At 42.4% G+C, this 72,089-nt stretch overlaps 1 protein-coding gene and 2 long non-coding RNA genes across 3 annotated transcripts in view; 2 read left to right on the plus strand and 1 right to left on the minus strand.

The window, feature by feature from the left end:
• The first annotated feature begins 17,966 nt into the window (after nt 1-17,966).
• Nucleotides 17,967-44,742, plus strand: LOC310832261. Its single transcript, XR_014558218.1, has 3 exons — nt 17,967-18,083; nt 36,002-36,163; nt 44,665-44,742. It is a non-coding gene; the product is annotated as an uncharacterized lncRNA (long non-coding RNA).
• A 13,448-nt stretch (nt 44,743-58,190) lies between these two features.
• On the minus strand, nt 58,191-61,179 carry LOC310832265. Its single transcript, XR_014558222.1, has 3 exons — nt 61,081-61,179; nt 59,334-59,513; nt 58,191-58,310 (listed from the first exon to the last, which is right to left on the minus strand). It is a non-coding gene; the product is annotated as an uncharacterized lncRNA (long non-coding RNA).
• A 5,900-nt stretch (nt 61,180-67,079) lies between these two features.
• The window catches only part of LOC310832200 (surfactant protein C-like), an 8,443-nt gene continuing 3,433 nt past the window's right edge, over nt 67,080-72,089 (plus strand). The window contains exons 1-4 of the mRNA XM_083713860.1: nt 67,080-67,148; nt 68,353-68,490; nt 69,744-69,881; nt 71,153-71,269. Coding sequence (XP_083569986.1) covers nt 67,101-67,148; nt 68,353-68,490; nt 69,744-69,881; nt 71,153-71,269 — 441 coding nt within the window. The 5' untranslated portion in view covers nt 67,080-67,100. The remainder of the gene's footprint in view (nt 67,149-68,352; nt 68,491-69,743; nt 69,882-71,152; nt 71,270-72,089) is intronic.

Genomic DNA, 72,089 nt, shown 5'->3' on the forward strand with positions numbered 1-72,089 from the left:
CTGAAACACAGAAAGCAATGACATTGACCATGTGACTCCACCTCACAAACAGTAATTAACTCACATTTCTACCAGATCTAAATTTATACAAATATGTTTTCACAAACCTTCTCTTTGAGATTCCCTAAATCTCTGGACTTCCCTCCATACCCTCTTCTGGTTCCTTATATTAACTAAGTTCTTCTGCATATCCATTCTTAAACCTTTTCAATTATTATTTCCCTTAATTTTATCTAATTTTCTGCTAGTTGCAAGCATTTACTTAAATGCTTTACTTATATGTATCAACCTGTTTACAGTATTCTTGCACATAAATAATAAACGATTCCCACTCTTTTTTAAACTTCTCATTGTCATAGTCTCTGAGCTTTGCCCTTAATTTTGCCATTTCTGCATAGTCCATTAGCTTGATTTGCCATTCTTCTTTCGTTGCTATCTTTTCGTCCTTCTATTTTGGGCTAACAATATTTGGGCAGCTGTTGTAGCATACAAAAATATTTTCTTATCTTCTTTGGGGAGTTCAGTTCCTATCAGTCCTGATAAAAATGCTTCAGGTTTTTTAACAAAAGTTTGTTTAAACATTTTCTTCAGTTCATCATAGATCATTACCCAGAAGCTTTTAGCAACCTTACCTCCCCACCACTGGGCTGTATCCAGTTCTAGCTGAGAGTCACTTTCCTGTTCTCAATAGTTTAGCATTGGGTGTCAGCTGGGAAACTGAAATCCAAGACTTCTGGAAGAAGCCAAGTTGTCTATCTATGAACCAAAAATCAAACAAAAAAACCTCACAAAATAAAACTACAGATCTTGTATTGAGAATAGCATGATTCCATAAAAGCTCTGTGCCTGTCCTTTGAGCTGGCTGAGACAGATAACTGAAGGGAGTGGCAGAGCCAATGATAATTTGATTCCAAATCTGAGTTTCCCAAAGAGACCCAGGTTGTGCCTCATAGGAGTCATTGTGCCAAATCCAATATGGGCCAAACAATATGCCGCTCTCTGCCACTCTGGTGAGTACCACCTGCAAGGTATCTTGGCTGGCGTAGTGCAACAACACATATTCCTGAGGATGCCAGAAGTCAACACTAACCATGAACAAGACTCCTATGTCCACACCCTGAGCCCTGAGCTTAGTTGGCAAAGATTGCTGAAGAGAGAGATCAGACTATTCAAGGGTAGGTGTACTCCAAATCTGATACAGTGGTACTTCGGGTTCTATACGCTTCAGGTTACATACGCTTCGGGTTACAGACTCCGATAACCCAGAAATAGTACCCCGGGTTAAGAACTTTGCTTCAGAATGAGAACAGAAATCGTGCTCCGGCGGTGCGGAAGCAGCACAAGGCCCCATTAGCTAAAGTGGTGCTTCAGGTTAAGAAAAGTTTCAGGTTAAGAATGGACCTCCGGAACGAATTAAGTACTTAAACTGAGGTACCACTGTAGTTCCCAGAATGTTCCTTCCCTGGGAACATAGTGTAAAGTTTAAAGAGTGACTCACAGAACAACCAGAGTATCACTGATCTACTGTGGCCTTGGGCAGGGTGCTAGAATGCCAGCAACTTCTGAGAAATCCAGGTGCTGACACTGATCCCAAGCAAGGACCGCAGCTGGTATACAACGTTGTCATACTTGGCATAGAGGCATTGAAATGAATTGTCGTGTTTAACTTAGAGTCATCTATTTGAATGGATCTACTCTGAGTAGAAATATGTTGGATACAACTCCACAGCTCTTCATTTTGAGCCACCATGGAGAATCCATGGAGCTCCTTTCAAGGTCACATGTTCACTCACTGGGCAAAGTCAGCCCAGGGAATCTTTGTAGGCACACAAGCTCCTCAAACTCCCATAGCGTGATCAATATAATTGGGTGCATGTGTTGCCTACAAGAAAGCAAGCTCCACATCACTTGGGCCTTATGGAAGGGGGCAACCCTATGTAGAGAGGCAGGTTAAAGAATTGGAGAGAAATAGGGGGAGGTACAGCCATGATACACATAAGATTTCGAAGTTGTAAGAAGAGAGAGAGCTCATACCTGTATCTGACGCAGAGATGCCCAGCAGCTCAGGCCAGGGTGCGAAAAGTCCCACGATGAGAGACAGGAGGATGAAGGGACCACACTGCATGGCGACTCTTCAATGGGAATGTCCAGTGCCAAGGGAAGGGACGCTATATTGTGTTCTTTAAGGAAATAGAGGCAGTCATCTGAGCATGAAAGAGCAATATCTAGGGACAATCTGGATCTACTCTATTAATTACAAGGAAATTTTCTGTTCTCAATAAAGTATTCTTCTACCTCAGCTCAGGACATGTTGGAGCTATGAATTATATCCACAGAAGACTGAAACAGCCTGGAAGATTTCACGGTGAAATCAGCTATGATTAAATGGGCACAAGATATCGTTCATGACATTATGTTTGCTGACTGGGAACAGTTATGGACCACTGGTGTTAAATTTACGGCATGTAATGCCTTAAGAGAAAGCATAATGAAAATGATTTATAGGTGGTACATGACCCCAGCCAAGCTCGCAAAAAATTACCATTTGCCCAATAATAAATGTTGGAAGTGTAATGAGACTAAAGGTACTTTCTATCACCTTTGGTGGACCTGCCCGAGGATTAAAGCCTTTTGGGAAATGATCTATAACGAAATTAAGAAAGTCCTAAAGTGGACTTTTCCTAAGAAACCTGAGGCTTTTCTCCTGGGCATGGTCGGCCAATTGGTGCCAAGGAAGGACAAGACGTTTTTTATGTATGCTACCACAGCAGCAAGAATCCTCCTGGCAAAGTATTGGAAGACACAAGAACTACCTACTCTGGAAGAATGGCAGATGAAGGTGATTGACTATATGGGATTGGCAGAGATGACCGGCAGAATCCGCGACCAGGGGAAAGAGACAGTGGAAGAAGACTAGAAGAAATTCAAGATATATCTTAAAAATTATTGTAAAATTGAGGAGTGCTAGATGTCAGGGAATACGAAACAGAGAATTGCAGCTGTAACTAATAAGTCAAAGAAAAAGGAATGTAATGAAAGTGAATTAAATAATTAACTATTTGGAGAGTTGCTAAAGGAATGTGAGATAAGGATGCAGCAAAAGGGAGGTATGGGGAAGTCGGAGGAATAAGGTGTATGAAATCAAGATTATGAAATTATATATGTTTATATGTTTGTACGTTTTTAGTTTGTTTATTGTTTGTTTTAATTATGTGTTTGGAAAACAAATAAAAATCTTTTTATAAAAAAAAAAAAAGAAACAGCCTGGAAGAATTTCAGTTCTGTGACATGGTATTCATACACAATAAATCTGTTCTTTTTTTTTTTTAATATAAATATTTATTAAGATTTTTGTAAAAGAAAAGTATAAGTAACAAACAACATTGCTTATATCATAACAAAATTTCATAACTTGTTTAGACTTCCTCACGTCTCCTGCTCCCACTTACATTGTTAAAAAGTTTTTTCAAGCAAATTATCATCTTGTTTGCAATCTTATATCCACTCGTTTAAATATAATCTAATAGTTCTCCCAAAGGGTTTGTCTTTTCCTTAATCTCACTTATCAACAAATTCCAATCTAGTTTAGTGGTGGCCAATTATTTATGATCAAGCATCCTTCTTAACATTCAATCAAGTTACAATATTTTTGTAAATAAATTTTAAATTTCTTCCAATCTTCTTCAATCCTTTCTTCTCCCAGGTCTCGGATTCTGCTGGTCATCTCTGCCAGTTGCATATAGTCTATCAGCTGCATCTGCCATTCTTCCAGTGTGGGTAGATCTTGAGTCTTCCAATTCTTGGCAATGAGTATCCTTGCTGCTGTTGTTGCGTACATAAAAAATGTTCGGTCCTTCTTTAACACCTTCTGGCCGACAATACCCAGGAGGAAGGCCTCTGGTTTCTTAGTGAAGGTATACTTAAATACCTTTTTCAACTCATTATATATCATTTCCCAGAAGGCCTTCACTTTAGGGCAGGTCCACCAGAGGTGAAAGAATGTTCCTTCATTTTCTTTACATTTCCAACATTTATTATCAGACGAATGGTATATTTTGGCAAGTTTAACTGGGGTCATGTACCATCTGTATATCATTTTCATTACATTTTCCTTCAAAGCATTACATGCAGTGAAGTTCAGCCCAGTGGTCCACAGCCTTTCCCAGTCCTCAAACATAATGTTATGCCCAATATCCTGTGCCCACTTTATCATAGCAGATTTAACCATTTCGTTTTGTGTGTTCCATTTTAACAGCAAGTTATACATTCTTGATAGTACCTTAGTTTTTGGTTCTAACAATTCTGTCTCCAACTTCGATTTCTCCACCTGGAACCCTAGTTTTTTGTCATTTTTAAAGACTTCTTTAATCTGGGCGTAATGTAACCAGTCTCGCACTTTACCCTCCATTTTCTCCAAACTCTGCAATTTCCAATTGTCACCGTCTTTTTCTAATATTTCCCAATATTTTGGCCATTTGGCCTCCATATTGGGTCTTTTTCGGGCCTTGGCTTCCAGAGGGGACAGCCACCTCGGAGTTTTGTTTTCCAATAAGTCTTTGTATTTTGTCCAGACATTGAATACTGCTTTCCTGACAATATGGTTCTTAAAGGCCTTATTGATCTTAACTTTGTCATACCATAAGTATGCATGCCAGCCAAAAGCATTGTTAAAACCTTCCAAGTCCAACACATCAGTGTCTTCAAGAAGTAGCCAGTCTTTTAGCCAGCAGAAAGCTGCGGCTTCATAGTACAGTTTTAAGTCTGGCAGGGCGAAGCCCCCTTCTTTCTTTCGCGTCAGTTAATATCTTAAACTTAATTCTGGGCTTTTTGCCCTGCCAGACAAATTTAGAGATATCTCTCTGCCACTTCCGAAAACACTCCGTCTTGTCCACAATTTGCAATGTTTGAAACAAAAACAACATATTTGGCAGGACATTCATCTTAATAGCAGCAATTCGGCCTAACAAAGAAAGTTTCAATTTTGTCCAACTATCTAAGTCTCTCTTAATTTCAGACCAACATTTTTCATAATTATCCTTAAATAGACTCAGATTTTTTGCTGTTATGTTTACCCCTAGGTACTTTACTTTTTTAACCACAGTTAGTTCTGTTTCTCTCTGAAACCGTTCTGACTCTGTATCTGTCAAGTTTTTCCCCAACACCTTAGTTTTCTGTTTATTTAGTTTGAATCCCGCCACCCGACCAAAGTCTTGAATCAGTTGTAATACTCTTTTTGTACTAGATTCTGGCTCCTGCAAAGTCAAGACTAGGTCATCTGCAAAAGCTTTAAGTTTATATTGTTTCGCTCCGACCTGAATCCCTTGCACCAACTGGTCCCCTCTAATCCTATTCAAGAGCACCTCCAGAACCGAGATAAATAACAGAGGGGAAATCGGGCAGCCTTGTCGTGTACCTTTTTCAATTTTAAACTCTTCTGTAACCACATTGTTAACTATCAGTTTTGCCTTCTGTTCTGAATATATTGCATCAATCCCATTCTCAAAACCCCGTCCCACTCCCATTTCTTTTAAATTTCCCTTCATAAATTTCCAAGAGATATTATCAAAGGCCTTCTCCGCATCTATAAAAATTAACACTGCTTTTGTATTTATGTTTGTTTGTAAAAGTTCCAAAGTGTCAATGATGTTCCTTGTGTTGGCAAACATATGTCTACCTGGGAGAAAGCCTGCCTGATCTTTATGAATTACTTCATTTAAAACTCTTTTAAGTCTGCTTGCCAAAATATCTGCGAATATTTTGTAATCCACATTTAAAAGGGAGATGGGACGATAGTTCTTGAGTTGTGTCTTCTCAATTTCCGATTTTGGTATCAATGTGATGAAAGCTTCCTTCCACGATTCCGGCGCCTTCTTTCCCTCCATAATTTCGTTACTGACCTCCATCAATGGTTGTATCAAATAATCTTTTAATGTCTTATAATACTTGGAGGTCAGGCCGTCTGGCCCTGGAGATTTGCCCAATTTCATGTTCTGAATGGCTTGTTCAATCTCTTGTCGTGTTATTTTGCTGTTCAGGAGTGATCTATTTTCTTCTGAAAGTTTTTTAAGTCCATTTTTTCCAAAAATTGTTTAATCTCAGCCTCATTCTGCGGCCCTTGAGTATATAATTTTTTGAAATATTTCTGAAGACACTTTCTAATCTCCATGGGGTTCTGAATGTTTCTTCCTTCAATTTCCAAATTTGTGACTACATTTAACTTTTGTCTCTTCTTCAACTGCCAAGCCAGCAGTTTCCCACATTTATTTGCTGATTCAAAAGTTTTTTGTTTCATTAGTTTGATCTTCCATTCTATTTCCTGGTTCATCAGTTTAGAATATTGTGCCTGATGGAGTTTAATTTCTCTCAGAATCGGCTGTGACTTCGGATTCAATCTTAACTTCTTCTCTAACTCTTTAATTTTCTCCAAGATCTTATCTTTACTCTCATTTTGTGTTCTTTTTTTTACAGCGTTCTGTTGTATCAAGAACCCCCTCATCACGGCTTTGCTTGCGTCCCAAATAATTCTTTTTTCCACCGTAGTGCTCATGTTTATCTCAAAGTAGTCCTTCAAAACTTTTTGGGCCTTCTTAATAATCTCCTGATCTCTAAACAAATTGTCATTCATCTTCCATCTAAAGGAACCGGTTGGTAATAGTGTCATGTCCATTTTCAGTGCATTATGGTCGGAGCAGGTCTTTGGGCAGATTTCCACTTTCCTGACCTTGGGTGCCAGACCTCTAGTTATCCATATTTGGTCGATTCTTGTCCAAGTCAGCTGGGCTTCAGAGAAGAATGTTCCTTCTTTTCCCAAGGGGTTCTTCGTTCTCCAAATGTCAATCCAGTCCATATTGTCTGTCATTTCAAAAAAGGTCTTTGGTAGTCTGCCATCTTTCGTAGCATTTTGGCTTTGTGACTTATCCATGTAAGTTGATACGACTCCATTCATGTCTCCCATCATGATGATGTTGTCATAGTCCAGATACTCCAGCATAGTCTCATGCAACTTCTTATAAAATTCCGATTTTCCTTCATTTGGTGCATAAATTCCTAATAGCAGAATCTTCTCTCCTTGGTGTTGTATTTCGATTGCCAAAATTCTTCCATGTTCATCTTTAAATAGAAATTTAGGTGACAGGCTCTCTTTTGCATAAATCACCATGCCTCTCTTCTTTACTGTGTCTGAGGATATAAATTCCTGACCGAGTCTTTTGTTTATTAACACTTTTCTATGGAGCCTAGTCACATGTGTTTCTTGTAGGCAAATAATGTCCAATTGTTCCTTTTTTAATATATGAAAATTTTTCCTCCTTTTTTCCGGAATATTACAGCCATTTATGTTCCAACTCAGCAGTTGCAGAGACATCCTGAATAAATCTGGTTATTTTTCTGGGGTGGTACCTTGTTCACTGGGTCTTCAGAATCCAAGGGTGCCGGTGCCTCTGGTGCTCCAGGCCCTGAGGGTAATTCGAGTCCTTTTTGAAGGTCCTCTCCGTACACGTTTAGAAATTTATCTCTATCTTCCAATGTTCTAATTTTAATCTTCTTCCCTCTGAAAGTAAAAGATAATCCTTGAGGGAAGTCCCACCTAAAGATGATTGAGTTACTCCTCAACAGTATTGCTAGCTCCAAATACTCAGATCTAAGATCCAAAAGTTGTTTAGGAATGTCCTTGTAAATTTCAATTCTTTTGTCCAAAATGTCCAGTGACTTTCCGTAGTGCAGGCCCAGAATCTTGTCCCTTTCCTCCTTTGATCTCAATGTTATCAAACAGTCTCTGGGTTTGTCTTTCTTTATAAGTCTTCCAAGCCTGAAAGCTGATACAATTTTAAAGTCTTTTTCCTCTAAGTTCCAGAACTTGGAAAATATTTTGGTCAGAAACTCAGCTAAGTTGTCTTCTTCCACTTCTGGGACCGACCTTATCCTTAAATTAGTCTCCCTGTTCCGTAATTCAATCATAGAAAGGTAGGTCTGGTGTTCTCCTACTTGTTTACTGAGTGGTCTCACCTCTTTTTCTAACTTTCCAAGTCTTTGGCTGGTATTCTCAGCCAATTTCCGATTTTCACCTGTAGCCTCCTTCAATTCTCCAATTGCTTGTGCATTCTGTGCCACTTGTCCAGTTAGTCTATTTAGACATTCTGTGTTTTGGTCGATTTTAAATGTTTGCTCATCAGCTTTTTTATCCAAGGATTCAACTCTCTTATCCAAAGATTCCAATTTTTCATAGATTTTCTCTAAAATAGAAGCAGTTGTTCCTGAGGCCATATCTTCCAATTGTAATTCCTCAGTTTCTCCTTCCCCTGCCCTTGGCAGGGATGCAGCTTCTTCCTCAGAAAGCAAGATAGGCACAGACGATCTACGTGGCTGTAAGGCTGTGGCTAAGGTTGTTTGTCTAGTTCTTACTCTAGATTCCTTTTCTTTAGGCTCCTTTTTTCTTGCACCACTCATTCCAAAGTTATCTAAAAGTCAAGGTCAAGCTGAGTTATTTCCCATGGGAAAGAGACGGCCCAGATGGTAACAGTCAAACAGGAGGCCGGGAAAAAGAAAGTAAAACAATGCCACTGCTGTAAATTCCAAAACCTCTAGGGGGAGCTTAAAGAGTCTTTCAGGAAGAGATCAATTCCAATAAAGTTCATAAAATCAAAATTAGTGTCCAGGAGCCTTCAAATAATAAATTTTAGCAGAGTTGGTATTAAATGAACACAATGTCTCAAATAGTGCTTGCTGGTATTCCAAATGGTGCCTCAAAGTAGCAATTCCAGACCCCCTCAGATTGTTTCCAAGTTTATATTCAAAATATCCAGATCTGCAGGCTGACTGCTACAGTTACTCAGGCAGTTCCAGCACCTGGGTTTTTAACTTAAATTGTAAATCCAATAGAAGAAGATATCACAGTCCAAATTAGAAACGCAAAATCCAATGCTTACAGTCCTATTCTGCTTCAAAGGAGGTTCAATGGGTGCTCAGATCCATTAGGTTAAAAGTTCACTCTCTGCCTCCACTCCTCCTGCTCTTTGCTTTGAAGTTCAGTAGCAGCGGAAGACGGACTTCCTTTTTTTTTTCGTCAATCCGCTTTCAGCCAAATTCCGTAGCTTTTTAAATCTTTAAAATTTTTAAAAGTCCTTGTTACTCACGGGTTGTTGCTTTCCGAAACATAAATTCCAGGAAGAAAGGTCAGCGCTCACCGGCAACAGCTTTGCGGCTTCGCTCCGTTGATTGCGGAGCGACCGTCAGCGCCGCTACCCCCTCCGCGATCCGGAGCCCCTTACGGGGTTCCTTCAACGTTTTGGGGGCAGCTCCTGGCGCCCGCCGGGTCCCAAGACCGCAGGCTTCTGCCGCCTGCGGTTTTCCGATGTGGGTCTCCGCTTCGCCGTAGCGGACGACCCGTTTCAACGGAGCTTCCCTCTCCTGGTTAGAAGAGGGCAGCCATTACCGTTCGCGCCGCCTCCGGAAGTCCCCCCACAATAAATCTGTTCTTTTGTAATGCAGCGCAAATGCCCTTCTGTTCCTCTCAGATGTGGGTTCTGTGGAGTAATGGGTAGATTAGGCAGGACAGGATAAGATAGGAAAAGAAATATAAATATCCAGCAACTCTTATTATTATCATCATATTATTAAGACTTCTCATATTTGGCTAAGCCAGTGGTTTTCAACCAGTGTGCCATGGCACCCTGGGGCGCCTTGAATGATAGTCAGAGTACCCCGGGCAACACTGGCCTCTGTCCCTCTTTCCTTCTTTTCCTTCTCTGATGCCCTCTCTCGTCTCTGCCTCCCAAAGGCTTCCACGGCTGTTCATTGCAGCAGCCCAGGCTACAAACTCCCCAGGCAAATGGTCCTCTGGGGCTGGCTAAGCTATCAAGTCTGTGAAAAAGTGACATCAGAGTTTATAAGTTAGCAGGAGAATGATAGTTGTTAGGAGATTGCTTAAGGTGTTGGAAGCCCAGAGCTTGGAGCACCATAACACGGGGGCGTGGGGGTGAGCAGTGAATAGAATTAAAGTTTCCTCTTGCTCCTACATGGTGAGCTTGGGCTGGGAAGGGTACGACAGGGTTCAGTTTTGGGGGAACATTGTGAAAGGAAGAGCGGTATTTTACTGAGGAATGGTATAAAAGTCAGTGTTATAGAAAAAACCTGCCTTATGGGTATCCAAGAGCCCGTATGGAGTCCTTAAGTGGGTTACTTATTGGTTAAGAGAAAACAACAGAGGCCAGCCAGAGAATATTGAGAAGCAAAGCAGCTAGTGAGCCTGATCTTTATTAAACTGTTGCAACAGGGTCCTCACTCACCATACGCAGGAGGGAGGAGGAACCCAGAACAATGGTGCACAAGCCCATATATAGACTTTTGAAATTGCCCACCCTGTAGACCAGGCTTCCTCAACCTTGCCCTTCAGATGTTTTGAGACTACAATTCCCATCATCCCCATCCACTGGTCCTGCTAGCTAGGGATCATGGGAGTTGTAGGCCAAAAAACATCTGGAGGAAGCCTGCTGTAGACCAAGACCACCCCCCAAAACATCATGCAAACATACAGAAGGAGGTGGTCTACATCAGAAATCCAGTTTGCCAGGATATCTGTTAATGGTCACTGATTGCTTTACCTGGTCAACCTGGCCATTCTTTTGTGATAGTAAATACTTTAGTTTCTGAGTCCCAGGTCACAGGCTCACCCTGTTCATACACAAATACACCCTTAAGACAGGATTTGTAAGCAAAAAGACAAAGGGAAGGATTTCTCCATTTCCTCCCTTCTTGCAGAGAAATATATTGAGGTCAATTTGGGAGAGTCAAAATGACTTCAGGATTGCTCTCCTGTACTATTTCAGACAAAAAAACCAAACACATTTGCTAACATAATATGCTTTTGTTGTCTTTGCCACTCTGGGAGGCTTCCAACAAAAATATAGAGTGAAAGTCAAAATGACTTCAGGATTACTCTCCTGTACTATTTCAGATTGAGGGCACAAGGAGAAGGGGCGACAGAGGTTGAGATGGTTGGACAGTGTTCTCGAAGCTACAAACATGAGTTTGAGCAAACTGCGGGAGCCAGTGGAAGACAGGAGTGCCTGGCGTGCTCTGGTCCATAGGGTCACGAAGAGTCAGACACGACTAAACGACTAAATAACAACAACACTATTTCAGACTTGTGGTTTATATACTTATGTATGTGTTTCCTTGTACATTTATGAACATTTATTTTATATTTGGGACCATAGGATTCTTATAAGATCAGGAACAATGTACAGTATTACAATAAGGCTGTGCTCAGTTTCCTATCACTTTTCCATAATTAAACTATACCATTTAACATACAAAATATTATTCTATGTTATTGTAATGAATGTTGAATGTTATTTTATCTGCATATTGTATGTTGTATTGTGCATATTGTCTTATTTATATGATGTAAGCCACTCTGAACCTGGCTTTGGCCGGGGAGGGCGGGATACAAATACAATTATTATTATTATTATTATTATTATTATTATTATTATTATTAAAACATACAAAAAAACCAAAGCCACTCTGGGAGGCTTCCAACAAAAACAGTGAGTGAAAGAAAACACACACACATCAAACATTAAAAGCTTCCCAAATCAGGGCTGCCTTCAGATGTCTACAAAAGGTTATATAGTCGTTTAACTCTTTGACATCTGCCAGGAGGGTGGGTGTGACTACCAAAAAGTGGTGGATAATTATTTGAATTGCTTTGCTTATATACAGACAAACCCCCATTTGTGTGCGATTGTCATGTCTGCAACCACAGATGTGTGCACAGTTTCAGACCCTCCAAGTGTCCCTATTTTCCAGGGACTTCCCTGATTTACAGAAGCTGTCCCGGTTTCTGATTGCGTCCTGTAATGTCCTGCTTTTCCTTAGGATGTCCCTATTTTCATTGGAGAAATGTTGGAGGGTATGGAGTTATGTAACCCCTGAACTGTCTGAAGGCAATCCTGTATAGGGATGTATTCTGAATGTTTAATATTTTACAGTGGTACCTCAGATTACATACACTTCAGGTTACACACTCCGCTAACCCAGAAATAGTACCTCAGGTTAAGAACGTTGCTTCAGGATGAGAACAGAAATTGTGCTCTGGCGGCGCAGCAGCGTCAGGAGCCCGCATTAGCTAAAGTGGTGCTTCAGGTTAAGAACAGTTATAGGTTAAGAACGAACTTCCAGAACAAATTAAGTTCTTAACCCAAGGTACCACTGTATTATGTTTTTTATATATGTTGGAAGCTGCCCAGAGTGCTGGGGCAACCCAATAAGATGTGTGGGGTATAAAAAGTAAAATTCTAATTATGGAATGGGACATCTCTATTCTCATCAGAGACATGTGGGAGGGGGTGCCGTTTTCAGCATGGGGCAGAACAGAAGCAAAACAGGCCAGGGCAAGCTTACACATATCCTGGTGACATGCACAATGACCTGGAACACCACCCTCATGCAAATGGGGGGTGCCTGTATATAAAGGTGTCCAATTAAACAGCTATCTACAGGAGTAGACAGATATATGTGCAGAATCTCTTCTTCCATGTGACAGCAAGGAGGAGGAAAATGGAGGCCTGTAGCCTCTGGTGCAGCATCAAAAAATGTACCCTTGTCAGTTTTGTATGCAGGTAGCAATTTCCATTTGTAAGGCTGACGTTTTACAGTTGCACATGGAAGACTTTCTGGTTGCACTCAGCATCATAAACCTATGCTTATCAGTTGTGTATACAGGTAGATTTCCCCAATAACTAGGTCTGTACATATACTTTTCAGGTTTATACATTTCATTAATTTTACAATCGTTTTAACATTTCAAAGCTTGACTTCCTTCTTCCTCTCTCTGTAGCTCCTTAAATCTATTTTTTAATATCTTCTGCAGATCCAAATTCATTCAATTTGCTCATTTAATTATCTCCAGTGGTACCTCTGCTTACGTACTTAATTCGTTCCGGAGGTCTGTTCTTAACCTGAAACTGTTCTTAAACTGAGGTACCACTTTAGGTAATGGGCCTCCCACATCTGCCGCATATTTTCTGTTCTCATCCTGAAGCAAAGTTCTTAACCCGAGGTACTATTTTATGGGTTAGCGGCGTCTGTAACCTGAAGCATCTGTAACTTGAAGCGTCTGTAACCTGAGATACCACTGTACTTTAAATATATGTTCTTATGAAGTTGCAGATAATTGCAATGATCCTCCAATGTTTTTATCCGTTTGCAATTTATCTGTTGACTGAACACCCCCTGCTGTGCAGATAATTGAGAAAACTCATAAATTGTACCTCCATCGGTGACAACCACCTTGGGGCTCTACCTTCAAATAGGTCTTTATATCTTGTCCAGACATTAAACAATGCCTTCCTGACAATATGGTTTTCAAATGCCCCATGTGCCTTGACCTTTTCATACCATAAACATGCATGCCACCCAAATACATTGTTAAAACCTTCCAAGTCCAAAATGTCTGTGTTTTCAAGAAGCAGCCATTCTCTCAGCCAGCAAAATGCGGCTGATTCATAATAAAGTTTAAGGTCTGGCAGGGCAAATCCACCTCTTTCTTTTGCATCAGTTAGCATTTTAAATTTTATTCTGGGCTTCTTGCCCTGCCAGACGAATCTAGAAATATCTCTCTGCCACTTCTTGAAGCAGTCCATTTTATCCAAAATTTGCAATGTTTGAAACAAAAACAACATTCTTGGCAATACATTCATTTTATCACAGCAATATGGCCTAGCAACGAAAGCCTCAGAGTTGACCATACTTCCAAGTCCTTTTTCACTTCCATCCAACATTTTTCATAGTTATCTTTAAATAAATTCACATTCTTAGCGGTCATATTAACCCCCAGGTATTTCACTTTCTTAACCAATGTTAATCCTGTCTCCTTCTGAAACCTTTCTTTCTCAATCTCTGTTAGATTTTTCTCTAAAACCTTAGTTTTAATCTTATTCAACTTAAAACCCGCAACCTGACCAAATTCTTGAATCAATTCCAATACTCTTTTAGTACTAGATTCTGGCTCCTGTAATGTCAATACTAAGTCATCAGCAAATGCTTTTAATTTGTACTGTTTAGCTCCGACTTGTATTCCTTTAACCAATTGATCCCTTCTAATCATGTTTAAAAGAACCTCCAGGACCGATATAAAAAGCAATGGGGAAATTGGGCAGCCTTGTTGTGTTCCTTTCTCTATCTTAAATTCCTCCGTCACTACATTGTTGACAATTAGTTTAGCCTTTTGTTCTGAATATATTGTTCTGAATATATATCACCTTTGGTGGACGTGCCCAAGGATTAAGACCTTCTGGGAGATGATCTATAATGAAATGAAAAAGGTACTTAAATATACCTTTCAGAAGAAACCAGAGGCCTTTCTCCTGGGCATGGACGGCCAATTGGTGCCAAAGAAGGACAGAACTTTTTTAATGTATGCAACAACAGCAGCAAGAATACTCATTGCAAAATATTGGAAGACACAAGATGGCAGGAAGAATGGCAGATGAAAGTGATGGACTATATGGAACTGGCGGAGATGACTGGCAGAATCCGAGACCAAGGTGAAGAGTTGGTGGAAGAAGATTGGAAAAAATTTAAAGTTTATTTACAGAAACATTGTAAGATCCAGGAATGTTAGAAGGATGTTGGAATGAAGTAATGTGGTTTTAGCAGAAACGATATAAAAGATTAGGTAAAAACTGATTTTTTAATTGGTGAAACGAGCATGTAAAATTATAGTACATTAAGATAAATTATTAGGATAAAAACCAAGCTGGAAAGGATTTGCTGAAATATTTAATTGAACTAGAATACAAAAAAGGGAGGTGTGAGGAGGTCAGGGAAACAAGTAAATGAAAGACAAGATATGGAAAGATGGAAATGTTTTTAATTGTTTTTACTTTTCTGTATTTTGTATTTTCTGTTCTCTTTTTTATTTTTATTTTTTTTCTTTCTTTTTCTCTCATTTTTGTAACTTTTTTGAAACTTTAATAAAAAAAATTTAAAAAAAAAAAAGATGTTTCGGAATATCTTTGAATATTTCCACTCTTAACTGATGTATTTCCAAGGTCTTCTGAAAGTGCAAACCCAAAATATTATCTCTCTCTTCTTTAGTTCGGAGGGTAATCAAACAGTCTCTCACCCTGTTTTTCTTCCCCCCTCTTCCAAGTCTAAATGCACTCACAATCTTAAATTCTTCTTGCTCCAAGTCCAAATCCCAGAAGTCTGCAAATTCCTGCGTGAGAAAATCTATCAGGCTGTCCTTCTCTAATTCAGGCACGGCTCTGATCCTCAAGTTTGTTTGTTTCTCCTTAAGTTCAATCATAGAAAGCGTTGATCTGTGGTCCTCAAGTTGCTTCTGTAGGTCTGGAACACTCTTAGTTTCCAATTTTGTTATCTTCTCCTCCACGGCAGCAGCTTTTTTCTTGTCGGATCAAAGTAGATTCCTGTAGCAGTTTCTCAATAGTTTCTGTATTAGTATTCACCTTTAGTCCCAAATTATTAATGCTTATTGTATTTTGGTCAATTTTAGTTGAGGCAGCATCCCCTTTTTTACTTAACTTTTCCAATGATTCATTTATCTTACCTAATGCAAGTGCTAAAGCTTCTTCTGATGACATACCTTTTGACTTCGATTGTGTGGGTACAGCCACAGATGAGGCAGGAGGGCCAGATGCTGATGCTCTTTGCTGCCAAGATTTCCCAGACCTCGTTGTTTTGTCTTGAAGCTCTACTTTTTCTTTCCCATCTGCCATAACACTTCAACAGAGAGTCCAAGGTCAGTCCCACAGCCACGCAGTTTATTTTGAAGTGGAAAATTTCCCTGGCCGAATTGTTGTAACAGTTTCAGAAACTTCCTCTGGGGGACACAGTTGCAGTCTGTACTTATTGTATTACAAAGTAGCACCTTTTAAACCCCCAACTTAAGCAGAAAAAAGAAGAAAATCAGTTTCAATTTTCAGTTTCTTTTCCCTTCTTTTCCCTTCTTTATAAAGTCAGTAGATGACAGCCAAAAACAATGTATCTCTCTTGCAGAGCTAGCTGTCAAAGAGTGCTCTATTCACAAGCAGTGCACATTTCACAGTATGGCAGTCTTATTATTCATTGGCAGCCCGTTCCTAGGTTTTGAACGGTAGATTTTAAATTACTTCCCTCTGTCTTGCAGGTACCCATAGTCCAAACCTCTCCCCCCTCTTCTCCTGCAACCAAGGGGGGGGGGCCTCACTTGTTTTGGATGTTAGGATTTTAGTCTTTTTCAATCAGCTTTCCAAGGCTTTAGCTTGCAGCCTCTTTAGTCTATTTACAAAAGCGGAAGGTGGACTTCCTGTTTATACCTCCCCGCTTCGGTGCCAAATAAAATCTTTTTTTCCTTGTCTTTTCCAATTGTCCTACTCACGGATAGTTGCTTTAAAGTCGAATTGTCCCAGGAAAAAGTCAGCGCTCTCTGGTAACAGCTGTGCGGCTTCGCTCAGTGGAAGTAGCACTTGACTCACAGCACCGCGCCACTCGCCCCGTTTCGCTCCGGAGCCCATACTCAGGTCTCCCCACGAATTGGGGGGCGCAAGAGGTGCCCCCCGAGTCCCACGTTCACAGGCCTCACCCGCCTGTGATTCTTAAGGGGTCTCCGCTTTCGCCGTAGCGGTTCCGACCCGATTCCCACTGAGCGGGTCCCTCCGAGTCAGAGGGATTCCGCCATTACCGCTGGCGTTAACCCAGAAGTCCGTGAAGAGGACATTTTCATCTGCTTGATCTGTCTCTTCCACCCATACTTCTCTCTGGTTACTCTCACTATCCCTTCCCTTAGCTCTCCTCCCTGTGGTCTCCCTTCATTCCAGCTTCCTTCCTCCTAGAGGTTCTAATCCCCATCAAACTTACAACTTCCCATTTCCCGGAAAACACTCAGATGGGATGGGGAACCTGTGGTCCTCCAGATGTATCATCTCTAGCCATCAGCTATGCCAGCAGAAGTTGTAGCCCAACAACATCTACCAATAGATATCAGGGGCTTCCTGAACCCATTATAGTTAAATAATTGGGGCTGTATCCAATTCAAGTCCTACTCACAGCCAACCCACTAGAATTAATGGACATGACTAACTTAAGTTCATTAATTTCAATGGGTCTATTCTGAGTATACCTTAGTGTACTACAACTTTTGATTAACAAATTTAAGGGAGAACCTCAATATGTTGGGTAATCGGTTGCTAAGTCACTGTTAAAAATGTGAAAATTCTAGTTTTTGTGGGGGTGGAGGTTTGCTGTGCTTTCTAGAGCTCTCTCCATGGTATACTGATCAAATAGAAATGCCCCCTTCAGCTGAAGGAGGTCAAATGCCAGGTCAGATGTAATTACTGGTGATCATATTTCCCATGATCGAGTTTGTCAGGAACCTTTGGCCTCATCCTGCCCATAGATCTTCTTATAAAAGTGAACTGGCTACGGTAGTTTTCATTTGACATCACAGCAGAGATGGACTCCAAAGTTGGCTGTCAGGTCAACATGTCATCAGAATCCATAGTAAATACTGTAGATTTTTGGGGGGAAATCCTGCCTGAAAAACTGAAAAGCCACTGCTAGTCTCAGTCTCCAAGACTGCAAAAGGAGCTCTGATGTATCCTATGGCCCCTTGGGCACGATCCATGGGACATAGAATTGCAGCTAAAATTACTCACCAATTATTAAGTTTTAATTATGTGTCTCAGAAAGTGCCATAGGGATGGGAATCTGTGGGTGGAGAAAGTAATGCTCTGACCTTTCCCAGCTAAGCCCCTGTCTCTCTTTCCCAGGCCCTCGGGTTTATCACCCAGAGTGCCTAAGGACAGGAAGCAAATGATCCTCATCTCTGTCATCCTGGTGCTAATAATCTCTAGCAAGGAACTTGCCCCCCACCCCCTGTTTAAAGCACAGTACCAGCTGCACACTTGGAGGAGGGCATTCCTTAATTTATCTCAAAATCTTCTCTGCTTCCTGCTTTGTTCCTAGCGTCTGATCAGCTTCCGAATTCAGGACAGAAAACAATGCTCAGTGGTGGCAATGGATTCAGTTGATGTGCCCAGCCTACATGAAATCACCAAGGAATAGAGCACTTTGATGAACAAGTAAATCTGATCTTTGGTCATGCAAAGTTTATGGCCTTCTTCCGGTTTTTTCTTTTCTTTCAACTGCATATAGCAAGGCCTGAGAACAGATCATAAAGAGTGCTTACGGTCGACAGCAGTGTTTGCCAACTTGGTGCCCTGCAGATGTATTGAACTAAACTCCCACCAGCCCCTGCCAGCTCAGATTGGTGAAGGTTGGTCCACAGACTCTCAATGTCAATGCAAACATGAAGTTCATGCAATATGTTGTACACACATACCTCATAGCGGGGGGATAGATTTGGAACCATTTATTCCATTTTTAATTCAGCCAGAGAAAAAGAACAGTCTTGACTTGGCTGGAAAAGATTGTTATTTAATCTCTGGATGGCCACATGAGCATGTCTGGAAGTACAGTGGTACCTCAGGTTACATACGCTTCAGCTTACATACTCTGCTAACCCAGAAATAGTGTTTCAGGTTATGAACTTTGCTTCATGATGAGAACAGAAATCGTGCTCCGGCGGCGCAGCAGCAGCGGGAGGCCCTATTAGCTAAAGTGGTGCTTCAGGTTAAGAACAGTTTCAGGTTAAGTATGGACCTCCGGAACGAATTAAGTACTTAACCCGAGGTACCACTGTAAGCTGTTCTGATGCCAGCATCTCCCCAAGAATTCCAAGTGCTGACACTGAGAATGTCCAGCAGGCATTATGTCCTCATTCTTTGTCACCACCAAGCCCTTTCCACAAAGAATCCTGGGACATGGAGTTGCTTAAGGGCTCTCGAAATTATTTCTCAGTGTGGGCTCTCCTAACCACTCTCGGCACCCTTAAAAAACTAGGGTTCCTGGTACTCTTTGGGGGAAGCCAGGACTGGCAACATGGTACAAGTCTGTTTTAGATGTCTAGTGTGGGTGTGACCACAGACTCCTAATGGGGAGGGGGTGTAACGTGTGAATGCTTGCTGTCCAACTGTGTTGCTCCCCCTGTGCTTTTTATCCACACATTCCAGGTGGGTGGTGAGTTACAGACTGCACCACCACTCCACTCTGGCTTTCATAGCTGAAGTGGTTGGTGCACACGCCTTTATACAGTTCTCACAAGCCATCGATTCCATAAGAACTAGCCCAGGCTACTTTGCAGTACTTTCTTTCCTTCAGTGTGTTCACCCTAGATGTCAGCACCTATCCATACCTGGAAACTGTAAGCTCACATCATGGCAGTAGAAAGTGTTATGCTGTTCTTAAAATTAAAGCTGAATTAAAATCCCTCCCAGGGCACTTCCAGATGAAGACAAATGCCCTTTGGGAGGGTGGTTCCCATGACCAGGAGATACGCAAGGCAGCTCTGGAGGGTTTGCCCAGGTGTCCTTTGCATCTAGGATTTCCTTTCGACAGCTCTGCCTGATTGGCCAGCTATGGCTGCTCCTGGACAGGGAAAGTCTGGCCGCATGTTGGTAACCTTGAGGCTGGATTACAGCAATGTGATGTATGTGGGGCTGCCCTTCGGTCTCATTTCAAAGCTCCAGTTGGTGCAAAAGGGTGACACAATTGTTAAAAGGTCTACACTGGCTGTGCATCTACTACCGAGCCAAGTTCATTGTCTTTGTATTAAGGTAATCTACAAGTCCAAAATACCTAAGGGCAGCCTAACATCTCATCTGTCAGCTCAAACACTTAGATCATCTGGAGGAGCATCATGTCTTGGTGAGGCTCATCTGACAACAAGAATCCAAACCTTTAGCGATTTGCCCAGTCCTAAGGACTGCTCAGCCAACAGAGATTCAGCAGGTTGTGAATCTTTAAAGGCCTGCTGAAAACATTTTTACTTAATATGTATATGTAGATAATGTAAATCACTTTGATACTTAGAAGATATAGCGGCCTATAAATATTTTTGTAACTAAAATCATCTAAGCTCCCCACAAAGAAATAGTAAGCCATAGAAGACACTTAACAGCATTAATGTGGATTTAATAGCAGATGAATTAATGTGGACAAAACCCCATACTCAAGAACCAGAATACAGAGCATGCTGAACTACTGTTGCACTTATTCAGAATATTCTGCTGAGGTGAATGGAAGGACATCTGTCGATTGGCAGGACATCTGGAATTTAGCTGTTGTCTTCTTTCACATGAGCAGGGGGCATTTTTGAGGATGCCAAAATATTACTGGTCTTTCACTACAGTGGAAGAAAGAGAGAATCTTTGTGGTGGACCAAATGATACAAAGAAGAAGGAGGAGGAGGAGGAGGGGGAGGAGGGGGAGAAGGAGAAGAAAGAAGAAGAATAAGAAGAAGAAGAAGAAGAAGAATTCTATCCCCCCGTTCCCCTTCCTCTCCCAGAGAGCCACAGCAAAGGTGCAGCATTAGGAAGAAGGTAAAAGCACAGGACACAGTATATCTCAGGAGCGACTCAAGGTGATAAGAGGTGAGCAGATCTTCCTTCAGAAACAGATGCCATTGTTCATTTTCCTTTCAAGGGATGATATCGTCAAGCATTGTGAGTTTTATGGGTGCAGAACTTTCTTGAATGTTCTCCCATACAAGCTTGCAGCAGTTGTTTATCTCGTGAGTCTGTGGGGCTCATGGTCAACGCTCAGAGGCAGATGATATATTTCCTGCCTAAAGAGCAGTTTGGGGACTTTACTGGGGATCCAGTAAGATCCTGTACGCTTTTAAACCTCAGTAAACTATAACTGAAGAATTCTGCTGCCTTAGTGTGTGTTTTTCCTTTGGAACTCTGCATGGGAGTTGCAGTTCATGCAATTGCAACTCTGTTGCTATCTGCCCATGCCCTGGAGTTGCGCTAAAGAGCCATGGAGACAGGGAGTGGCTAGATTTTGCACCAGCCCTGAAGGAAGAATCCCTTCTGGAGTCTGGCCATGGCTACCTGAGAGTAAGCTCAGTACTTTAGATTTCTCAGTTTGAAAACCTGGAAAGATACTTATGATGCAGCACATCATATAATATATGATATTATTTGCAGCTATACTGAAGTTGATGTTACTGTATTCTGTATGGTTTATCTTCTACTGGAGAAGACTGGTCAGTCAAAAAGCAACTGAGAACAGACATTGAGTTCGGCTGTTATTGAGTACAGTGGTACCTCAGGTTCCATACGCTTCCGGTTACAGATGCCTCTGGTTACAGACTCCACTAACCCAGAAATAGTACCTCGGGTTAAGAACTTTGCTTCAGGATGAGATCAGAAATCTTGCTTTGGCGGCGTGGTAGCCGAGGGAGGCCCCATTAGCTAAAGTGGTGCTTCAGGTTAAAAACAGTTTCAGGTTAAGAACGGACCACTGGAATGAATTAAGTACTTAACCCGAGGTACCACTGTAATGGTACACATTATTTTATTTTAATTGATTTTTATCTTCTCAGACATTCTGTTTGTCATTGTGCTAAGATACCTTGAGAAAAGTAAGCCAAAGGCTTTTTGACCATAAGTCTTGTTCAGTGGTCTCAAGTAAAATTTGCAATATGTAAAATGTACCAAAAATCATTTCAAACAATGCTTTTTGTTCAGTTGTGTTTAGGTTTTAAGGGGAGAGGATGCTGCCTTTCTGGGTTTGTATGGAGGGGTTTGGAGAGAGAGATAATAATATTGTACTTGGAGGCCTTTCATGTTTTCAAGAAAAGGGGACATGCACCCATCAGAGTTTCTCAATTTATGAAATGTGCCCATTTGCCCCAAAATGTTCACAGCTCCTGCCCTGCAACAGCAAGTTAGTTCTTCTTACCAAAGCGTCCACATTCCTGATAGCATTGACTTTCTGTCAGAAAGTTATTTACATTATTGCCACAGCCACTGAAAATGAACTCCTCACACTTCAGTGTTTCAATATTGAAGAAAAACCGTGGTAAACGTGCTGCGCATCTTCCTACATTCTTAGGGCGTTTGCATATATCAGATATATCATCTGGTGGGTAAAAGCAAAGAAAGGCAAGCCTCATATAAACATTATATCAAAGTCTGAAACACAGAAAGCAATGACATTGACCATGTGACTCCACCTCACAAATAAAAACAGTAATTAACTCACATTTCTACCAGATCTAAATTTATACAAATATGTTTTCACAAACCTTCTCTTTGAGATTCCCTAAATCTCTGGACTTCCCTCCATACCCTCTTCTGGTTCCTTATATTAACTAAGTTCTTCTGCATATCCATTCTTAGACCTTTTCAATTATTATTTCCCTTAATTTTATCTAATTTTCTGCTAGGTGCAAGCATTTACTTAAATGCTTTACTTATATGTATCAACCTGTTTACAGTATTTTTGCACATAAATAATAAACGATTCCCACTCTTTTTTAAACTTCTCATTGTCAGAGTCTCTGAGCTTTGCCATTAATTTTGCCATTTCTGCATAGTCCATTAGCTTGATTTGCCATTCTTCTTTCGTTGCTATCTTTTCATCCTTCTATTTTGGGCTAACAATATTTGGGCAGCTGTTGTAGCATATAAAAATATTTTCTTATCTTCTTCGGGGAGTTCAGTTCCTATCAGTCCTAGTAAAGAAGCTTCAGGTTTTTTAACAAAAGTTTGTTTAAACATTTTCTTCAGTTCATTATAGATCATTACCCAGAAGCTTTTAACAACCTTACATCCCCACCACTGGGCTGTATCCAGTTCTAGCTGAGAGTCACTTTCCTGTTCTCAATGGTTTAGCATTGGGTGTCAGCTGGGAAACTGAAATCCAAGACTTCTGGAAGAAGCCAAGTTGTCTATCTATGAACCAAAAATCAAATAAAAAAACCTCACAAAATAAAACTACAGATCTTGTATTGAGAATAGCATGATTCCATAAAAGCTCTGTGCCTGTCCTTTGAGCTGGCTGAGACAGATAACTGAAGGGAGAGGCAGAGCCAATGATAATTTGCTTCCAAATCTGAGTTTCCCAAAGAGACTCAGGTTGTGCCTCATAGGAGTCATTGTGCCAAATGCAATATGGGCCAAACACCATGCCGCTCTCTGCCACTCTGGTGAGTACCACCTGCAAGGTATGTTGGCTGGCGTAGTGAAACAACACATATTCCTGAGGATGTCAGAAGTCAGCACTAACCATGAACAAGACTCCTATGTCCACACCCTGAGCCCTGAGCTTAGTTGGCAAAGATTGCTGAAGAGAGAGATCAGACTATTCAAGGGTAGGTGTACTCCAAATCTGATACAGTGGTACTTCGGGTTCCATATGCTTCAGGTTACATACGCTTCGGGTTACAGACTCTGCTAACCCAGAAATAGTACCCCGGGTTAAGAACTTTGCTTCAGGATGAGAACAGAAATCGTGCTCCGGCGGTGCGGCAGCAGCAGGAGGCCCCATTAGCTAAAGTGGTGCTACAGGTTAAGAAAAGTTTCAGGTTAAGAACAGACCTCCGGAAGGAATTAAGTATTTAACCCAATGTACCACTGTAGTTCCCAGAATGTTGCTTCCCCGGGAACATAGTGTAAAGTTTAAAGAGTGACTCACAGAACAACCAGAGTATCACTGATCTACTGTGGCCTTGGGCAGGGTGCTAGAATGCCAGCAACTTCTGAGAATTCCAGGTGCTGACACTGATCCCAAGCAAGGACCACAGCTGGTATACAACGTTGTCATACTTGGCATAGAGGCATTGAAATGAATTGTCGTGTTTAACTTAGAGTCATCTATTTGAATGGATCTACTCTGAGTAGAAATATGTTGGATACAACTCCATAGCTCTTCATTTTGAGCCACCATGGAGAATCCATTGAGCTCATTTCAAGGTCACATGTTCACTCACTGGGCAAAGTCAGCCCAGGGAATCTTTGTAGACACACAAGCTCCTCAAACTCCCATAGCGTGATCAATATAATTGGGTGCATGTGTTGCCTACAAGAAAGCAAGCTTCACATCACTTGGGCCTTATGGAAGGGGGCAACCCTATGTAGAGAGGCAGGTTAAAGAATTGGAGAGAAATAGGGGGAGGTACAGCCATGATACACATAAGATTTAGAAGTTGTAAGAGGAGAGAGAGCTCATACCTGTATCTGACGCAGAGATGCCCAGCAGCTCAGGCCAGGGTACGAAAAGGCCCACGATGAGAGACAGGAGGATGAAGGGACCACACTGCATGGCGACTCTTCAATGGGAATGTCCAGTGCCAAGGGACGCTATATTGTGTTCTTTAAGGAAATCGAGGCAGTCATCTGAGCATGAAAGAGCAATATCTAGGGACAATCTGTATCTACTCTATTATTTACAAGGTAATTTTCTGTTCTCAATAAAGTATTCTACCTCAGCTTAGGACATGTTGGAGCTATGAATTATATCCACAGAAGAATGAAACAGCCTGGAAGGATTTCAGTTCCGTGACATGGTATTGATATAAACCTGTTTTTTTGTCATGCAGCGCCCATGCCCTTCTGTTCCTCTCTGATGTGGGTGCCGTGGAGTAATGGGTAGATTAGGCTGGACAGGATAAGATAGGAAAAGAAATATAAATTGGATTGGATTGATCTTTATTATGGCCATTGGCCCATCACACGACAGTTTCCCATACCACCATAATGTACTTGAACCTCCAAATTTAAATCCGCCAAAACTTACAAAAAACAGACAAGAACCAAAGCAAAACAAAAACAAAAGACCAACATCATACATTACAATAAATTTGTAACATAAACATTGCCCTCTGCTCATAAATTAATAGAAGACATCAATGGTGATATCACCTAATTACATCCTAAAACATAGATCATGGTTTAAAGGGATTATCCGAGCCACACAGGAGTCCGTTTCTCTTCTTTAGGGATAGGACGCTGATCAAGAATCTGGCAACCATGAGTGATCTTAGGAGGTCATCATCATTTAATAGATATCTCAGTTTGGCTTCAGTCGTATCATCGGCAATTCCCTTTAGATATTGAGCAAGGAACTTGCTCCTGGCCGATAAGTGACAAGCACAATCAGGAATTATGTGATGCAACGATTCCGGTGCCCCACAATTACAATCACATAAGAGCGATATCTGTCCATTGGAGAATCTATTTCTCAGCACGTTCGATGGGAAGGTGTTGAATCTTGCCTTTACAAAGGCATATCTATGAGCCAAAGAAGTTAAGGAATTCAAATAGTTTGGGAGCCTTAAGAGGGGTAATAAACCAAGGTTTAGAGGTGAGCAGGTACCATTGCCCAAGACCATTTTCTGCTGCAAGTCCATCTCCTCTAGTTTACAGGTTACTGTTCTTTTAGCTGGAACTATGTCCTGCTCTAGTAATTTGGATGGGGAGATTCCCATTGCCGTAATTTTCAGCTGTAAATTTTTTACCCAAGGGCTCTGAAAATCATCTCTCCACATACATTGTATCAAGTACAAGTTTGGGAGATTGTGCCATAGAGATAACCAGTGACAAAGTATGTGCTTCCATAGAGCGTTTTCCAGGAATACAGTGTTAAGTTCCATGCGTAACACTGTATTACTTACACAGTTGGGCAGTTTCAATATCCCTCTTAAAAACTGATTTTGAATAACCTCTAGGTGAGATAGGTTGACAAAAGTCCCCCAAATTGAGATGGCATAAGCAATTGTCGGAATCACCTTGGCCTTGAAGACTTTCAACGCCGATGGGATATGAAGGGCCCCATCGGTGAAGAAGAATCGCAAGATCGCCAAGGAGATAGCTTTGTCTCTATTTGTAACATAGGCTACATGGGCCTTCCATCTAAGGTTATGTTGTAACCAAACTCCCAAATATTGGAATTTATAGACTTGTTCGATGACTCTCCCATCAATTTTCCAATTATGGAGTTTCCGGCTCTTTGAGAAAATTAGGATCTTAGATTTTCCATAATTAATTGTAAGGGAATTTGCGTTACAATATGATCCAAAAAATTTTAAGGCCCTCCTGAGACCTACTCTAGAAAAGGAAAGGATGACTGCGTCATCCGCATATAGTAACAAAGGGCAGCGATAAAGTGCTAGGCGTGATGCATGAATCCTTTCTTGAGCCTCTATTAGGGGAGTCCTCATGTCGCTTATGAACAAATTGAACAGGAATGGAGCCAATATACAACCCTGTCGGACACCTCTGTTAATGGGAATTGAATTGGTGAGATCACCCTCCGGGGTGAATCTCACTCTAGCCGCTGAGTTCTCATGGAGTTTGATTATTAGCCAGAGAAGCCTTCTGTCGATGCCCCAGCGGGTGAGTTTTTCCCAGAGGATGCTCCTGGGGATACTATCGAATGCTGCCTTTAGGTCAATGAATGCCACACAGAGTTGGCCACCCTTTGGGGTGGAATATTTCCAGGCAAGATGCTGTAAAATTAGAATATGATTAATTGTTGACTGTTTTGGGGGGAATCCAGCTTGTTCGGGCCCAATTAATTTTTTCTCTTCGGACCATTGGATAAGTCTGTTCAGCAGGAAGCGGGCATACAGTTTCCCCACTATTGAGAGCAGACTGATATTTCTGTAATTCCAGCCACTCTTATTAAGACCATCATATAAGTGCCTGCTACATTCAGCTTTTATTGTAGCAATAAAGTTTGGTTTATTCTCACAACGTCTCAGATTTGGCTAAGCCAGTGGTTTTCAACCAGTTTGCCATGGCACCCTGGGGTGCCGGGAATGATAGTCAGAGTACTCCGGGCAACACTGGCCTCTGTCCCTCTTTCCTTCTTTCCCTTCTCTGATGCCCTCTCACGTCTCTGCCTCCCAAAGGCTAACACGGTTGTTCATTGCAGCAGCCCTGGCTACAAACTCCCCAGCCAAATGGTCCTCTGGGGCTGGCTATTTCAGACATATGGTTTATATACTTATGTATGTGTTTCCTTGTACATTTATGAATATTTATTTTATATTTGGGACCATAGGATTCTTATAACATCAGGAACAATGTACAGTATTACAATAAGGCTGTGCTCAGTTTCCTATCACTTCTCCATAATTAAACTATACCATTTAACATACAAAATATTATTCTATGTTATTGTAATGAATGTTGAATGCTATTTTATTTGCATATTGTATTATGCATATTGTCTTATTTATATCATGTAAGACACTCTGAGCCTGGCTTTGGCCAGGGAGGGTGGGATACAAATAAAATGTATTATTATTATTATTAAAACATACAAAAAAACCAAACACCTTTGCTAACATAATATGCTTTTGTTGTCTCAGCCACTCTGGGAGGCTTCCAAAAAAAATATTGTGTTCTTTAAGGAAATGGAAGCCGTCATCTGGGCATGAAAAAGCAATATCTAGGGACGATCTGGATCTACTCTATTAATTACAAGGAAATTTTCTGTTCTCAATAAAATATTCTTCTATCTCAGCTCAGGACATGTTGGAGCTATGAATTATATCCACAGAACAATGAAACAGCCTGGAAGGATTTCAGTTCCGTGACATGGTATTGATACACCGTAAATCTGTTCTTAAGGACTCTATATGGGCTCTTGGATACCCCATAAGGGTAAAGGAGCAGGTTTTTTCTATAACACTGACTTTCATACCATTCCTCAGTAAAATACCGCTCTTCCTTTCACAGTGTTCCCCCAAAACTGAACCCTGTCGTACCCTTCCCAGCCCAAGCTCACCATGTAGGAGCAAGAGGAAACTTTAATTTTACTCACTGCTCGCCCCCACGCCCCCGTTTTATGGTGCACCAAGCTCTGGGTATCCAACACCTTAACAATCTCCTAAGAACTGTCATTCTCCTGCTAATTTATAAACTCTGATGCCACTTTTTCACAGAATTGATAGCTTAGCCAGCTCCAGAGGCACCATTTGCCTGGGGAGTTTGTAGCCAGGGCTGCTGCAATGAACAGCTGTAGAAGCCTTTGGGAGGCAGAGATGTGAGAGGGCATCAGAGAAGGGAAAGAAGGAAAGAGGGACAGAGGCCAGTGTTGCCCGGGGTACTCTGACTATCATTCAAAGCACCCCAGGGTGCCATGGCACATTGGTTGAAAACCACTGGCTTAGCCAAATCTGAGACGTGGTGAGAATAAACCAAACTTTATTGCTAAAATAAAAGCTGAATGTAGCAGGCACTTATATGATGGTCTTAATAAGAGTGGCTGGATATTTATATTTCTTTTCCTATCTTATCCTGTCTTGCCTAATCTACCCATTACTCCACAGCACCCACCTCAGAGAGGAACAGAAGGGCATGGGCCCTGCACGACAGAAGAACAGGTCTACATCAATACCATTTCACGGAACTGAAATCCTTCCAGGATGTTTCAGTCTTCTGTGGATATAATTCATAGCTCCAACATATCCTGAGCTGAGGTAGAAGAATACTTTATTGAGAACAGAAAATTACCTTGTAAATAATAGAGTAGATACAGATTGTCCCTAGATATTGCTTTCCCGTGCCGAGATGACTGTTTCCATTTCCTTAAAGAACACAATATAGCGTCCCTTCCCTTGGTACTGGACAGTCCCATTGAAGAGTCGCCATGCAGTGTGGTCCCTTCATCCTCCTGCCTCTCATCGTGGGCCTTTTCGCACCCTGGCCTGAGCTGCTGGGCATCTCTGCGTCAGATACAGGTATAAGCTCTCCCTCCTCTTACAACTTCGAAATCTTATGTGTTTCATGGCTGTACCTCCCCCTATTTTTCTGCAATTCTTAACCTGCCTCTCTACATAGGGTTGCCCCCTTCTATAAGGCCCAAGTGATGTGGAGCTTGCTTTCTTGTAGGCAACACATGCACCCAATTATATTGGTCACGCCATGGGAGTTTGAGGAGCTTGTGTGCCTACAAAGATTCCCTGGGCTGACTTTGCCCAGTGAGTGAACATGTGACCTTGAAAGGAGCTCAATGGATTCTCCATGGTGGCTCAAAATGAAGAGCTATGGAGTTGTATCCAACATATTTCTACTCAGAGTAGATCCATTCAAATAGATGACTCTAAGTTAAACACGACAATTCATTTCAATGCCTCTATGCCAAGTATGACAACGTTGTATACCAGCTGTGGTCCTTGCTTGGGATCAGTGTCAGCACCTGGAATTCTCAGAAGTTGCTGGCATTCTAGCACCCTGCCCAAGGCCACAGTAGATCAGTGATACTCTGGTTGTTCTGTGAGTCACTCTTTAAACTTTACACTATGTTCCCGGGGAAGCAACATTGGGGGAACTACAGTGGTACCTTGGGTTAAGTACTTAATTCGTTCCGGAGGTCCGTTCTTACCCTGAAACTGTTCTTAATCTGAAGCACCACTTTTGCTAATGGGGCCCCCTGCTGCTGCCGCACCACCGGAGCACGATTTCTGTTCTCATCCTGAAGCAAAGTTCTTAACCCGAGGTACTATTTCTGGGTTAGCAGAGTCTGTAACCTGAAGCGTATATAACCTGAAGCGTATGGAACCCGAAGTACCACTGTATCAGATTTGGAGTACACCTACCCTTGAATAGTCTGATCTCTCTCTTCAGCAATCTTTGCCAACTAAGCTCAGGGCTCAGGGTGTGGACATAGGAGTCTTGTTCATGGTTAGTGTTGACTTCTGGCATCCTCAGGAATATGTGTTGTTGCACTACGCCAGCCAAGATACCTTGCAGGTGGTACTCACCAGAGTGGCAGAGAGCGGCATGTTGTTTGGCCCATATTGGATTTGGCACAATGACTCCTATGAGACACAACCTGGGTCTCTTTGGGAAACTCAGATTTGGAATCAAATTATCATTGGCTCTGCCACTCCCTTCAGTTATCTGTCTCAGCCAGCTCAAAGGACAGGCACAGAGCTTTTATGGAATCATGCTATTCTCAATACAAAATCTGTAGTTTTATTTTGTGAGGTTTTTTTGTTTGATTTTTGGTTCATAGATAGACAACTTGGCTTCTTCCAGAAGTCTTGGATTTCAGTTTCCCAGCTGACACCCAATGCTAAACCATTGAGAACAGGAAAGTGACTCTCAGCTAGAACTGGATACAGCCCAGTGGTGGGGATGTAAGGTTGTTAAAAGCTTCTGGGTAATGATCTATAATGAACTGAAGAAAATGTTTAAACAAACTTTTGTTAAAAAACCTGAAGCTTCTTTACTAGGACTGATAGGAACTGAACTCCCCGAAGAAGATAAGAAAATATTTTTATATGCTACAACAGCTGCCCAAATATTGTTAGCCCAAAATAGAAGGATGAAAAGATAGCAACGAAAGAAGAATGGCAAATCAAGCTAATGGACTATGCAGAAATGGCAAAATTAAGGGCAAAGCTCAGAGACTATGACAATGAGAAGTTTAAAAAAGAGTGGGAATCGTTTATTATTTATGTGCAAAAATACTGTAAACAGGTTGATACATATAAGTAAAGCATTTAAGTAAATGCTTGCAACTAGCAGAAAATTAGATAAAATTAAGGGAAATAATAATTGAAAAGGTTTAAGAATGGATATGCAGAAGAACTTAGTTAATATAAGGAACCAGAAGAGGGTATGGAGGGAAGTCCAGAGATTTAGGGAATCTCAAAGAGAAGGTTTGTGAAAACATATTTGTATAAATTTAGATCTGGTAGAAATGTGAGTTAATTACTGTTTTTATTTGTGAGGTGGAGTCACATGGTCAATGTCATTGCTTTCTGTGTTTCAGACTTTGATATAATGTTTATATGAGGCTTGCCTTTCTTTGTTTGTACCCACCAGATGGTCTACCTGATATATGCAAACTCCCAAAGAAAGTAGGAAGATGCAGAGCAAGTTTTCCACGCTTTTTTTTCAATGTTGAAACCCAGAAGTGTGAGGAGTTCATTTTCGGTGGCTGTAAAGAGAATGCAAATAACTTTCTGAATGAAAATGAATGCTATCAGAAATGTGGACGCTTTGGTAAGAACAAATAACTTTTAGGGCAAATGTTTTGTGGGCAAATGGGCACATTTCAATATTTGAGAAACTCTGATGGGTGCATGTCCCCTTTTCTTGAAAACATGAAAGGCCTCCAAGTACAATATAATTATCTCTCTCACCAAACCCCTGCATACAAACCCAGAAAGGCAGCATCCTCTCCCCTTAAAACCTAAACACAACTGAACAAAAAGCATTGTTTGAAGGGATTTTTGGTACATTTTACATGTTGCAAATTTTATTTGAGACCACTGAATAAGACTTATGGTCAAAAAGCCTTTGGCTTACTTTTCTTAAGGTATCTTAGCACAATGACAAACAGAATGTCTGAGAAGATAAAAATCAATTAAAATAAAATAATGTGTACCATTACAGTGGTACCTCGGGTTAAGTACAGTGGTACCTCGGGTTCACCTCCTAAGACCTCATCCAGTTACAGAAGCAAAGAAACAGACAGTATAACAGAAAGCATAGAAAGAGACACAGAACTGCTCAGTAGGCAGGAAATATATCATCTGCCTCTGAGCTTTGACCATGAGCCCCACAGACTCACGAGATAAACAACTGCTGCAAGCTTGTATGGGAGAACATTTAAGAAAGTTCTGCACCCATAAAACTCACAATGCTTGACGATATCATCCCTTGAAAGGAAAATGAACAATGGCATCTGTTTCTGAAGGAAGATCTGCTCACCTCTTATCACCTTGAGTCGCTCCTGAGATATACTGTGTCCTGTGCTTTTACCTTCTTCCTAATGCTGCACCTTTGCTGTGGGCTGCCCTGGGCTCTCTGGGAGAGGAAGGGGGACGGGGGGATATAATTCTTCTTCTTCTTCGTCTTCTTTCTTCTCCTTCTCCTCCTCCTCCTCCCGCTCCTCCTCCTCCTCCTTCTTCTTCTTTGTATCATTTGATCCACCACAAAGATTCTCTCTTTCTTCCACAGTAGTGAAAAAGGAGTAATATTTTGGCATCCTCAAAAATGCCCCCTGCTCATGTGAAAGAAGACAACAGCTAAATTCCAGGTGTTCTGCCAATCGACAGATGTCCTTCCATTCACCTCAGCTGAATATTCTGAATAAGTGCAACAGTAGTTCAGCATCCTCTGTATTCTGGTTCTTGAGTATGGGGTTTTGTCCACATTAATTCATCTGCTATTAAATCCACATTAATGCTGTTAAGTGTCTTCTATGGCTTACTATTTATTTGTGGGGAGCTTAGATGATTTTAGTTACAAAAATATTTATAGGCTGCTATATCTTCTAAGTATCAAAGTGATTTACATTATCTACATATACATATTAAGTAAAAATGTTTTCAGCAGGCCTTTAAAGATTCACAACCTGCTGAATCTCTGTTGGCTGAGCAGTCCTTAGGACTGGGCAAATCGCTAAAGGTTTGGATTCTTGTTGTCAGATGAGCCTCACCAAGACATGATGCTCCTCCAGATGATCTAAGTGTTTGAGCTGACAGATGAGATGTTAGGCTGCCCTTAGGTATTTTGGACTTGTAGATTACCTTAATACAAAGACAATGAACTTGGCTCGGCAGTAGATGCACAGCCAGTGTAGACCTTTTAACAATTGTGTCACCCTTTTGCACCAACTGGAGCTTTCAAATGAGGCCGAAGGGCAGCCCCACATACATCACATTGCTGTAATCCAGCCTCAAGGTTACCAACATGCGGCCAGACTTTCCCTGTCCAGGAGCAGCCATAGCTGGCCAATCAGGCAGAGCTGTCAAAAGGAAATCCTAGATGCAAAGGACACCTGGGCAAACCCTCCAGAGCTGCCTTGCGTATCTCCTGGTCATGGGAACCACCCTCCCAAAGGGCATTTGTCTTCATCTGGAAGTGCCCTGGGAGGGATTTTAATTCAGCTTTAATTTTAAGAACAGCATAACCCTTTCTACTGCCATGATGTGAGCTTATAGTTTCCAGGTATGGATAGGTGCTGACATCTAGGGTGAACACAATGAAGGAAAGAAAGTACTGCAAAGTAGCCTGGGCTAGTTCTTATGGAATCGATGGCTTGTGAGAACTGTATAAAGGCGTGTGCACCAACCACTTCAGCTATGAAAGCCAGAGTGGAGTGGTGGTGCAGTCTGTAACTCACCACCCACCTGGAATGTGTGGATAAAAAGCACAGGGGGAGCAACACAGTTGGACAGCAAGCATTCACACGTTACACCCCCTCCCCATTAGGAGTCTGTGGTCACACCCACACTAGACATCTAAAACAGACTTGTACCATGTTGCCAGTCCTGGCTTCCCCCAAAGAGTACCAGGAACCCTAGTTTTTTAAGGGTGCCGAGAGTGGTTAGGAGAGGCCACACTGAGAAATAATTTCGAGAGCCCTTAAGCAAGACTGTTCTTTTTCTCTGGCTGAATTAAAAATGGAATAAATGGTTCCAAATCTATTCCCCCGCCATGAGGTATATGTATATAACATATTGCATGAACTCCATGTTTGCATTGACATACAGTCTTACTTGAAATAATAAGCTCCCACGGCTGTACTGCTTAAACCGTGTTGCAGCTCACTGTCTCAGAAAGTGCCATAGGGATGGGAATCTGTGGGTGGAGAAAGTAATGCTCTGACCTTTCCCAGCTAAGCCCCTGTTTCTCTTTCCCAGGCCCTCAGGTTTATCACCCAGAGTGCCTAAGGACAGGAAGCAAATGTTCCTCATCTCTGTCATCCTGGAATAGATGCACTTTGATGAACAAGTAAGAAGATATGGGGTGTGGAGAATCTCTCGCCAACACTTATTAAATAATACTGCAGTTGAGAGAATGTGGTAGCAGAGAGCACCATTTCCCCATTTTCCCCTTATATTTCATGTAGAGTGTGCTGTGTACCAGAAACCTTAACTGACTGCTTCAGTAATAAAGCGAGATGAGTGCCACAACCTCAGAGTCGTTCACGACTGGACCTAATGGTCAGGGGTCCCTTTACCTTTACCTTTAAGCATAAAGCAGGACATTCTGGGATCAGAACTGGGATGGCTTCTGTAAATCCAGGACTGTTCCTGGAAAATAGGGACATTTGGAGGGTCTGGAAGCCTAGAGAGTGGCAGATAATGCGGGCAGCAGCAAACAGGTCTCCCATCAGCATCAGGCCAGGAGAAGCGAACCCCATTTTATTCCTGTGCTCGTGCTGGTGTTATAATTTAACTGAGTTGAAATTATGAAACTGCAGATGCTCAAAGTATTGTACTAAAAAAAACCAACCTCAGATTTGTCTGTGGTTTGGGGTTTTTTTGCACTAACGTTTTAGGAATGTAGAAGAGGTTGTAAAGCTGGAATAGCAGGCATTGGACAGGGGGAGGAGAAGAGAAATGTTGATTGCGTGGCGATTCCCGCCCCCTCCCACAGATGGAATAAATAAAGACACAGGACACCAGAATTTAGGTTAATGGGCGAAAAATGGCCACAACTTTATTGATTACAGTTAAGAGCAGTATTGGCTTTAGACATTGCCCCTATCAGACTAACCGGTATAAAACCGGGAAGGGTTAAGCACCAACAGGGGGAGCCCCCGATATGCACATCCCTAGGCGCTCCCCGAGGGGTTACCACTCAGGAGCGCGCCTTAGGCCCTAGCCTCCGTAGGTTTCGGACGAGGTGACACCACCCGGAGTCCTTTAACGAACTACCCTTCAACATTTGGGGGAGGTGATGGAGTTCCTCCCCCCCCCCAACTCATTTGCATAATAATACCCCTGCCAATGCCTAACCGCCACACAAGCCAGGCTCGCTGCCAATACCCTCAGACCTGTAACCAATCCCTGATCCCCTGGAAAATGTCAGCAAGCCAAATATCGTTACCAGCATCGAAGAGATGCATGCCATCCCCGCGGTAGAGGGCCTCCTTGCTAAACTGGATGCCTGGGTGCTCAATGACCCGCCCACCCATCGCTGCCACTCTACGTGCCACCGAGCGTTCTAGGATCCTCCTGGCTCTATTCACAGCCACAGGATTTTTGGAATCCCTCCAAAAGTGCCTCTCAAGCAAAGATGACCAGAAAATAGATTCGGATAGGAGGCCCGTAACTCCCCCAGGTCGTTGAAGATATGCCACATTAAGTCCACCCCCCTTTCTGTAAGCTAGGTCGTTCTCGCCTAGTTGGATAACAACCGCCTTCGGTAGGCCTTCAACGGCAATTCTTTTTGTTACTGCTGGGAAGAATTCCTCCCAACGCATTCCACGACGAGCGATCCAGGAAACTTCAACATTGTTTGGGAGCTGCAGATCGCCGCCCCAGCCCCTGGTGACTGCACGCAATCTCGCCCAGTGGACAATGCTGTGGCCGATGATCCACAGACGCACCGCCCCGACACCGGAAAATAAAAGAGTAAGAGAGCCGGGTCAGGGGGCTGATGGGGAGGGAACGTTAGCATGGTTTCCGGATGTATCCCCTGTAAGCGTTCGAGTTCCACCGTCCCATATCCATTATCCTCTCCGCTGGTAAACCCATGTGCACAGCAGTGGTTGCAGCCCTGATGCAGAAAGAATGTGCGGCGTACTCCTCAGATGGGAGCCCTATGGCAGCAATTGCCTTGCGCATAACCCTCGTGAACTGGTGCTTTGACAGGTGAGAGCCATCCGCGTGTATGAAGAAAGGGCCACTGGCTTTTGGTCTTAAGCACAGGAACTCTCTTGCGTCCTTTACTGGGCAAGGGCCAGTACCAGTACAGGCCAAACATCATGCTGCTCTCTGCCACTCTGGTGAGTACCACCTGCAAGGTATCTTGGCTGGTGCAGTGACACAACACCATATTCCTGAGGATGCCAGAAGTCAACACTAACCAAGAACAAAGCTCATATGTCCACACCCTGAACCATGGCTGATTTGAGCTTAGTTGGCAAAGATTGATGAAGAGAGAGATCAGACTATTCAAGGGTAGGGTTACTCCAAATCTGAGTATTCCCAGGATTTTGCTTCCCTGGGAACATAGTATAAAGTTTAAATAGTGACTCACAGAACAACCAGAGTATCACTGGTCTACTATGGTCTTGGGCAGAGTGCTAGAATGCCAGCATATTTCTGAGGATTCCATGTCATGAAATTCAACTATCCAAAAATGCATTGGAATTAATTGCCTTGTTTAACTTATAGAGTCATCTATTTGAATGGATCTACTCTGAGTGAACCGTCATTGGTTACAACCCCACATGTCTTCATCTTGAGCCACCACAGATTTAAGCCACCAAGCCATGGAGCTCCTTTGAAGATCCAGATTTGATCAAGCGCACGTAATTGCTCACTGGGCAAATTCAGGTTGTTGCCTGGGCCTCCAACTGTTATAGAAATATCAATATAAGTGGGCATATTTGTTGCTTGGGAAAATTCAAGTTCCAAGTCCCTTTGACCTTAAGGAGGGGGGCAGCCCTAAGTAGAGAGGTGGGTTAAAGAACTGGAAAGAGATGGGGGAGGTAAAGCCATGATACACAAAAGATGCGCTCGTTTCTCTCTGGTCAGGGACAGAGGGTGGCGCTTGGGGGGGGAATTGTCATCGCGCCACTCCTTGGTGTGTGGAGTGCTTCAGGGTGCGCCCCCTCGCCCAGCTTGTCCGGAGTTTTGGGCTGGGCTGCCATCAGTATGCTGATGACACCCAACTCTATCTGTTGATGGATGGCCATCCTGACTCGGCCCCAGACACACTGATCAGATGTTTGGAAGCTGTGGCTGGATGGTTACGTGGGAGCCGGTTGAAGTTAAATCTTTCGAAGACAGAGGTCCTCTGGCTGGAACGGGATGATATGGGATTGAGGGGGCAACTCCCATCTCTTGCGGGGGTGCAATTAGTGCCAGCACTGTCCGTTAAGAGTTTGGGTGTAATCTTCGATACCTCCCTCTCCATGGAGGCGCAGATTGCAGCTATAACAAAGGCGGCATTTTTTCATCTCCGCCAAGCCAAGCAGTTGGCTCCTTACCTCTCTCGCCCTGACCTAGCCACTGTGATCCATGCGACGGTCACCTCCAGACTAGATTATTGTAACTCGCTCTACGTGGGGCTGCCCTTGAGACTGACCCAGAAACTCCAGCGAGTGCAGAACGCCGCGGCGAGACTCCTTACGGGATCCTCGCTGCGAGGTCACATTCATCCGCTGCTATACCAGCTGCACTGGCTCCCAGTGGAGTACAGGATCAGGTTTAAGGTGCTGGTTTTAACCTTCAAAGCCCTATACAGCCTTGGACCCTCCTACCTATGGGACCGCCTCTCCTGATATGCCCCACAGAGGAACTTACAGTCTTCAAATGAAAACATCTTGACGTTCCCAGGCCACAGAGAGGTTAGGCTGGCCTCAATTAGAGCCAGGGCTTTTTCGGCTGCGGCTCCAACCTGGTGGAACGCTCTGTCACAAGAGACAAGGGCCCTGCAGGACTTGCAAGACAGAGCTGTTCCACCAGGCCTTTGGTCAGGGCACAGCCTGACTTCCTCTTTTGGCAATCTTTATAGAACTTTAGTTTATGGTTGCCATCAACTTTGATTTTAATTAAATTTTCTAATGCTTTTAGAATGTTGCACTATTTTAGTGTTGTTAGCCGCCCTGAGTCCGGCTTCGGCTGGGGAGGGCGGGATATAAATAAAATTATTACTACTATTATTATTATTATTATTATTATTATTATGCCTGTATCCAAGGCACAGATGCCCAGCAGCTCAGGCCAGGGTGCGAAAAGACCCACAATGAGAAACAGGAGGATGAAAGGACCACACTGCATGGCGACTCTTTGATAAGAATGTCCCGTGCCAGGGGAAGGGATCCTAGTTGCTATTTCATGTTCTTCAAGGAAATGGAGCCCATCAATTGGGCATGAAAAAATGAATTACCAATCTCTAGGGACACTCTGGATCTACTCTGATGATTCCAATGTAATTTCCTGTTCTCATTAAAGTATTCTTCCACATCAAATAGGGACACATTGGAACTCTCAAATGTTTCAGTTCCGTGATATGATGTTGATACAAACCTGATCTTTGGTCATGCAAAGTTTAAGGCTTTCTTCCGGTTTTTTATTTTCTCTCAACTGCATATAGCGAGGCCTGAGAACAGATCATAAGAGTGCTTACGGTCGACAGCAGTGTTTGCCAACTTGGTGCCCTGCAGATGTATTGAACTACAACTCCCACCAGCCCCTACCAGCTCAGATTGGTGAAGGTTGGTCCACAGACTCTCAGTGTCAATGCAAACATGAAGTTCATGCAATATGTCATACACACATACCTCATGGCGGGGGAATAGATTTGGAACCATTTATTCCATTTTTAATTCAGCCAGAGAAAAAGAACAGTCTTGACTTGGCTGGAAAAGATTCTTATTTAATCTCTGGATGACCACATGAGTATGTCTGGAAGTAAGCTGTTCCAAAGCCAGCATCTCCCCAAGAATTCCAAGTGCTGGCACTGAGAATGTCCAGCAGGCATTATGTCCTCATTCTTTGTCACCACCAAGCCCTTTCCACAAAGAATCCTGGGACATGGAGTTGCTTAAGGGCTCTCAAGATTATTTCTCAGTGTGGGCTCTCCTAACCACTCTCAGCACCCTTAAGCTCCCCACAAAGAAATAGTAAGCCATAGAAGACACTTAACAGCATTAATGTGGATTTAATAGCAGATGAATTAATGTGGACAAAACCCCATACTCAAGAACCAGAATACAGAGGATGCTGAACTACTGTTGCACTTATTCAGAATATTCAGCTGAGGTGAATGGAAGGACATCTGTAGATTGGCAGGACACCTGGAATTTAGCTGCTGTCTTCTTTCACATGAGCAGGGGGCATTTTTGAGGATGCCAAAATATTACTCCTCTTTCACTACTGTGGAAGAAAGAGAGAATCTTTGTGGTGGATCAAATGATACAAAGAAGAAGAAGAAGAAGAAGAATTATATCCCCCCCGTCCCCCTTCCTTTCCCAGAGAGCCCAGGGCAGCCCACAGCAAAGGTGCAGCATTAAGAAGGTAAAAGCACAAGACACAGTATATCTCAGGAGCGACTCAAGGTGATAAGAGGTGAGCAGACCTTCCTTCAGAAACAGATGCCATTGTTCATTTTCCTTTCAAGGGATGATATCGTCAAGCATTATGAGTTTTATGGGTGCAGAACTTTCTTGAATGTTCTCAAATACAAGCTTGCAGCAGTTGTTTATCTCGTGAGTCTGTGGGGCTCATGGTCAGCGCTCAGAGGCAGATGATATATTTCCTGCCTACAGAGCAGTTCTGTGTCTCTTTCTATGCTTTCTGTTATACTGTCTGTTTCTTTGCTTCTGTAACTGGAGGAGGTCTTAGGAGCTGAAGTTTGGGGACTTTACTGGGGATCCAGTAAGATCCTGTACGCTTTTAAACCTCAGTAAACTATAACTGAAGAATTCTGCTGCCTTAGTGTGTGTTTTTCCTTTGGAACTCTGCACAGGAGTTGCAGTTCATGCAATTGCAATCTGTTGCTATCTGCCCATGCCCTGGAGTTGCACTAAAGAGCCATGGAGACAGGGAGTGGCTAGATTTTGCACCAGCCCCGTCAGATATTTTTTGGCTGAAGGAAGAATCCCTTCTGGAGTCTGGCCATGGCTGCCTGAGAGTAAGCTCAGTACTTTAGATTTGTCAGTTTGAAAAGCTGGAAAGATACTTACGTTGCAGCACATCATAAAATATATGATATTATTTGCAGCTATACTGAAGTTGATGTTACTGTATTCTGTATGGTTTATCTTCTATTGGAGAAGACTGGTCAGTCAAAAAGCAGCTGAAAACAGACATTGAGTTCGGCTGTTATTGAGTACAGTGGTACCTCAGGTTACATACGCTTCAGGTTACATACGCTTCAGGTTACAGACTCCGCTAACCCAGAAATAGTACCTCGGGTTAAGAACTTTGCTTCAGGATGAGATCAGAAATCTTGCTTTGGCGGCGTGGCAGCCAAGGGAGGCCCCATTAGCTAAAGTGGTGCTTCAGGTTAAGAACAGTTTCAGGTTAAGGACGGACCTCCAGAACGAATTAAGTACTTAACCCAATATGCAATATGTAAAATGTACCAAAAATCATTTCAAACAATGCTTTTGGTTCAGTTGTGTTTAGGTTTTAAGGGGAGAGGATGCTGCCTTTCTGGGTTTGTATGGAGGGCTTTGGAGAGAGAGATAATAATATTGTACTTGGAGGCCTTTCATGTTTTCAAGAAAAGGGGACATGCACCCATCAGAGTTTCTCAAATTTTGAAATGTGCCCATTTGGCCCCAAATGTTCACAGCTCCTACCCTACAACAGCAAGTTATTTGTTCTTACCAAAGCGTCCACATTCCTGATAGCAAGAAGCATACTTCAAAAAGTTATTTGCATTCGGTTCACATCCACCGAAAATGAACTGCTCACACTTCATGGTTTCAGTATTGAAGAAAAAACGTGGAATACTACTTCTGCAGCTTCCTATACTTACAGGGAGTTTGCATATATCAGGTAGAGTATCTGGTGGGTAAAAGAAAAGAAAGGCAAGTCTCATATAAACATTATATCAAAGTCTGAAACACAGAAAGCAACGACATTGACCATGTGAGTCCTGAAGATAGCCCTCCTAAGTATACAATGAGGAACTTCTGAATGGGGATCTAATAGTTATGGTAACAGACCAGCAGCCCAGTTGAAACTTCGGTGCTTGTTGTGATTTCTCCGTAGCCCTTTAAATGGATTTAGCATAATTACCACCATAGTAAATTTGAGTGGAAATCTCTTGGGGCTTGGGGCTACAGAGCTAACTCAGACCACTGAGATATATGGTAAGAGAAAGGGTTGACAGACCATCACCCTGAAATCCTACAAACCTATAGGAACATTCCAACTCAGATGGAAAGTATGAGCTTGCCACAACTTTAGACTCAACAAATCCCAAATTCTCTTCCAGTGCTATAATTCAGTGGTTCAGCATTTGGCTGAGTGAAGAATGTTAGGGCTGTGTCCACTTCTGAAAGCCAAATATTAAGAATGAGATTGACAAACTGGAGAGTCACCAAGGAGAATAGAGGGGCCAAGATTATAAAGGGATATAGTTTGTTCTGAGGAAAAAGTTTAACAAGAATAGTCAGGAGCTACTCTGTCTAGATAAAAGTTACTTCAAATGGAAAGTATGAGGTTGCTTCAACTTTGGGCTAGATGACCACCATCACCACCCCACAAAAACAAAAAACTTCTCTTCCGGTGCTATAATTTGGTTATTCAGCATCTGGCTGAATGAAGCAGGATAGGGTTGTGTCCAGTTCCAGCTGAGAGTTACTTTCCTCTTCTCAATAGTTTAGCATTGTGTGTCAGCTGGGAAACTGAAATCCAAGACTTCTGGAAGAAGCCAAGTTGTCTACCCAGTGACCAAAAACCAAAAACAAAATAAAACCACAGATCCTGTATTGAGAAGAGCAGGATTCCATAAAAGCTCTGATCCAGTCCTTTGAACAGGCTGAGACAGATAACTGAAGGGAGCAGCAGAGCCAAGGATAAGTTGATTCCAAATCTGAGAGTTTCCCAAAGAGATCCACATTGTGCCTCTTAGGAGTCATTGTACCAAAACCAATATGGGCCAAACATCATGCTGCTCTCTGCCACTCTCGTGAGTACCACCTGCAAGGTATCTTGGCTGATGCAGTGACTGGCTGATGGGGAGGGAACATTAGCATGGTTTCCGGATGTATCCCCTGTAAGCGTTCGAGTTCCACCGTCCCATATCCATTATCCTCTCCGCTGGTAAACCCATGTGCACAGCAGTGGTTGCAGCCCCGATGCAGAAAGAATGTGTGGCGTACTCCTCAGATGGGAGCCCTATGGCAGCGATTGCCTTGCGCATAACCCTCGTAAACTGGTGCTTTAACAGGTGAGAGCCATCCGCGTGTATGAAGAAAGGGCCACTGGCTTTTGGTCTTAAGCACAGGAACTCTCTTGCGTCCTTTACTGGGCAAGGGCCAGTACCAATATGGGCCAAACATCATGCTGCTCTCTGCCACTCTGGTGAGTACCACCTGCAAGGTATCTTGGCTGGTGCAGTGACACAGCACGATATTCCTGAGGATGCCAGAAGTCAACACTAACCATGAACAAAGCTCAAATGTCCACACCCTGAACCATGGCTGATTTGAGCTTAGTTGGCAAAGATTGCTGAAGAGAGAGATCAGACTTTTCCAGGGTAGGTTTACTCCAAATCTGAGCATTCCCAGAAATTTGCTTCCCTGTGAACATAGTATAAAGTTTAAAAGCGTGACTCACAGAACAAACAGAGTATCACTGGTCTTCTATGGTCTTGGGCAGAGTGCTAGAATGCCAGCATATTTCTGAGGATTCCATGTCATGAAATTCAACTATCCAAAAATGCATTGGAATTAATTGTCTTGTTTAACATATAGAGTCATCTCTTTGAATGGATCTACTCTGAGTGAACCGTCGTTGGTTACAACCCCACATGTCTTCATCTTGAGCCACCACAGATTTAAGCCACCAAGCCATGGAGAAGCCATGGAGCTCCTTTAAAGATCCAGATTTGATCAAGCTGATGTAATTGCTCACTGGGCAAATTCAGGTTGTTGCTTGGGCCTCCAACTGTTATATAAATATCAATATAAGTGGGCATATTTGTTGCTTGGGAAAAATCAAGTTCCAAGTCCCTTGGACCTTAAGGAGGGGGGCAGCCCTAAGTACAGAGGTGGGTTAAAGAACTGGACTTTGCTGATAGCATTCATTTTCATTCGGAAAGTTATTTCCATTCGCTTGACATCCACCATAAATGAACTGCTGACACTGCATGGTTCTTATACTAAAGAAAAAACGTGGCATATTTGCTTTGCACATTCCTTCTTTCTTAGGGAGTTTGCATATATCAGGTAGACCATCTGGTGGGTAAAAGCAAAGAAATGCAAGCCTCATATAAACATTATATCAAAGTCTGAAACACAGAAAGCAATGACATTGACCATGTGACTCCACCTCACAAATAAAAACAGTAATTAACTCACATTTCTACCAGATCTAAATTTATACAAATATGTTTTCACAAACCTTCTCTTTGAGATTCCCTAAATCTCTGGACTTCCCTCCATAACCTCTTCTGGTTCCTTATATTAACTAAGTTCTTCTGCATATCCATTCTTAAACCTTTTCAATTATTATTTCTCTTAATTTTATCTAATTTTCTGCTAGTTGCAAGCATTTACTTAAATGCTTTACTTATATGTATCAACCTGTTTACAGTATTTTTGCACATAAATAATAAACGATTCCCACCCTTTTTTAAACTTCTCATTGTCATAGTCTCTGAGCTTTGCCCTTAATTTTGCCATTTCTGCATAGTCCATTAGCTTGATTTGCCATTCTTCTTTCGTTGCTACCTTTTCGTCCGTCTATCTTTGGCCTAACAATATTTGGGCAGCTGTTGTAGCATACAAAAATATTTTCTTATCTTCTTTGGGGAGTTCAATTCCTATCAGTTCTAGTAAAAAGCTTCAGGTTTTTTAACAAAAGTTAGTTTAAACATTTTCTTCAGTTCATTATAGATCATTACCCAGAAGCTTTTAATAACCTTACATTCTCACCACTGGGCTCTATCCAGTTCTAGCTGAGAGTCACTTTCCTGATCTCAATAGTTTAGCATTGGGTGTCAGCTGGGAAACTGAAATCCAAGACTTCTGGAAGAAGCCAAGTTGTCTATCTATGAACCAAAAATCACACAAAACAATATGGGCCAAACAACATGCCGCTCTCTGCCACTCTGGTGAGTACCACCTGCAAGGTATCTTGGCTGGCGTAGTGAAACAACACATATTCCTGAGGATGCCAGAAGTCAACACTAACCATGAACAAGACTCCTATGTCCACACCCTGAGCCCTGAGCTTAGTTGGCAAAGATTGCTGAAGAGAGAGATCAGACTATTCAAGGGTAGGTCTACTCCAAATCTGATACAGTGGTACTTCGGGTTCCATACGCTTCAGGTTACATATGCTTCAGGTTACAGACTCCGCTAACCCAGAAATAGTACCCCGGGTTAAGAACTTTGCTTCAGGATGAGAACAGAAATCGTGCTCCGGTGGTGTGGCAGCAGCAGGAGGCCCCATTAGCTAAAGTGGTGCTTCAGGTTAAGAACAGTTTCAGGTTAAGAACAGACCTCCAGAATGAATTAAGTACTTAACCCGAGGTACCACTGTAGTTCCCAGAATGTTGCTTCCCCGGGAACATAGTGTAAAGTTTAAAGAGTGACTCACAGAACAACCAGAGTATCACTGATCTACTGTGGCCTTGGGCAGGGTGCTAGAATGCCAGCAACTTCTAAGAAATCCAGGTGCTGACACTGATCCCAAGCAAGGACCACAGCTGGTATACAACGTTGTCATACTTGGCATAGAGGCATTGAAATGAATTGTCGTGTTTAACTTAGAGTCATCTATTTGAATGGATCTACTCTGAGTAGAAATATGTTGGATACAACTCCACAGCTCTTCATTTTGAGCCACCATGGAGAATCCATGGAGCTCCTTTCAAGGTCACATGTTCACTCACTGGGCAAAGTCAGCCCAGGGAATCTTTGTAGGCACACAAGCTCCTCAAACTCCCATAGCATGATCAATATAATTGGGTGCATGTGTTGCCTACAAGAAAGCAAGCTCCACATCACTTGGGCCTTATGGAAGGGGGCAACCCTATGTAGAGAGGCAGGTTAAAGAATTGGAGAGAAACAGGGGGAGGTACAGCCATGATACACATAAGATTTAGAAGTTGTAAGAGGAGAGAGAGCTCATACCTGTATCTGACGCAGAGATGCCCAGCAGCTCAGGCCAGGGTGCGAAAAGGCCCACGATGAGAGACAGGAGGATGAAGGGACCACACTGCATGGCGACTCTTCAACGGGAATGTCCAGTGCCAAGGGAAGGGACGCTATATTGCGTTCTTTAAGGAAATGGAGACAGTCATCTGGGCATGAGAAAGCAATATCTAGGGACAATCTGGATCTACTCTATTAATTACAAGGAAATTTTCTGTTCTCAATAAAATATTCTTCTACCTCAGCTCAGGACATGTTGGAGCTATGAATTATATCCACAGAAGACTGAAACAGCCTGGAAGGATTTCAGTTCCGTGACATGGTATTGATATAAACCTGTTCTTTTGTCATGCTGCACCCATGCCCTTCTGTTCCTCTCTGGTGTGGGTGCTGTGGAGCAATGGGTAGATTAGGCTGCACAGGATAAGATAGGAAAAGAAATATAAATATCCAGCAACTCTTATTAAGACCATCATATAAGTGCCTGGTAGAGTTTGGTTTAATCTCACCACGTCTCATATTTGGCTAAGTCAGTGGTTTTCAACCAGTGTGCCATGGCACCTTGAGGCACCTTGAATGATAGTCAGAGTACCCCAGGCAACACTGGCCTCTGTCCCTCTTTCCTTCTTTCCGTTCTCTGATGCCCTCTCACATCTCTGCCTCCCAAAGGCTTCTACGGCTGTTCATTGCAGCAGCCCTGGCTACAAACTCCCCAGGCAAATGGTGCCTCTGGAGCTGGCTAAACTATCAAGTCTGTGAAAAAGTGACATCAGAGTTTATAAGTTAGCAGGAGAATGATAGTTGTTAGGAGATTGCTTAAGGTGTTGGAAGCCCAGACCTTGGAGCACCATAACACGGGGTCGTGGGGGTGAGCAGTGAATAGAATTAAAGTCAAAAAGCAACTGAGAACAGACACTGAGTTCGGCTGTTATTGAGTGAAAGAAAACACACACACACATCAAACATTAAAAGCTTCCCAAATCAGGGCTGCCTTCAGATGTCTACATCTGCCAGGAGGGTGGGTGTGACTACCAAAAAGTGGTGGATAATTATTTCAATTGCTTTGCTAATATACAGACAAACCCCCATTTGTGTGCGATTGGCATGTCTGCAGCCACAGATGTGTGCACAGTTTCAGACCCTCCAAGTGTCCCTATTTTCCAGGGACTTCCCTGATTTACAGAAGCTGTCCCAGTTTCTGATTGCGTCCTGGAATGTCCTGCTTTTCCTTAGGATGTCCCTATTTTCATTGGAGAAATGTTGGAGGGTATGGAGTTATGTAACCCCTGAACTGTCTGAAGGCAATCCTGTATAGGGATGTATTCTGAATGTTTAATATTTTACAGTGGTACCTCAGATTACATACACTTCAGGTTACATACGCTTCAGGTTACAGACTCCGCTAACCCAGAAATAGTACCTCAGGTTAAGAACTTTGCTTCAGGATGAGAACAGAAATGGTGCTCTGGTGGCGCAGCAGCAGCAGGAGCCCGCATTAGCTAAAGTGGTGCTTCAGGTTAAGAACAGTTTCAGGTTAAGAACGGACTTCCAGAACAAATTAAGTTCTTAACCCAAGGTACCACTGTATTATGTTTTTTATATATGTTGGAAGCTGCCCAGAGTGCTGGGGCAACCCAATAAGATGTGTGGGGTATAAAAAGTAAAATTATAATTATGGAATGGGACATCTCTATTCTCATCAGAGGCATGTTGGAGGGGGTGCCGTTTTCAGCATGGGGCAGAACAGAAGCAAAACAGGCCAGGGCAAGCTTACGCATATCCTGGTGACATGCACAATGACCTGGAACACCACCCTGGAACACAAAAGTTATTTTTTTATGGAAACTCAAAGTTGTTGAGCTATAAATCCAGGACATTTTTCTGATTATCCAAAAGTTTTCCCCTGGGCACATGTCCAGGAAATTCTGGACATATGGCAACCTTACGTTAATTACAAACTGGAGGTTGCAGTTTACAATAAGACTGGGGCGTAGCGTGGATTGCCAGTGCCCGGGGCTCTCCCTAATCCAGAGCTTTCCAAACTTTTCACGTTGGTGACAAACTTTTTAGACATGCAGCATTTCGGGACACAGTAATTCAGTTTTACTAGCAAACCAGAGGTTAAACTAACCCCTTTCCAGCCCCAGGAGGAGAATGGGGAGTGTTTGCAAGAGAGCAAATTTCTGGCATAATGGGGACCTGCCAAAGCTAGATGGCTTTCAGGCAAAATTTATACGATCTCTGCTGCAGGTACCTAACTGCGTCCCCAACTCCGTACTTCTGTTGGAAGCTGGTGAATGCCCAATTTCAGCTAGAGCGTGGTGGGCTGCCCTAAAACATTGGCTCAGGATTTCAGTGTTTAATCTATGGGAGGGTCTGTACCAACATTTGACCAATGAGGAATTTGTCAGCAAATGGGAGAAAACCATGGCTAAAAAAGCCACCTCTATTGGTCTGTCTCCCCCCCCCCAACTGTATTACCTGGGTTATGAAGGCACCCAAAAGGTTTTAAAGCAAAGATTATGGGACAATGCACACAGTGACTTGCGATCTCGATCACACGCAGTCTGTAGTCCGCTGGCAGCAGGAGTTCAATATGGGTATGTCTTTGAGTTAACATCTTACATCAAAAACCTGACAGTACCTAACTATCAAAGGCTTTTCACCAAAGCCAGACTAAATGTCTTCCCCTCTGCAGTGCTGGATGGTAGGTTGAGAGGAGTTCCCTACCAGGACAGACTTTGCTCGTGTGCTCAAGACATCGATTCCATAAATCATATTTTGTTGCATTGTGCGAAGTATGAGCAGGCCAGGGCTGAACTGATACTACCCTTGCTGGTGCCTTTCCCGGGAAAATCAGAGGCTCACTATGTCAGGTTCCTACTGGAAGACCAGACAAAAGCTAGAACGTTGGCAGTAGCAAAGTTTTTATCGGTGGTTGCAAGAACAAACGAGCCCTATATTCTAAACAAAGAAGGTAGGCTGTATGAACTCTGTATTGATTTGTAATGTTTTGTTGGGTCTCTGGACCGTAATAAAGATTGTTGTTGTTGTTGTTTGCAAGGCACACTAATGTGTTGCGACGCACAGTTTAGAAAGCTATGCCCTATCCAAAAATGCATTGGAATTAATTGCCTTGTTTAACTTATAGAGTCATGTATTTGAATGGATCTACTCTGAGTGAACCGTCATTGGTTACAACCCCACATGTCTTCATCTTTTTTTAAAAAAAAGATATTTATTAAATTTTCACAGATTTATATAATAACAAAACAGAAAAAACAAACAATACACAAACAAAAAAGAACAAGTATAATTTCAATCCCTTATTTTCTTAAACTTACTTCCCCGACCTCCTCATACCTCCCCTTTCTGTATCCCAATTTCTAATTATTACTTCAGCAAATCCTCTCCTTTAATTTTCAATTATTTTCTAACCTTTCTTTTCTCTTTACATAACCCTTTCAGCTGAAAACCACTTAATTTCTAAACCATCGTCATACTAACATTCATTAATTTTGCAATGTTTCCTAAGATAGTCTTTAAATTTCTTCCAATCTTCTTCCGCCGTCTCTCTTCCCTGGTCTCGGATTCTGCCAGTCATTTCTGCCAGTCCCATGTAGTCTATCACCTTCATCTGCCATTCTTCCAAGGTGGGTAGATCTTGTGTCTTCCAATACTTTGCGATGAGTATTCTTGCTGCTGTTGTAGCATACATAAAAAAAGATCTATCCTTCTTTAACACCAATTGGCCGACCATGCCCAGGAGAAAGGCCTCTGGTTTCTTAAGAAAGGTATATTTAAATACCTTTTTCATTTCATTATATATCATGTCCCAGAAAGCCTTAATCCTTGGGCATGTCCACCAAAGGTGAAAGAATGTACCTTCATTTTCTTTACATTTCCAGCATTTATTATCAGGCAAGTGGTAAATTTTTGCAAGCTTGACTGGGGTCATGTACCACCTATAAATCATTTTCATAATATTCTCTCTTAAGGCATTACATGCCATAAATTTCATACCGGTGGTCACATGTCTTCATCTTGAGCCACCACAGATTTAAGCCACCAAGACATGGAGCTCCTTTGAAGATCCAGATTTGATCAAGCGCACATAATTGTTCACTGGGCAAATTCAGGTTGTTGCTTGGGCCTCCGGCTGTTATAGAAATATCAATATACGTTGGTACATTTGTCGCTTGGGGAAAATCAAGTTCCACGTCCCTTGGACTTTAAGGAGGGGGGCAACCCTAAGTAGAGAGGTGGGTTAAAGAACTGGAGAGAGATAGGGGGAGGTAAAGCCATGATACACAAAAGATGCGCTCGTTTCTCTCTGGTCGGGGACAGAGGGTGGCACTTGGGGGGGGGGGAATTGTCATCGCACCACTCCTTGGTGTGTGGAGTGCCTCAGGGTGCGATACTCTCCCCGATGCTTTTTAACATCTTTATGCGCTCCCTCGCCCAGCTTGTCCTGAGTTTGGGGCTGGGCTGCCATCAGTATGCTGATGACACCCACCTCTATCTGTTGATGGATGGCCATCCTGACTCGGCCCCAGACACACTGATCAGATGTTTGGAAGCTGTGGCTGGATGGTTACGTGGGAGCCGGTTGAAGTTAAATCCTTCGAAGACTGAGGTCCTCTGGCTGGGACGGGACAATATGGGATTGAGGGGGCAAGTCCCATCTCTCGCGGGGGTGCAATTAGTGCCAGCGCCGTCCGTTAAGGCTTTAAGCTGAACATAACAAAAACAAAAATGCTTGTTAAAAATGTAACCACAGAAGAAAAGGACGACTTAGAAAAAAAATTGGGCCTGAAAATCTCTTCAAAAGCGAAATACTTGGGTATTTGGATCACTCCCAAGAACATTAACTTATTTCAGGATAATTACACCAAAGCTTGGCTAGAGATTAGAAAAAACTTGGTAACCTGGCTTAAACTAAAATTAACATTTCTGGGTAGGATTTCCATTATAAAGATGAATGTGCTTCCAAAATTAATCTTTTTATTTCAAATGATTCCGATACTGGGCGAAGCAGGTTGTCTCAAGATATGGCAAAGAGAAATTACCAAATTTCTGTGGGAAGGGAAGAAACCTAGGATTAAACACCTGATCTTAATAGACATAAAAGAGAGAGGAGGTTTTTCCCTACCCGATCTAAAACTTTACTACGAGGCAGCCTATTTCACCTGGCTAAAAGATTGGTGCCCGTTGCAGGATCCGGACCTCCTGGACCTGGAAGGTTTTGACAACCGTTGGGGATGGCACACCTACCTAATATATGGAAAAGCGAAAATTCATAAAAATTTTACCAACCATATAATAAGAAAGTCACTCTTTGCTGTATGGGAAAAATATAAAGACCTGATGGTGCCTAAAGTCCCGTGGTGGACTTCTCCAGTAGAAGCCATAGCAGTAAAACAGAAAAATACTCAGGAAAGCTGGCCAACATATAAAATACTTCTAAAAAATGAAGATAACCAAATAAAATTTAAAAAATTTGAGGAAATAAGAGAACACATTTCAGACTGGTTCCAATACCATCAGTTATTTGAAAAATTTAAATCTGACAAACAAAAGGGGTTCTCAGTATATATTTCCCAATTTGAATCTGATCTTGTAAATTCTAAAAGAAAAACTCTTTCCAAAACTTACCGACTCCTCCTTGACTGGACAGTCAAGGAGGAGGAGGTAACAGTGGCAATGGTGAGGTGGTCCCAGGATTTTGGCCATTCAATAACCATGGCCCAATGGGAAAATTTATGGAAGATCAATTGGAAATTCACAAACTGTTACACGATTAGAGAGAACTTTCAAAAAATGCAACATCGATGGTATCTAACACCATGGAAACTTTCGAAAATGTATAAAAATGTGTCAAGTAATTGTTGGAGATGCGGAGACTCAGGAACATTCTATCATATGTGGTGGACATGTAGGAAAATACAGGTATTCTGGGAGAGTATACATGCAGAACTGCAAAAAATGCTAAAGATCTCTTTCAATAAAAAACCAGAGGCCTACCTCCTGGGAATAACAGATTTGGATATTCCACAAAGGAGGAAGGGTATCTTTTTATATGCGACGGCGGCAGCAAGAGTTTTGATCGCAGCAAAATGGAAGAGTAATGAAATCCCCTCTATACAAGATTGGATCCAAAAGCTGACAGAATATGCCAAATTAGATGGTTTATCAGAAAAAATAAAGAATAAATCAAAACAGGAATTTGTTTCTAAATGGGAGGTTTTCAAAGAATATCTGAAAAATAAATATAGTAGTTTAAATTCTGTTGCAGCATTCGAGGAACTTCAGTAATAGTTGCTAGGTAGATAGAAGAAATTAGATTTATTGAGAATAAGTTTAATTATGAAAAAAATGTGTATTGGCAATAAGTAATATGAATTTGAAATATGGAACAGACAGGAAGTTGGGTCTTTAGTGTTAAGACCAATAGATGTTTTATTGTTTGCCAAGAAAATTATGTGTCTATGGTTATTTTTGTAATCTATGTGTAATTTGGTATTTGTGTTTTTTTGTGTGTGTTTTTCCTTGTTGTATAAATAAATAAAAAAATAATTAAAAAAAAATACCTCCCTCTCCATGGAGGCGCAGATTGCAGCTATAACAAAGGCGGCATTTTTTCATCTCTGCCAAGCTAAGCAGTTGGCTCCTTACCTCTCTCTCCCTGACCTAGCCACTGTGATCCACATGAAGGTCACCTCCAGACTAGATTATTGTAACTCGCTCTACGTGGGGCTGCCCTTGAGACTGACCCAGAAACTCCAGCGAGTGCAGAACGCCGCGGCGAGACTCCTTACGGGATCCTCGCTGCGAGATCACATTCATCCAGTGCTATACCAGCTGCACTGGCTCCCGGTGGAGTACAGGATCAGGTTTAAGGTGCTGCTTTTAACCTTCAAAGCCCTATACAGCCTAGGACCCTCGTACGTACAGGACCACCTCTCCTGGTGTGCCCCACAGAGGAACTTACAATATTCAAATAAAAACATCTTGAAGGTCCCAGGCCACAGAGAGGTTAGGCTGGCCTCAATTAGAGCCAGGGCTTTTTCGGCTGCGGCTCCAACCTGGTGGAACGCTCTGTCACAACAGACAAGGGCCCTGCAGGACTTGACATCTTTCCGCAGGGCCTGCAAGACAGAGCTGTTCCACCAGGCCTTTGGTCAGGGCGCAGCCTGACTCCCTCCTCTGGTAATCTTGACAGAACTTTAGTTTATGGTGGCCATCAATTTTGATTTTAATTAATTTTTATAATGTTTTTAGAATGTTGCACTATTTTAGTGTTGTTAGCCGCCCTGAGCCCGGCTTCGGCTGGGGAGGTCGAGATATAAATATTATTATTATTATTATTATTATTATTATTATTATTATTATACCTGTATCCAACACAGAGATGCCGAGCAGCTCAGGCCAGGGTGCGAAAAGGCCCACAATGAGAGACAGGAGGATGAAGGGACCACACTGCATGGCGACTCTTTGATAAGAATGTCCCGTGCCAGGGGAAGGGATGCTACATCATGTTCTTCAAGGAAATGGAGCCCATCAATTGGGCATGAAAAAATGAATTACCAATCTCTAGGGACACTCTGGATCTACTCTGATGATTCCAATGTAATTTCCTGTTCTCATTAAAGTATTCTTCCACATCAAATAGGGACACATTGGAACTCTCAAATGTTTCAGTTCCGTGATATGATGTTGATACAAACCTGATCTTTGGTCATGCAAAGTTTATGGCCTTCTTCCGGTTTTTTCTTTTCTTTCAACTGCATATAGCGAGGCCTGAGAACAGATCATAAGAGTGCTTACGGTCGACAGCAGTGTTTGCCAACTTGGTGCCCTGCAGATGTATTGAACTACAACTCCCACCAGCCCCTGCCAATTCAGATTGGTGAAGGTTGGTCCACAGACTCTCAATGTCAATGCAAACATGAAGTTCATGCAATATGTTATAAACACATACCTCATGGCAGGGGGATAGATTTGGAACCATTTATTCCATTTTTAATTCAGCCAGAGAAAAAGAACAGTCTTGACTTGGCTGGAAAAGATTCTTATTTAATCTCTGGATGGCCACATGAGCATGTCTGGAAGTAAGCTGTTCCAAAGCCAGCATCTCCCCAAGAATTCCAAGTGTTGGCACTGAGAATGTCCAGCAGGCATTATGTCCTCATTCTTTGTCACCACCAAGCCCTTTCCATGAAGAATCCTGGGACATGGAGTTGCTTAAGGGCTCTCAAAATTATTTCTCAGTGTGGGCTCTCCTAACCACTCTCGGCACCCTTAAAAAACTAGGGTTCCTGGTACTCTTTGGGGGAAGCCAGGACTGGCAACATGGTACAAGTCTGTTTTAGATGTCTAGTGTGGGTGTGACCACAGACTCCTAATGGGGAGGGGGTGTAACGTGCGAATGCTTGCTGTCCAACTGTGTTGCTCCCCCTGTGCTTTTTATCCACACATTCCAGGTGGGTGGTGAGTTACAGACTGCACCACCACTCCACTCTGGCTTTCATAGCTGAAGTGGTTGGTGCACACGCCTTTATACAGGTCTCACAAGCCATCGATTCCATAAGAACTAGCCCAGGCTACTTTGCAGTACTTTCTTTCCTTCATTGTGTTCACACTAGATGTCAGCACGTATCCATACCTGGAAACTGTAAGCTCACATCATGGCAGTAAAAAGGGTTATGCTGTTCTTAAAATTAAACCTGAATTAAAATCCCTCCCAGGGCACTTCCAGATGAAGACAAATGCCCTTTGGGAGGGTGGTTCCCATGACCAGGAGATACGCAAGGCAGCTCTGGAAGGTTTGCCCAGGTGTCCTTTGCATCTAGGATTTCCTTTTGACAGCTCTGCCTGATTGGCCAGCTATGGCTGCTCCTGGACAGGGAAAGTCTGGCCACATATTGGTAACCTTGAGGCTGGATTACAGCAATGTGATGTATGTGGGGCTGCCCTTCGGCCTCATTTGAAAGCTCCAGTTGGTGCAAAAGGGTGACACAATTGTTAAAAGGTTATTTCTTTAAAAAAACAGAAGTGGCTTAGTCATGCTGGCCACAAGACGCAGAAGCTGTACACCAGCTCCCTCGGCCAATAAAGCGAGATGAGCGCCACAACCCCAGAGTTGGCCACGACTGGACCTAATGGTCAGGGGTCCCTTTACCTTAAAGGACTGCTCAGCCAACAGAGATTCAGCAGGTTGTGAATCTTTAAAGGCCTGCTGAAAACATTTTTATAATGACAGCTTTATGCCAACATTTAAGAAAATACTTAATGGTTAGTTGATGTTCTCTGATCTATTTTTTTTATACATGTTTTATTATGTATGTACATAATGTAAATCACTTTGATATTTAGATGATGAAGCAGCATATAAATATTTTTGTAAATAAAGTCATCTAAGCTTCCCACAAAGAAATAGTAAGCCCTAGAAGTCACTTAACAGCATCAATGTGGATTTAATAGCAGGTGAATTAATGTGGACAAAACCCCATACTCAAGAACCAGAATACAGAGGATGCTGAACTACTGTTGCACTTATTCAGAATATTCAGCTGAGGTGAATGGAAGGACATCTGTCGATTGGCAGAACACCTGGAATTTAGCTGTTGTCTTCTTTCACATGAGCAGGGGGCATTTTTGAGGATGCCAAAATATTACTCGTCTTTCACTACTGTGGAAGAAAGAGAGAATCTTTGTGGTGGATCAAATGATACGAAGAGGAAGAAGAAGAAGAAGAAGAAGAAGAAGAAGAAGAAGAAGAAGAAGAAGAAGAAGAAGAAGAAGAATTCTATCCCCCCCGTTCCCCTTCCTCTCCCAGAGAGCCACAGCAAAGGTGCAGCATTAGGAAGAAGGTAAAAGCACAGGACACAGTATATCTCAGGAGCGACTCAAGGTGATAAGAGGTGAGCAGATCTTCCTTCAGAAACAGATGCCATTGTTCATTTTCCTTTCAAGGGATGATATCGTCAAGCATTGTGAATTTTATGGGTTCAGAACTTTCTTGAATGTTCTCCAATACAAGCTTGCATCACATTGTTTATCGGACGTTATTGAGTACAGTGGTACCTCAGGTTACATACGCTTTAGGTTACAGATGCTTCAGGTTACAAACTCCACTAACCCAGAAATAGTACCTCGGGTTAAGAACTTTGCTTCAGGGTGAGATCAGAAATCTTGCTTTGGCAGCGTGGCAGCTGAGGGAGGCCCCATTAGCTAAAATAGTGCTTCAGGTTAAGAACAGTTTCAGGTTAAGAACGGACCTCCGGAACGAATTAAGTACTTAACCCAAGGTACCACTGTAATGGTACACATTATTTTATTTTAATTGATTTTTATCTTCTCAGACATTCTGTTTGTCATTGTGCTAAGATAGCTTAAGAAAAGTAAGCCAAAGGCTTTTTGACCATAAGTCTTGTTCAGTGGTCTCAAATAAAATTTGCAACATGTAAAATGTACCAAAAATCATTTCAAACAATGCTTTTGGTTCAGTTGTGTTTAGGTTTTAAGGGGAGAGGATGCTGCCTTTCTGGGTTTGTATGGAGGGCTTTGGAGAGAGAGATAATAATATTGTACTTGGAGGCCTTTCATGTTTTCAAGAAAAGGGGACATGCACCCATCAGAGTTTCTCAAATTTTGAAATGTGCCCATTTGCCCCCAAATGTTCACAGTTCCAGCCATAAATTAGCAAGTTATTTGTTCTTACCAAAGTGTCCACATTCCTGATAGCATTCATTTTCATTCAGAAAGTTATTTGCATTTGCTCGACATCCACCATAAATGAACTGCTCACACTTCAGGGTTTCAGTATTGAAGAAAAAACGTGGAAAACTTGCTTTGCACATTCCTACTTTCTTAGGGAGTTTGCATATATCAGGTAGACCATCTGGTGGGTAAAAGAAAGGCAAGCCTCATATAAACATTATATCAAAGTCTGAAACACAGAAAGCAATGACATTGACCATGTGACTCCACCTCACAAATAAAAACAGTAATTAACTCACATTTCTACCAGATCTAAATTTATACAAATATGTTTTCACAAACCTTCTCGTTGAGATTCCCTAAATCTCTGGACTTCCCTCCATACCTTCTTCTGGTTGGTGCAAAAGGGTGACACAATTGTTAAAAGGTTATTTCTTTAAAAAAACAGAAGTGGCTTAGTCATGCTGGCCACAAGACGCAGAAGCTGTACACCAGCTCCCTCGGCCAATAAAGCGAGATGAGCGCCACAACCCCAGAGTTGGCCACGACTGGACCTAATGGTCAGGGGTCCCTTTACCTTAAAGGACTGCTCAGCCAACAGAGATTCAGCAGGTTGTGAATCTTTAAAGGCCTGCTGAAAACATTTTTATAATGACAGCTTTATGCCAACATTTAAGAAAATACTTAATGGTTAGTTGATGTTCTCTGATCTATTTTTTTTATACATGTTTTATTATGTATGTACATAATGTAAATCACTTTGATATTTAGATGATGAAGCAGCATATAAATATTTTTGTAAATAAAGTCATCTAAGCTTCCCACAAAGAAATAGTAAGCCCTAGAAGTCACTTAACAGCATCAATGTGGATTTAATAGCAGGTGAATTAATGTGGACAAAACCCCATACTCAAGAACCAGAATACAGAGGATGCTGAACTACTGTTGCACTTATTCAGAATATTCAGCTGAGGTGAATGGAAGGACATCTGTCGATTGGCAGAACACCTGGAATTTAGCTGTTGTCTTCTTTCACATGAGCAGGGGGCATTTTTGAGGATGCCAAAATATTACTCGTCTTTCACTACTGTGGAAGAAAGAGAGAATCTTTGTGGTGGATCAAATGATACAAAGAGGAAGAAGAAGAAGAAGAAGAAGAAGAAGAAGAAGAAGAAGAAGAAGAAGAAGAAGAAGAAGAAGAAGAAGAAGAAGAAGAAGAATTCTATCCCCCCCGTTCCCCTTCCTCTCCCAGAGAGCCACAGCAAAGGTGCAGCATTAGGAAGAAGGTAAAAGCACAGGACACAGTATATCTCAGGAGCGACTCAAGGTGATAAGAGGTGAGCAGATCTTCCTTCAGAAACAGATGCTATTGTTCATTTTCCTTTCAAGGGATGATATCGTCAAGCATTGTGAATTTTATGGGTTCAGAACTTTCTTGAATGTTCTCCAATACAAGCTTGCATCACATTGTTTATCGGATGTTATTGAGTACAGTGGTACCTCAGGTTACATACGCTTTAGGTTACAGATGCTTCAGGTTACAAACTCCACTAACCCAGAAATAGTACCTCGGGTTAAGAACTTTGCTTCAGGGTGAGATCAGAAATCTTGCTTTGGCAGCGTGGCAGCTGAGGGAGGCCCCATTAGCTAAAATAGTGCTTCAGGTTAAGAACAGTTTCAGGTTAAGAACGGACCTCCGGAACGAATTAAGTACTTAACCCAAGGTACCACTGTAATGGTACACATTATTTTATTTTAATTGATTTTTATCTTCTCAGACATTCTGTTTGTCATTGTGCTAAGATAGCTTAAGAAAAGTAAGCCAAAGGCTTTTTGACCATAAGTCTTGTTCAGTGGTCTCAAATAAAATTTGCAACATGTAAAATGTACCAAAAATCATTTCAAACAATGCTTTTGGTTCAGTTGTGTTTAGGTTTTAAGGGGAGAGGATGCTGCCTTTCTGGGTTTGTATGGAGGGCTTTGGAGAGAGAGATAATAATATTGTACTTGGAGGCCTTTCATGTTTTCAAGAAAAGGGGACATGCACCCATCAGAGTTTCTCAAATTTTGAAATGTGCCCATTTGCCCCCAAATGTTCACAGTTCCAGCCCTAAATTAGCAAGTTATTTGTTCTTACCAAAGCGTCCACATTCCTGATAGCATTCATTTTCATTCAGAAAGTTATTTGCATTTGCTCGACATCCACCGTAAATGAACTGCTCACACTTGGTGCAAAAGGGTGACACAATTGTTAAAAGGTTATTTCTTTAAAAAAACAGAAGTGGCTTAGTCATGCTGGCCACAAGACGCAGAAGCTGTACACCAGCTCCCTCGGCCAATAAAGCGAGATGAGCGCCACAACCCCAGAGTTGGCCACGACTGGACCTAATGGTCAGGGGTCCCTTTACCTTAAAGGACTGCTCAGCCAACAGAGATTCAGCAGGTTGTGAATCTTTAAAGGCCTGCTGAAAACATTTTTATAATGACAGCTTTATGCCAACATTTAAGAAAATACTTAATGGTTAGTTGATGTTCTCTGATCTATTTTTTTTATACATGTTTTATTATGTATGTACATAATGTAAATCACTTTGATATTTAGATGATGAAGCAGCATATAAATATTTTTGTAAATAAAGTCATCTAAGCTTCCCACAAAGAAATAGTAAGCCCTAGAAGTCACTTAACAGCATCAATGTGGATTTAATAGCAGGTGAATTAATGTGGACAAAACCCCATACTCAAGAACCAGAATACAGAGGATGCTGAACTACTGTTGCACTTATTCAGAATATTCAGCTGAGGTGAATGGAAGGACATCTGTCGATTGGCAGAACACCTGGAATTTAGCTGTTGTCTTCTTTCACATGAGCAGGGGGCATTTTTGAGGATGCCAAAATATTACTCGTCTTTCACTACTGTGGAAGAAAGAGAGAATCTTTGTGGTGGATCAAATGATACAAAGAGGAAGAAGAAGAAGAAGAAGAAGAAGAAGAAGAAGAAGAAGAAGAAGAAGAAGAAGAATTCTATCCCCCCCGTTCCCCTTCCTCTCCCAGAGAGCCACAGCAAAGGTGCAGCATTAGGAAGAAGGTAAAAGCACAGGACACAGTATATCTCAGGAGCGACTCAAGGTGATAAGAGGTGAGCAGATCTTCCTTCAGAAACAGATGCTATTGTTCATTTTCCTTTCAAGGGATGATATCGTCAAGCATTGTGAATTTTATGGGTTCAGAACTTTCTTGAATGTTCTCCAATACAAGCTTGCATCACATTGTTTATCGGATGTTATTGAGTACAGTGGTACCTCAGGTTACATACGCTTTAGGTTACAGATGCTTCAGGTTACAAACTCCACTAACCCAGAAATAGTACCTCGGGTTAAGAACTTTGCTTCAGGGTGAGATCAGAAATCTTGCTTTGGCAGCGTGGCAGCTGAGGGAGGCCCCATTAGCTAAAATAGTGCTTCAGGTTAAGAACAGTTTCAGGTTAAGAACGGACCTCCGGAACGAATTAAGTACTTAACCCAAGGTACCACTGTAATGGTACACATTATTTTATTTTAATTGATTTTTATCTTCTCAGACATTCTGTTTGTCATTGTGCTAAGATAGCTTAAGAAAAGTAAGCCAAAGGCTTTTTGACCATAAGTCTTGTTCAGTGGTCTCAAATAAAATTTGCAACATGTAAAATGTACCAAAAATCATTTCAAACAATGCTTTTGGTTCAGTTGTGTTTAGGTTTTAAGGGGAGAGGATGCTGCCTTTCTGGGTTTGTATGGAGGGCTTTGGAGAGAGAGATAATAATATTGTACTTGGAGGCCTTTCATGTTTTCAAGAAAAGGGGACATGCACCCATCAGAGTTTCTCAAATTTTGAAATGTGCCCATTTGCCCCCAAATGTTCACAGTTCCAGCCCTAAATTAGCAAGTTATTTGTTCTTACCAAAGCGTCCACATTCCTGATAGCATTCATTTTCATTCAGAAAGTTATTTGCATTTGCTCGACATCCACCGTAAATGAACTGCTCACACTTCAGGGTTTCAATATTGAAGAAAAAACGTGGAAAACTTCCTCTGCATCTTCCTACTTTCTTTGGGAGTTTGCATATATCAGGTAGACCATCTGGTGGGTAAAAGAAAGGCAAGCCTCATATAAACATTTTATCAAAGTCTGAAACACAGAAAGCAATGACATTGACCATGTGACTCCATCTCACAAATAAAAACAGTAATTAACTCACATTTCTACCAGATCTAAATTTATACAAATATGTTTTCACAAACCTTCTCTTTGAGATTCCCTAAATCTCTGGACTTCCCTCCATACCTTCTTCTGGTTCCTTATATTAATTAAGTTCTTCTGCATATCCATTCTTAAACCTTTTCAATTATTATTTCTCTTAATTTTATCTAATTTTCTGCTAGTTGCAAGCATTTACTTAAATACTTTACTTATATGTATCAACCTGTTTACAGTAATTTTGCACATAAATAGTAAACGATTCCCACTCTTTTTTAAACTTCTCATTGTCAGAGTCTCTGAGCTTTGCCATTAATTTTGCCATTTCTGCATAGTCCATTAGCTTGATTTGCCATTCTTCTTTCGTTGCTATCTTTTCATCCTTCTATCTTTGGCCTAACAATATTTGGGCAGCTGTTGTAGCATACAAAAATATTTTATTATCTTCTTTGGGGAGTTCAGTTCCTATCAGTCCTAGTAAAGAAGCTTCAGGTTTTTTAACAAAAGTCTGTTTACACATTTTGTTCAGTTCATTATAGAGCATTACCCAGAAGCTTTTAACAACCTTACATCCCCACCACTGGGCTGTATCCAGTTCTAGCTGAGAGTCACTTTCCTGTTCTCAATAGTTTAGCATTGGGTGTCAGCTGGGAAACTGAAATCCAAGACTTCTGGAAGAAGCCAAGTTGTCTATCTGTGAACCAAAAATCACACAAAACAATATGGGCCAAACAACATGCCGCTCTCTGCCACTCTGGTGAGTACCACCTGCACGGTATCTTGGCTGGCGTAGTGAAACAACACATATTCCTGAGGATGCCAGAAGTCAACACTAACCATGAACAAGACTCCTATGTCCACACCCTGAGCCCTGAGCTTAGTTGGCAAAGATTGCTGAAGAGAGTACAGAAATCGTGCTCCGGCGGTGCAGCAGCAGCGGGAGGCCCCATTAGCTAAAGTGGTGCTTCAGGTTAGACTTCTGAGAATTCCAGGTGCTGACACTGATCCCAAGCAAGGACCACAGATGGTATACAACGTTGTCATACTTGGCATAGAGGCATTGAAATGAATTGTCTTGTTTAACTTAGAGTCATCTATTTGAATGGATCTACTCTGAGTAGAAATATGTTGGATACAACTCCACAGCTCTTCATTTTGAGCCACCATGGAGAATCCATTGAGCTCCTTTCAAGGTGACATGTTCACTCACTGGGCAAAGTCAGCCCAGGGAATCTTTGTAGGCACACAAGCTCCTCAAACTCCCATAGCATGATCAATATAATTGGGTGCATGTGTTGCCTACAAGAAAGCAAGCTCCACATCACTTGGGCCTTATAGAACGGGGCAACCCTATGTAGAGAGGCAGGTTAAGAATTGGAGAAAAATAGGGGGTGGTACAGCCATGATACACATAAGATTTCGAAGTTGTAAGAGGAGAGAGAGCTCATACCTGTATCTGACGCAGAGATGCCCAGCAGCTCAGGCCAGGGTGCGAAAAGGCCCACGATGAGAGACAGGAGGATGAAGGGACCACACTGCATGGCGACTCTTCAACGGGAATGTCCAGTGCCAAGGGAAGGGACACTATATTGCGTTCTTTAAGGAAATAGAGGCAGTCATCTGGGCATGAAAAAGCAATATCTAGGGACAATCTGGATCTACTCTATTAATTACAAGGAAATTTTCTGTTCTCAATAAAGTATTCTTCTACCTCAGCTCAGGACATGTTGGAGCTATGAATTATATCCACAGAAGATTGAAACAGCCTGGAAGAATTTCAGTTCCGTGACATGGTATTGATATAAACCTGTTCTTCTGTCGTGCAGCGCCCATGCCCTTCTGTTCCTCTCTGGTGTGGGTGCTGTGGAGTAATGGGTAGATTAGGCAGGACAGGATAAGATAGGAAAATAAATATAAATGTCCAGCAACTCTTATTACGACCATCATATAAGTGCCTGGTAGAGTTTGGTTTAATCTCACCACGTCTCATATTTGGCTAAGTCAGTGGTTTTCAACCAGTGTGCCATGGCACCCTTGGGTGCCTTAATGATAGTCAGAGTACCCCGGGCAACACTGGCCTCTGTCCCTCTTTCCTTCTTTCCCTTCTCTGATGCCCTCTCTCGTCTCTGCCTCCCAAAGGCTTCCACGGCTGTTCATTGCAGCAGCCCTGGCTACAAACTCCCCAGGCAAATGGTGCCTCTGGGGCTGGCTAAGCTATCAAGTCTGTGAAAAAGTGACATCAGAGTTTATAAGTTAGCAGGAGAATGATAGTTGTTAGGAGATTGCTTAAGGTGTTGGAAGCCCAGAGCTTGGAGCACCATAACACGGGGTCGTGGGGGTGAGCAGTGAATAGAATTAAAGTTTCCTCTTGCTCCTACATGATGAGCTTGGGCTGGGAAGGGTATGACAGGGTTCAGTTTTGGGGGAACACTATGAAAGGAAGCGCGCAGAGGCCAGCCAGAGAATATTGAGAAGCAAACAGCTAGTCAGCCTGATCAGTGTCCTCACTCACCATACGCAGGAGGGAGGAGGAACCCAGAACAATGGTGCACAAGCCAATATATAGACTTTTGAAATTGCCCACCCTGTAGACCAGGCTTCCTCAACCTTGCCCTTCAGATGTTTTGAGACTACAGTTCCCATCATCCCCACCCACTGGTCCTGCTAGCTAGGGATCATGGGAGTTGTAGGCCAAAAACATCTGGAGGGCCAAGAATGAGGAAGCCTGCTGTAGACCAAGACCACCCCCAAAACATTGTGCAAACATTACAGAAGGATAGGTAGCCGTGTTGGTCTGCCATAGTCAAAACAAAACAAAAAATCCTTCCAGTAGCACCTTAAAGACCAACTAAGTCAGTTCTTGGTATGAGCTTTCGTGTGAAAGCATGTGTATCTGAAGAAGTGTGCATGCACACGAAAGCTCATACCAAGAACTGACTTAGTTGGTCTTTAAGGTGCTACTGGAAGGAATTTTTTTTGTTTTGATTACAGAAGGTGGTGGTCTACAGCAGAAATCCTGTTTGCCAGGATATCTGTTAATGGTCACTGATTGCTTTAACTGGGCAACCTGGCCATTCTTTTGTGATGGTAAATATTTCAGTTTCTGAGTCCCAGGTCCCAGGCTCAACCTGTTCATACACAAATACACCCTTAAGACAGGATTTGTAAGCAAAAAGACAAAGGGAAGGCTTTCTCCATTTCCTCCCTTCTTGCAGAGAAATATATTGAGGTCAATTTGGGAGAGTCAAAATGACTTCAGGATTGCTCTCCTGTACTATTTCAGACAAAAAAACCAAACACATTTGCTAACATAATATGCTTTTGTTGTCTTTGCCACTCTGGGAGGCTTCCAACAAAAATATAGAGTGAAAGTCAAAATGACTTCAGGATTACTCTCCTGTACTATTTCAGATTGAGGGCACAAGGAGAAGGGGCGACAGAGGTTGAGATGGTTGGACAGTGTTCTCGAAGCTACAAACATGAGTTTGAGCAAACTGCGGGAGCCAGTGGAAGACAGGAGTGCCTGGCGTGCTCTGGTCCATGGGGTCACGAAGAGTCGGACACAACTAAACGACTAAACAACAACAACACTATTTCAGACATGTGGTTTATATAGTTATGTATGTGTTTCCTTGTACATTTATGAACGTTTATTTTATATTTGGGACCATAAGATTCTTATAACATCAGGAACAATGTACAGTATTACAATAAGGCTGTGCTCAGTTTCCTATCACTTCTCCATAATTAAACTATACCATTTAACATACAAAATATTATTCTATGTTATTGTAATGAATGTTGAATGTTATTTTATTTGCATATTGTATGTTGTATTGTGCATATAAATATGATGTAAGCCACTCTGAGCCTGGCTTTGGCTAGGGAGGGTGGGATACAAATAAAAATAATTATTATTATTATTATTATTATTATTATTATTATTATTATTATTATTAAAACATACAAAGAAACCAAACACATTTGCTAACATAATATGCTTTTGTTGTCTCAGCCACTCTGAGAGGCTTCCAACAAAAACAGAGAGTGAAAGAAAACACACACACATCAAACATTAAAAGCTTCCCAAATCAGGGCTGCCTTCAGATGTCTACATCTGCCAGGAGGGTGGGTGTGACTACCAAAAAGTGGTGGATAATTATTTGAATTGCTTTTCCTATATATAGGCAAACCCCCATTTGTGTGCGATTGGCATGTGTGCAACCACAGATGTGTGCACAGTTTCAGACCCTCCAAGTGTCTCTATTTTCCAGGGACTTCCCTGATTTAGAGAAGCTGTCCCAGTTTTGAATTGCGTCCCAGAATGTCACGCTTTATGCAACCCCTGAACTGTCTGAAGGCAATCCTGTATAGGGAAGTATTCTGGATGTTTAATGTTTTATTATGTTTTTTATATATGTTGGAAGCTGCCCAGAGTGCTGGGGCAACCCTATAAGATGTGTGGGGTATGAATATTAATATTAAAATTATCATTATGGAATGGGACATCTCTATTTTCATCAGAGAAATGTTGGAGGGGATGCCGTTTTCAGCATGGGGCAGAACAGGGCAGGGCAAGCTTACGCACATCCTGGTGACATGCACAATGACTTGGAACACCACCCTCATGAAATGGGGGGGTGCCTGTATATAAAGGTGTCCAATAAAATAGCTGTCTACAGGAGTAGACAGATATATGTGCAGAATCTCTTCTTCCATGTGACAGCAAGCATGCGGAAAATGGAGGCCTGTAGCCTCCGGTGCAGCATCAAAAAATGTACCCTTGTCGGTTTTGTATGCAGGTAGCAATTTCCATTTGTAAGGCTGACGTTCTACAGTTGCACATGGAAGACTTTCTGGTTGCACTCAGCATGATAAACCTATGCTTATCAGTTGTGTATACAGGTAGATTTCCCCAATAACTAGGGCTATAAAAGCTGCTAAACTGGCCCCCAGATAAGATAACCATTGTAACTTCCTCTTGTTTCCCAGTATTTTAGCAGATATGCATATTGAGGGGGAGCAAGGGAAAACAACAACATGGTTGCAGTCTTCCTGTCACATGGACAGGGTCTGCTAAGGGCTGAAACAGGTGTGATGTAGACCCTGTGCAGGTGCACCAACTCTAGGGGCCAGGTGTGTCTCCAGCCCCTTTGATCTTTGTGGGAAAGGGGCCGGGCCCGCTCAAAGTATTGTTTTGTTTTTAATTTTTATTTATACTTTTCAGGTTTATACATTTCATTAATTTTACAATCGTTTTAACATTTCAAAGCTTGACTTCCTTCTTCCTCTCTCTGTAGCTCCTTAAATCTATTTTTTAATATCTTCTGCAGATCCAAATTCATTCAATTTGCTCATTTAGTTATCTACAGTGGTACCTCTCCTTACGTACTTAATTCGTTCTGGAGGTCTGTTCTTAACCTGAAACTGTTCTTAACCTGAGGTACCACTTTAGCTAATGGGGCCTCCCACTGCCGCCGCATAATTTCTGTTCTCATCCTGAAGCAAAGTTCTTAACCCAAGGTACTATTTCTGGGTTAGCGGAGTCTGTAACCTGAAGCATCTGTAACTTGAAGCGTCTGTAACCCGAGGTACCACTGTACTTTAAATATATACTCCTATGAAGCTGCAGATTATTACAATGATCCTGCCAATGTTTTTATCCGTTTGCAATTTATCTGTTGACTGGACACCCCCTGCTGTGCAGATAATGGAGAAAGCTCATAAATTGTATCCCTTCTGGCATCCTGGCCAACTCTATTACGCTGGGGTAAACCCTGGTGCAAGGGACAGGGGTGGCGCTGTGGTCTAAATCACTGAGCTTGCCAATCAGAAGGTCGGCAGTCCAAATCCCTGCGATGGGGTGAGCTCCCGTTGCTCAGTCCCTGCTCCTGCCAACCTAGCAGTTTGAAAGCACGTCAAAGTACAAGTAGATAAATAGGTACCACTCTGGTGGGAAGGTAAACGGTGTTTCCATGCACTGCTCTGGTTCGCCAGAAGCAGCTTAGTCATGCTGGCCACATGGCGTGGAAGCTGTCTGCGGACAAACACCGGCTCCATCGGCCTATAGAGCGAGATGAGCGCTGCAACCCCAGAGTCGTCCGTGACTGGAACTAATGGTCAGGGGTCCCTTTACCTTTAAATAATTCAGGAACTGTTGCCTCTGTTGAGCCTCCTCCTCCACTGATGAGTCTCCCTCCAAGTTTATCTGGCAGTGGCGGAATGATGCAAGCATGGCTAGAAACTGCCAGTTTAACTTGTCCCAATTTACCATGAGAGTTCAATGTACTGTCACTCTGAGGCATTGTGAGAGATTAAAATGGGGGTGCACAGACCCCGCTACCTGATGTAAAGAACCCAAGGCAAGCATTAGTGCTGGTGCACCCTACCAGGGCCCAGGAAGCTGTCCTAGGGTGCTTACACCTGGTGTGATGTCATTCATGGACCATTGCAAGTGAGGTCATGTTCGGTTGCCTATAACCACATCTCAACCCAGACTGCTTCCTAGCACCCTGAGGTGCATTGCCAATATGCCCACAACTCATCTAGGGGATAGGGCAGTTTATAAACTACGACTGGAAGCATGTGGCCAAAGAATTGGCTGGTTGGTTCAAACTGGTATGTGAAATTCAACCTTGGTAACCACATTGCACTACCTTGGACTTAAAGTTTCTACTTCATCAGCAGTCCACAAAAGCAATGTTCTTCCTGGCATGCATTATATGTGAAGAGGACATTTTCATTTGCTTGATATGTCTCTTCCACCCATACTTCTCTCTGGTTACTCTCACTATCCCTTCCCTTAGCTCTCCTCCCTGTGGTCTCCCTTCATTCCAGCTTCCTTCCTCCTAGAGGTTCTAATCCCCATCAAACTTACAACTTCCCATTTCCCGGAAAACACTCAGATGGGATGGGGAACCTGTGGTCCTCCAGATGTATCATCTCTAGCCATCAGCTATGCCAGCAGAAGTTGTAGCCCAACAACATCTACCAATAGATATCAGGGGCTTCCTGAACCCATTATAGTTAAATAATTGGGGCTGTATCCAATTCAAGTCCTACTCACAGCCAACCTACTAGAATTAATGGACACGACTAACTTAAATTCATTAATTTCAATAGGTCTATTCCGAGTATACCTTAGGTGGCTACAACATTTGATTAACAAATTTAAGAGAGAACCTCAATATGTTGGGTAATCAGTTGCTAAGTCACTGTTAAAAATGTGGAAATTCTAGTTTTTGTGGGGGTTTGCTGTGCTTTCTAAAGCTCTCTCCATGGTATACTGCTCAACTAGAAAATCCCCCTTCAGCTAAAGGAGGTCAAATGCCAGGTCAGAAGTACGGTAATTACTGGTGATCATATTTCCCATGATCGAGTTTGTCAGGAACCTTTGGCCTCATCCTGCCCATAGATCTTCCTATAAAAGTGAACTGGCTACGGTAGTTTTCATTTGACATCGCAGCAGAGATGGACTCCAAAGTCGGCTGTCAGGTCAACATGTCATCAGAACCCATAGTAAGTACTGTAGATATATTGAAGGGCTGGGAACCTATTTGGCAGAAAATGGTATTTGGGGTGTGCAAGAGAACTCATTTTGATAGTAACTCAATAGCAAAACTGACAGATGCTGACACAGAATGCCAAGTACGGTCTGCCATATCATTAGGCAGGATGAGGCACCAGTTTCAAGTTTCGGTTGAAGATGACAGAGCTGTGTGTCCTATGTAAAAAGGTAAAGGTAAAAGGTAAAGGACCCCTGAATGGTTAAGTCCAGTCAAAGACGACTATGGGGTTGCGGTGCTCATCTCACTTTCAGGCCGAGGGTGCCGGCGTTTGTCCAAAGACAGCTTTCTGGGCCATGTGGCCAGCATGACTAAACCACTTCTGGCGCAACAGAACACCGTGGCAGATGCCACAGCGCACAGAAACGCTGATTACCTTCCTGCCACAGCAGTACCTATTTATCTACTTGCACTGGTATGCTTTCAAATTGCTAGGTTGGCAGAAGCTGGGACAGAGCAACAGGAGCTCACTCCATCACAGGGATTTGAACTGCCAACCTTCCCATCGGCAAGCCCAAGAGACTCAGTGGTTTAGATCATAGAGCCACTAGCGTCCTATGTAGCCTGGTCTGCACCCTCTTAAACTAGCTTGCTTCTCTAAGGAGCACAGGAGAAAGCTTGATGGTTGGGCACATTTTTGCATGCAAAAGGTCCTGGGGTCAAGTCCCTGGTGTCCCCAGATAGGGCTGGGGGGAAATCCTGTCTGAAAACCTGAAAAGCCACTGCTAGTCTCAGTCCCCAAGACTGCAAAAGGAGCTCTGATGTATCCTATGGCCCCTTGGGCACGATCCCATGGGCCATAGAATTGCAGCTGAAATTACTCACCAATTATCCCAAAATATTAAGTTTTAATTATATGCAAGGCACAATCCTGCAAATCCTACCATTCTAAGGTAGGCACAGAAATTAATTATGATTTCTGCATTCTCTAGATCTGTTATTTGATACGTGTTTCAAGAAATGGTTCCTTTTTTTAGTATTAAAATATAACCTTCCTCACGAAAAGCCTTTACTTAAAATAGGAAGCTCCCACGGCTGTCCTGCTTAAACTGTGTTGCAGCTCACTGTCACAGAAAGTGCCATAGGGATGGGAATCTGTGGATGGAGAGAGTAATGGTCTGACCTTTCCCAGCTAAGCCCCTGTCTCTCTTTCCCAGGCCCTCAGGTTTATACCCAGAGTGCCTCAGGACAGGAAGCAAATGATCCTCATCTCTGTCATCCTGGTGCTTCTGGCCATTATCATTATTGGAGCGATTCTCATTGGCGTTTACATGACGCAGCAACACACCGAAAAGGTGAGTAGAAGAATGAAAAGAAAGCTAGTGTCATTCAAAAGTGTAAGGCTGATCATTGGCCATCAGCGGCTAAGCTACTGATCATCATTTGAAATTCCTCTAGTGTCCAAGGAAGAATCACTCTGACAGATTATAGGAAATTTAAACATGGCTTGCAGACCAGCCACTCATTCCATAGGGTAAGGTGCAGGGCCAGCGTTGGTGCTGATGAACCCTGCCAGTCTGAGTTTGGATGAGCAGGAGGTCATGAAGTCAAATGACTTTTGTTGAGAGTACTTGAGATTCAGAGGTACACGTCCTCTCAATATGGGGTTTCCATTGGGATATCATCATATTACCATTTCATAAAGTGTTTTGGAGTCTCACATACACTGGGTTGTATCCAGTGCTGATCCCACTCCAAGTAGATCCCTTGAAATTAATGAACATGACTAACTTAGGTTCATTAATGTCAATGGATCCAATCTGAAAAGAATTTAGCAAGATACAACCCATTATCTCTGAAATCCTTAGACCAAGGGTGGGGAACCTGTGACCCTCCAGATGTTATTGAATTCCAGCTCCCATCAGCCCCAGTCATCATGGCCAAGGGTTAAGGCTGATGGGAAATGTAGTCCAACAGCATGTGGAGGGACACAGGTTCCCTATTCCCTGGTCTGTTGGGTTATTTGGGACTTTGTTTAGTTTAGGATTTAAGTGCACAAATTGCCAGATACCAGCCCAAAGTTCTAAATCCCACGTCCTCCAACTAAAAGATCTCTAGCAGCATAAGTGGAGAAAACCTTTGCCCATGCACACAGGGACACGGTGGAAGGAATAGCATTATTCCTCCCTCCACAAGTTATTTGAAGGTGGAAAAAGTAACACCAGAATCAAGACTCTCTATAATAAATACACTTACATCATTGTTAAGGCATTTAATTGGACCTCAGTAATGTACACAGAAACAGGGGGAATTATGGGAACAGACAACTTCCCTTCTCTACGATTGCCAATTCGGCATTTATTTCATGATTAAAATTTAGTCCATCACTGCTACACACATATTAATCATCGGAAAAGTGCTTGTTTATTTATTAAATACATGTGGTAGGGAGCAGGATCACACCCTCTTGCCATGTCGCCTTTATTTTGATATGACTCTATAGCACCAGCTAAAATGCTTCAGATTTGTGCTTCGAGATCAACCATGCAAAGTACCAGGAACACAGAAAATGCATTTCCCTGTTGAAACTTGTCTCTCTCCTTTGTAGATAATTAAAATCACTAGTAGTACAGGAGATGGCGAAGTGGTTGAGCAAACTATGATGGTGAACAACCAGGAAAGTGTTGCTGCTTTTCATATCCAGAGCAATAGGACCTCAGCAACTGTTGTTTACGACTATAAACACGTAAGTGTCAAATATATTCTAGGTGGACATCAAAACGTTCTAAGACATTTTACCATCTCAGGTGGTTGAACTGAATAGTCTTGGAGTTCTGTCCCTACAGGATCTTCTGCAACATTACACTGCAACCCATAGTGCCTTTCTTAATTCACAGCCCAGTACACATGGGACACTAAAGCGTGGCTTAACAGTATGTAGATGAGCTTCTATGAGTCCAAAAAAGGCTTCAGCTCACGTGCTGCTTCCTCCATTTTCCTCCTCCTAGGAGGACGACTTCTGCTGAGTTTAGTTTTGCTTTCAAAGAATTGTGGCTTGGTGTTAATTTAGGGTTGCCATATTTCTAGAACTAAAATTCAGGACACAAAAGTTATTTTTTTCTGGATACTCAAAGTTGTTGAGCTATAAATCCAGGACATTTTGCTGATTATCCAAAAAATTTCCCCTGGGCACATGTCCAGGAAATTCTGGACATATGGCAACCTTACGTTAATTACAAACTGGAGGTTGCAGTTTATAATAAGACTGGGGCGTAGCGTGGATTGCCAGTGCCCAGGGCTCTCCCTAATCCAGAGCTTTAAAAACTTTTCACGTTGGTGACAAACTTTTTAGACATGCATCATTTCAGGACACTGTGATTCAGTTTTACTAGCAAACCAGAGGTTAAACTAACCCCTTTCCAGCCCCAGGAAGAGAATGGGGAGCGTTTGCAAGACACAATTACACACTGAAGCTGACACACTAATGTGTTGCGATGCACAGTTTGGAAAGCTCTGCCCTAACCCATGGTTCCTATCAGGGCTGGGCAACGATGGTGGTGGAGAAGGGTCTTCCCAGCAGGGAGAGGGGACAGGGTCAGCGATTGTTGTTGTTGTTATATTTATTTATTTATTTATTTATTTATTTATTTATTTATTTATTTATTTATTTATTCCATGTAATTTTTACACCCCTTGACACCACTTGATTGTTTTTTTAAAAAACAAACCCTCAAAGTGGTTTATTATTCTTTTGAATTTTTATGCAACCCCCAAATTTTGTGCCCGGGACAACAGCCCCTCTGCCCCCCCCCCATTCTACATCACTGCAACAAGCAACAGACTTGCATAACGGTATTATGATATTAGCAGTTTTTCTTTCCAATCCATTTCCTAATAATCTCTAGCAAGGAACTTGCCTCCCACCCCCTGTTTAAAGCACAGTACCAGCTGCACACTTGGAGAAGGGCATTCCTTAATTTATCCCCAAATCTTCTCTGCTTCCTGCTTTGTTCCTAGCGTCTGATCGGCTTCCGAATTCAGGACAGAAAACAATGCTCAGTGGTGGCAATGGATTCAGTTGATGTGCCCAGCCTACATGAAATCACCCAAGGAATAGAGCACTTTGATGAACAAGTAAGTAGATATGGGGTGTGGAGAATTTCTCGCCAACGCTTATTAAATAATAGTGCAGTTGAGAGAATGGGGTAGCAGAGAGCACCATTTCCCCATTTCCCCCTTACATTTCATGTAGATTGTGCTGTGTACCCGAAACCTTAACTGACTGCTTCAGTAGGGCAGCTAGGATTAGACCTTGAGGCAGAAGCCCATACCCTCCAAAATTTCTGCAGTGAAAATCAGGTTGTCCTATTCCATAATAATAATAATAATAATTTTATTATTTATACCCCACCCATCTCGCTGGGTTGCCCCAACCATTCTGGGCAGGTTCCAACATATATAAAACTATAATAAAACATTAAGCATTTTTTAAAAAAAACCTTCTCTATACAGGGTTGCCTTTAGATGTCTCCTAAAGGTTGTAAAGTTACTTATCTCCTTGGCTCAGGGATCGCATAACTCCATACCCTCCAACATTTCTCCAGTGAAAATAGGGATGTCCGAAGGATAAAGCGAGGGACGCGGGTAGCACTGTGGGTTAAACCACAGAGCCTAGGACTTGCCAATTAGAAGGTCAGCGGTTCGAATCCCCACGATGGGGTGAGCTCTCGTTGCTTGGTCCCTGCTCCTGCCCACCTAGCAGTTCGAAAGCACGTCAAAGTGCAAGTAGATAAATAGGTACCGCTGTGGCAGGAAGGTAAACAGCATTTCCATGCACTGCTCTGGTTCGTCAGAAGTGGCTTAGTCATGCTGGCCAGATGACCTGGAAGATGTACGCCGGCTCCCTCGGCTAATAAAGCGAGATGAGCGCCGCGACCCCAGAGTCGTCCGCGAC

The sequence above is a fragment of the Podarcis gaigeae genome (genome assembly GCF_964106915.1).
Source record: "Podarcis gaigeae genome assembly, chromosome: 15".
In the NCBI taxonomy this organism is placed as follows: Eukaryota; Metazoa; Chordata; class Lepidosauria; order Squamata; family Lacertidae; genus Podarcis; species Podarcis gaigeae.